This window comes from Glandiceps talaboti, chromosome 8 (genome assembly GCF_964340395.1).
Source record: "Glandiceps talaboti chromosome 8, keGlaTala1.1, whole genome shotgun sequence".
Classification (NCBI taxonomy): Eukaryota; Metazoa; Hemichordata; class Enteropneusta; family Spengelidae; genus Glandiceps; species Glandiceps talaboti.
Window position 1 is genome coordinate 12633850 of NC_135556.1, and position 72089 is coordinate 12705938.

The following is a 72089-nucleotide window of genomic DNA, read 5'->3' on the forward strand; positions in this document are numbered from 1 at the left end:
AGAAACATTGGGCTGTGGTATAATCCTGTCTTCACTGTCAGGGAAGGTAACAAACTTCCCATTGTCAGGATGGTTGTTTTCTATGTACCAACTCATGGTCTTGCTAAGTTCTCTGTTTAAAAGAAAGAAAGAACAAAGTTAAAAGCAATGTAACTGTGAGATTTCCAAACCTGAATCGTAGCTCTTGGTTTTGAAGTAGTTCAGCTGATTTTCTCTATTTTTACAATGAAAATCACCCATTATATTGTGTAATTTACCACATCGAACAACAATAATTTTAGTTTGCATCTATCCTTGTAAACTGAAACTTCGATTTCCAGAGTAGTATTTTTCATACTACACACACGCAAAGTTGTGCACATTTGAACAGAAAATATATGGCATTTAAAAGTTGTGTACATGTAATCCAAGTGATGCCAAGTACTGTACATGTATCGATCAGTCATAGCTTGTTATATATCACTTGTGTCATTATAGGTCTGTACTTGGCCATGGATACTTATAGTGCTATGAGCACAATATTCACTATACAAATGTCATCCTTTTGAAATACCTAGTACATCGATGTGTCTGATGAAAAGCATACATGTAATATACAGTTTTGTTTCTATACAATTATCATGGTGAAAGCTATCACGATACAGCCTTGAGTCCTTTCAGATTCATTCACATACAGTGATTACGGCTGTTTTGAAACTCACATTTCGTGTTTCTCATCAGTCATTATGAGATAGTTATGTATTATTACACAAATCCATGCTATGTACATCTATTATACCAAGGACAAATGCCACTTTATTGCTCACATAAATGACAATTATTCATATATCATATGATTTCATTGTGGTTATTTGTCAACTATTTATCATAATGACCTGTTTGATTTACAGTGGGTCACAGGTGACAAACTTATATTAATGTCTACATAACCCATTTTATAACGTTTGAAACATATGACCATACTTAATACCACCAGTTTATTTGTTAAGGGCAGTAAGTAGGTAAAATCTACCAAGGTTCCCAAGTCATTTTACCTGGGTTCCGTAACAAAATTACCATAGACTCAATGGGAAACATTGCTATTTATTTTTTACCCCTGTCTCCCTTTCTGTTACTGGGGTTCCCCAACCTTAGCAAATACACTGACTACATGTAATTTCAAGCCTATTTTCATGAGTTTTTACTTTATGGCTAAAATCTTTATTGATATATTGTCGAGGATAAACTGAACAAAATTTCAACTGTAATACATGTATGTATAACACAGACAAGCTAAGCTGTGTACTATAATCACACTTGTCAGAGTGTCTGTAGTCTGGATGCTAACTAACTAAACCACTGAGCTGAGGTGTAAATGGTAACGATACTGTATAGGAACTAGACTAGATGCAGCACCTTAGCAGTTTCGCTCTGTCGCTCTCCAAACCCCGTAAGAAATTAACTAAATTTATTACCAGGAACTGCTCAGTTGTAAGCCGATGTCAAAATGACTCTTTGTATGTGTATGTGTATAACTTCTGACAACACAATCCAGAATCTAGCAAAATTTGTTGCATAAATAATAATTATATAGTTTTAAATTAAGGGATAAGATCATCAGAAACATTTAGTTCAGCTTCTGTGATGTTTATTTCATTTATTACTCTCTCTTCTGATTGTTTTATGTGCATTTATTTTCATATTGTATAATAGGACCAGTGGCCTAATGTACTGAATAAACTTTACACTATGAATATGTATAAACCAACCAACCTTGATTTGTGTTCTCGGACAAAAACCTGATGTACAATCAATATGGGTCTTTTTCTTTGAAATGACAATTGTGGTACCAGATGTCTGTAACATCATTGCAAAATGACTGTCCATGATATAATTGATTCATACAGTCCATTTCATGTTATTTGTGCTCACTGGTTCAGTTTGATAAAATCACAATAAAAACAAAAACTGGAGACTAATGATTGAGGAAATCAGGTAAAAAAACGTAGGATTAACCTACTTACCACCCTTAATAAAAACAATGTCACTAGCTTCAAAATAACATCTGGACATGTTATCAGAAACACTGCCATTTATATAGTCACATGACTCTAGTTAGTCTATACTGAGACAAGATGTCTGCTACGCCCACCAGCTATCATACACTTATTTCTAGTATCATATATGTTACTTCCAGTCATTATATTTCTAGTACATGTACATGCTACGCTTCACATTCAATGGAAGAAAGAAACTTGAACTTGTAACATATGTAATACCATAGGATAACCACCTCCTAAAACTCACACCACAGAATGCAACAGTTTATTTGCTTTGTCCAAGCATGCATACCATGGTTCATTCACTTCAGTGCTTGGAGACCAATTATTCCCATCCAGTGGCTACTCAAGCATACTGCTGTGTAGAGGAAGTCTCCATGTTGTAAATCATATTTATGAACAGAGTACCATGACAATTTCATAACATTAGCTTTGGAATGTTCTATATTCTAAAGTATAAATCCGAACGATATTTAGATATTACACATATTCTCCAATATGTTTCTTCATTCAGCCAGGGAAAATACCCATGTATAGTACATGTAAGGGGTCTTTGTCATTACTTGTCCAGTGACTTGTAGTGACAACACTTGAGTATTTTCCAGGTGAGTGAAGAAAAATATTGGAGAATAACACAATTATACCACCGACTGGAATATCAAAGAAAAATCAAGGAAAGTAATGGTAATTTTGAATGTTTTGACTGATATTTTGAACACAGCAGAACCAGTGATGTGGACATGTGTTGTCATTACATAGACGTGCATTGTCGGTGCTTGGAACGACCGGAGTATATATTGATATGTTTTGTTCAACTTGGCTTGTGATTGGTATAATCATAGACCCTCTACGGTGGAGGGTCTATGGTATAATCTTCTTTAACCAATGTGGTGTGTGTATATGTACATATATGTCTGAATTGTACAAATCCATAACTGACAACAGTGGCTGTTTTTTTCATTGACCATCTGTCTCAGCTTCTCTGCATGACATTTCAGTCCAAGCTAAATGAAGTAATTGTACTAATTGTATGTGTAGACAGCATCAAATCTACACATGTAGATAATACAGTGAGACAGCACAGTTGACTGTTCAGTTCCTTAATGATTTCCTTGTTGGGAGATTAATCGTTAATTAGATACAAGCTTATATCAGATTACTCATTATCAATCATACACTATAATACCACTAAGGACCTTTGGTATTTTCAATGTACTGAAAAATGAAAAAGAGCTGAAAATGTCAAAAAAATATACCAAATCACACACATTATTAATTACACAGAAAACTATAGCCCTGTCCACACATGGTTCAAAACAGAATCGAAGTCAGGTCTTCTGTCTCCACATGCACTAAAACCTAGTTCAGTCAGTTTGAAACCACCTTAGAAAGGTTGTGTGGGAATCGATTCAAATCCATTGCTCAGTTTTCTTGTGGAGACCAGTTTCAAACTGAATTAGTTTTGAATCAATTCAAGTGGGGACATGACTTATAATATAACTGTCTATTCCATGAATTATCTTTTTGAAGAGTCAGAGACAACCAAGAATTAAAAGACACACGTGTGTATATGATTATTATACCCAAGAGCATCATTCAAAACTGAGAAACACAGATGTTGACATTAAAAATAATCTGAACAAAGATATTCATCAGCTTGGTAGATCAAATGATTTACAAATGTTATATGTACGAGCAGTTCAAAGTTTTTTGGCATTGAATGACATTCTGATGAGGATCCTCGACCAACTGACAGATCGAAAGCTCAATGCCAAAAAAAATTTGAAGTGTTTGTGTATTATTATAATTTTTTGTAAATAAAAAATAATCTCTTCAATTCACCAGTAATTTAAGAATGATATTTCCTCAAATACTGGTACTCAGTACCTGTAGATATCAGGGAATGAGGTTTGTAACATTTAATTAAGGCCTCTTTGAATTGAATTGAGAACATTTCATGGTCACAATACTATTTGTATCACAATGACAAATGTGTTGATTTTCGTATGATATGGGTAGACTATTGATTATGTGTTGTTGTGTTCTCAGTCTATTTACAAACAATAAGGTATAGAAAATATACTTGTATTCTTTAACATAACATCACCATATACAAATGGGTTGATAGACAGTGTCTGTCAGCTTTTTATATGCAAAGGATCCACAGAGTTGTTAAATTCTTAGCATGTTGTTGATGCCATTTTAACATTGTATTTATTGTATTGTATGATCATCATGAACGGTGTTGGGTTTTTTTGCATTTTTTTTGTTTCTCTTCTTGTGAAGGCTTAATAAATAAATAAATAAATATATAAATAAATATAAAATAAATACTTCTAATAGTAATAAATCATATGTATGAGTTTTTCTTGCATGCCCAAACACTGATATACATATCCTTCCTCCATACTTTCAACTATTAATAGGCCATCACTTCCCCCTATACTGGATAGGATTTCTTGTCAGGAAATATTACAAATTAATGCAGGAAGGTCATCCATCTAAACTACTGTTTTCAGGGATAACCATATCCAGGATAACAAGAAAGGGTCAGTGACCTTAATATCCCCTTAAGGTCACTGTTTTCCATGAATCCTGTGACGCTAACTTACAAATAATCAATATTTTAATGTCGACCAGAGTCAAAATTTGAATTATACTGTAAAACATGGCTGTCCTTATCATATTATTATACATTGATGGAGACAATGACAAACCATTCATTACCATAATTTGTATATAGTTCCTATGACCTTTCCTGACCTTGTCGTGCTGAGTGTAGCCACCTGACAGCTGTTTAGAGATAGTGGAACGACCCATTTCAATGTTGTGATGTATTTTCTTTCATGGGGAATTGCTTTTTACGTAAAAGCAGAAGTCGATTACATGTACATGTACTTTTCTTTCAGATTACTTCCATTGATTAAGGAAGAGTTAAATCAATAATTTGGCTGAATTCACTTTTGTAGAAAACACATTGTTAATTATTAGATATTGTACTCCAATATTTGTCTTTGTTCATGCTTGGAAAGTACAAGTGACATAAGGGGCCTTGTCAATATGAGTTGAAGGCGAGTAGTGACAAACCCCTTATGTAACAAGTCTTTCCCAGCTGAATGAAGAAAAAATACTAGAGAGTAATGCAAACATACCTGTCCACACTTAATTTGTGGAAAAATAGGGAAAAATGATGATTCTGAACTAGTATATGTATTTCAAGCATCACACATCCTATGACGTAGACACTCATTGTTGTAATATAGAACAAACCGGGTATAAATTACACATTTTCTGTTTGAACATGTATAACTTGGCTTGTGCATGATATACATTTGTTGAAAATCAGATGAAAGGTCAGCAGTCAGTCATCACTCAACATCATAACAGCAAGATTATGTACATGTAGTCACACTAACAGAAATGCCAAAACACCACACCCCCTCACCAAGTCAGTGTTGTACATAGTATTACAGAAATAAATGTATTGAAAATGAACAAGTCTGTACTGATTATTTGGTTTCCATAGTTACAGCTAATTTCTTCTAGTGGTTTTTAACAGACAACAGACTTCATAGTCAGACATAGAAATAATCCAAATTATTCTGAACACAAAACTTGAAAAATTACAATCTTTGACTCTTGTAATGATTACAGATTTTATCATTTAATGTTGAGTTTTGACTCCTGATGCTCGGAAATCTCAAAACAGAATCAGAATCAGAATGTTTTTAACATATCCTTTTATGTATTAGCCAGGTTCAACTACAAAAATGAATAACACAAAATTCTGTATGCCAAAAATATTTTGATAACACCATTATTAAGAGTCTACACATGAAAATTTGAATCAAAATTCTGTGGGGGAAAGGAGATGGAGTGAATTCTGAAGTCTGACCAGACGGTCTTGGCTTCTAAAACATGATGGGGTTTTCCTAAAAATCCAGAGAATTTTCATCGACCACAATTTAAAACCTGATCTGACGAGTACATGTCGTTAGTAGTACACACTAACCGCTGTGGAATCTAATGTTTACTACATTGTGTACTGTGGAATTCAGGCAGGGAATACGTGGACCAGAATAATAACGAAAACACACCTTAGATATTGTCATCATACCAACAATCAAAACCCTGTTTACTAATAATTCCAGTGGGCAGATGATATCTGAGTCATCGAAAAGTGGTGTCCTTGAGTCAGCTGAACCGGTATGACCTGGAGAACTCCGTCACTTCAACAACACAGCTCTCAAAATGTATCATCAACGATCATATATCGATACATTATATAATGTGGTGCTACAAACTTATTAGTTGCTGGGTCTTATGTTGTCAAAACAAACAACGAAATCATGATATCATAAATCCTGCTTGTTGTTTCGTGACCTGTAACGTCCTAAATCACATGGACGGCGAGGGTCATGAGTGTACAAAATGTAGGTGTATGGGTGTTGCAAATCATTACATGTCATGATGTGTACCAAATTCCATCAGGTGCGATAGCTATGTGTGTATAATTATAAGAACTTATTCCAGAGAAATTGCAAGAAAAACACCTAAAATGTGCATATTTCAATAATGTCTTCACATATGAACGTGAATTGCTGCAAATATTCGTCGGATTAACATGATCGGTTACGAGCTGTGCGAGGTACGTTAACGTAACGCTAGGGTCCCACCTTTCAACAAGACGCTACGCCCATGGAATTAGTTGCAGTCTACTACAGTAGATTCAATAGTATAGCCCACCCTAATGCTACCGATGTGTCAAAATAATACTTACATTTTAGTCTGTACAGTGCAAAGTAATGATCACACAACTGATCCGTCGACATACTCCTGCAATTTATCAGGCTAGTAATCCTTGTAGCTCTAGCAATGACGCCATTTTGGATATCCCGTCGTATCCCATCATTCGTCTGTACCAGCCGTTAAAATACCAAACACATGGTGGCGCTCTTCTTGCGCAACGATGTGTGAATATTCGCATGTGAAATAGTGTAGAATACGGTTACAGATCTCGCCAGTAGGTAAAACACATGGATTTTAATGAGAACGATTACTAATCAAGCAATGGGTACTTTCAATATCATATCTGCTCGCAATATATTTTTCAGGAATTACCAGAGTTTTGATTAATATAGTCCAAGGACTGGGGTACGGAACTTGAAATTCCTGAGAACTTGCCAAGACAAGATAGTAAACCATGTATGCCAAAGACCTCAAACAGACCATTCCAGAGTTTCTGGAAAGATGGGGTCATTGAAATCGCCATCAAGAACATTTATAACTTTAGTCTTCTATTTTGAATGTATTAAATCATAGACCCTCCACCTAAAAAATATATTTTTTTTAAATTTACTTTTGTGTAATAAATAGTACCAAAAAAATTACAACCGGTGACAGGCAAGCAGTTACAAACGCGAACTTGTTACAAACAGGGAAAGTAAATGAACTGGATGAAGAACGCAATTAAGAACGCTTGGCACACTGTATGTTGTATGTACAGAGACTTGCATTACATTTCATAGTTTGATAAGAACATTTTAATGTCCTCTTTACGTGTATATAAAACTGTCAGGGAACGAGGAATTTGTTAGTGAATGTGAATTATTATGAAAAGAGGCCATATAAAAGTCTTACACCATATACAATTTCTCAACTATACTATAAGAATCAATAAACATTCATAATTAGCAGAAATTAAAACTATATTATTTCAATATATGTTTTACGATTTTTACCCCTGTCAACATCGTATCTAATAATAAGCAATTATAGTCGCCTCCTTTTCAAAATGAAGTGACCAACATTCGAACTGACAAATTTCACACAAGTCTTTAGCTGGGAAAAATCACATGTTAGGGTCGGGGTCCCCCCCCCCCCGGGTCTACAGGAAAATATAACGTTTTACAATTCATTTAAATCAATGCTTATAAATACATCGAATCTAAGGGATCATATTTTGAAAATAAATAAATAAAGCAATGCAATGGTGTTATATTCACTGGTTTATTGCCAGTTTTAAATGTAGAGTTATTTTCTACCGTACGCGTCGTCTGAATGCTATTTTCGTCTTGGTGTCTCGTATCAAGTTCAATAGGTAATCTGTATACTGGTCGTCCTTGAGCCACTCGATATTCAGGGGTGTTTTACAACTATTTATATTTTTGATGTCTCAAATCAAATAAATAATGATTCAGCTATCCTTCAGCCCCCTCATATTTAGCCATGTTTGTACTTGGTGCCAATTTTAGATTTGATTGTTCAGCGACGCTATTTATAGTTTACCTTTTGTTATGCTAATTAGTGACTCACAGCTCTGTGTTCTATACAATCGGACTGGACAGCTCTTTATACTGTCAAACCAAGATATTTTCGCTACCAACTAGAATATTTTGGGATTTTTCACTTTTCAGCTAGTCTTCGTAGACCAACTGTCACTAATAAACAGACTAGTACATTGTGTTTATGCACAAGAAGGCATAATTTTAGTCACCTTTTATTTTTTGCCCAGTCTATAGCCATAGACCCATAGACCATCCTCCATAGACGGAGGGTCTATGGTCTAGCCAACAATTCTTCAATGACAATTCTGTACACAATTTCGTATCCTATCCATTTTCCAGGTATTTCTATATTACATGTTCAATCCCCAACAACCAAATTTTATAACAGGTTTTTAATATTTTATCGAAGAGTTGAAATTTGCTTGTTGGTACACGGTGATGTCTGAGATTCGATGCATATCACACGATCCCAGGACAATTCTACAGATTCAATGTTTTTATTTTGTGTAATATTTACACAAGAAACCCACAACTCAGCATTATACACCCAGTGTGAGACGGTGTTCTGTACAAATTGAAGACATGGGCGTCATCCACTATAGAAAACAATAGAAGGTGCTTCTGTTTACCTATGTGTACGCAGGTACGTCACGATATATATACCTTGTGACCTTTCGCTTATGACCATATTTGGAAAGCCAGCTTTCGCTTGGTATTTGCATAACAAAGGTATCGACCGTGTATATGTATACGTACCTGTATGTTATGATGCACGGTGAGTCCTCGGCATGACTCACCCTACCAGGGTACCACCGTTCACCTTTGAACACCGTGGTATGATTTTATGTTACAATTTGAATGTGAAAGGATCAACTAGAGTGACGTAATTGTGGTTCCACGACAGAGACGTCCCCAGACTCCACCCTGTGTAGCATAAATATGACTGCAGATCGAACTTTTGGAGAGGAAAGAAAAAGTAGGCAGCTGAAGAAACCATCAACTTGAGAAGACTGTCAGATCGATTAGAACATTGCACTTCCTGAATATCTTCGACATAAGCATAAGAAAATATTTCTAGTAAGTTTCCGTACTTTCAAAATTTCTTTGTATGTTTTTTTTCTGATGATAGTTAGTCTTGTCTAATCCCTGAAGTTTGAGGTTCAACCCCTAGGCGATATGCATATGCGTTCTCTTATTTATTTTGTAAAACACTGTACATGTGCATATATTAAGAAGTCTTTCTCTTGCCTTCTCACTCAACAGACACCATCACAGAGATGAGGCTTCAGTTGACACCGTTGATATTTGCAGTCATATCATCTTTGTTAGTTTACACAAGTCATGGATGTGTGAGGGAGCCCTCCCGAGACAGACCACACAGGCCTGGTACAGCTTTACCTCCAATCGATGATGAACACCCAGTAAATGATGATGTACATGAGCAAGGACCCGGTCGGCCAGAACGACCAGTTGGATCCGATGATGGAAATGGAATGCCGACACTGCCCGAACGTCCTACAATAAACGACACAGATTCAAAGAGACCGAGACATCATGAAAGACCATTTGGATCTGATGAAGAAAGTGAGCGACCAACAAGACCCGCCGGACGTCCAGTAATGGATGGTGAAGAGGCACACAGACCACATCATCCTGAACGAAGACCAATTGATTCTGATGAAGAAAGTGAACGACAAGAACGTCCAAGTTTGGATGGTAATGATACACACAGGCCACATCACCCTGAAAGACCATTTGACTCTAATGAAGAAAGTGACGGATCGCATGAAAGGCCAGAAAGACCAGAGCGTCCAACTACAGATGGCTTGAGACCTGAGAGACCAGATGGTGATGAAGAGGAAAGACCAGAAAAACCAACACGTGATGCTCTACCACTTTATGGCGATGGTGACACTAATGAAGCTGTTGGAAGAATCCGTGAACGCCGTGCTGGTTTTGGTCGTGGACGTCCTGGAAGTCCAGACAGACGGGGACCTGGGTCCCGTGGTGTAAGACCAACAGGCAAACCAGAACATGGTACAGGAAGGCCTTCCTTCGATGGTGAGAGACCAACAAGACCAGGTCATCCAGAAAGGCCAGAACACGGTACAGGAATGCCTCCCATCGATGGTGAGAGGCCCACAAGACCAGGACGCCCTGAAAGACCAGAATTAGACTCTCACAGCGAAGAATGCGATGACAACTCGGATGACATTGATTTCTCTAGAAGCGAAGAATCCGATGAATCAAAAGAAGAAGACGAAACAGAAGTAGATGTTGGAGAGCCTCGTCTCCGTAGATTTCTTGGACTTCGTGGTGGTCAACGTCGTGGTGACAGACCACATCCTCCACGTCGTCATCGTTGTAAACCCAAACCAAGCGGACCACCACCAAGTGGCAAACCACCTCGTCCATCAGGTAGATCAGCTTTCCCTCCTCATGAAGATGTACCGAATCCAACCCAAGTGGCCGATATTCCAGAATAAAAGACACACTTCCGGTGATGATGGAGGTTTTTTTGTCCTTTGTCCAAGTTCACTATTTTGAAAGTACGAATACTCAGTCACTGAAATACAAATGGTGCAAAGAAATCAATCATATGTAGATAAAATAACATTATCTATTTTGCATAATTTGAAGGATTTAACATTTTATTTTAATGTCAGAATTTATATCAAAATCACCTGCCAGTGTACAGTACATTTTTACACAGTCATGTACATTTCATTTTTTTAATTTAAGAACAGAGAAAAGAAGGGCTGGTCCCCTTGACTTTTAATTGTGGATTTTTATTTTGACTTTGAATTTTTTGTAATTCTGTGATTTATTTTATCACATGAAAATATAAATGTTTGTATAATTTTGTTTGAGTATGTTGCATGTTAAAGTCAATTAAAATGTTATATTTTCTATTTAGTTGTGTAATTGTTAGTACATGTATTATGTTGTGGTGTGATTGTATCAATTTCCGGTGGGGCTAACTGTGGGTTAGGAAAAAGACTTAGAAATTCAGCCATTTTATACCTGGTCATCAAGTATCTCTGATTTTATCATTATATAACTTTTGGCGATCATTTAGAAACCTTCGTATTTGCCCCCCCCCCCCTCCTTCCATGAAATGATTTATCACGGACGCTAGAGAAGACGAACTTACCAACCAAGAGTTATCATTTTTGTTGTTGTTGTTGTTGTTGTTGTTGTTGTTGATACTAACATCGTCATGTTATTGTTGTTGTGTTTATCCATACACAATGCGATACAGGGAAGGCATTTCGAGTAATATCTAGATGTCATGGTGATAGATTCTAGGACAACTCCTCCCCTTTATTTCCATAGAATTGCCCCTGAACTACAGCACTGCCCCCTCACTCCCTTCTCGAACAATTGCAATTTACAATAGAGCAAGTATCCCTGAACCCTTGAATTAGAAAGTTCACAGTGTGAACTCGGACATACCGAAAAGGTAGTATTCAAAAAAAAGATCGCATGGTACGAATCTATATATTGACGTATATGAATCTTGTTTTTTTACTGACAGAATAATTGTCTCTATATACGTTAGCTATAGGGCTGGAGTGATTGAATTAATACTTCTAGACTAGTTGAAAGCCAGTCTCTCTGAGATCTCAAAATAGTGTACTATGGTCAAGGTTTTTACGCTGTTTAAACACTGTAGGTAGTGGTTAAACTAAGACATGTACAGCTTTGTGATTTAGATCAAAGACCCTCCATGTAGTAGATCAACCATAGACGTTGGAGAGACGCTATATCAACATAGCTGCTTGTTAAGTGTTATCACCCACGACCTCTTCAATAAGCTCCATAAATTATGTACTATGATATAAATCATGTAGTAGTGGTTTACGTCTGGCCAGGGACCTTATTCACACATGACAGCATATGTAGGATACATGGCGGTCATCATGCATGAAGGGCACATTGTACCGTCTAGTCTAAGTGTGAACCATACATTTAGTTAGCCATACGATACGTGCATACGCCAAACGAAATTTACGATGAACCCTCAAAAATGTCATTGCATGCCAGGTTAAAGGAGCAAATGTCCGGAGAGCCAATGACAACATGTACATCCTAGGTGAAGTTGTTCTGATATCCATGGGTCGATATGCTACATATGTTGGAACAATATCATTGAAACTAGTACTAAAGATGTTTGAACTGCATGCAAAAAACGTCAAGAAGGTTGAGAATTCCGAAGAATGCCCAATTACATCGGTGAATCCTGTACAACCTCTTTGCTTCCTTCTGTTTTCGGTGAGTGACAGTGCCCAAACTTTATACGTAATTTACAAATATGATTTAGCAAGTACAGTGTTACATTGTCAAATACATCACCGCATCATTATCACACCACATTGTCGATAGGGATGGGTAGAGCGCCCCAAACGGCTGATATCAGACTAGTACAGTGTTGCAGTCATTCAGACATCGAGTTTAAATCTGATCACTATCATTCCCCTGGATATGACCATATGATTCAGAACTGTAGAACCGTAACTAAATAAAAGCGATTAAATGATTAGTGAACGCAATTATGACAACTTTGCAACGAATAAAACCATTATTAACATTTTGCAGATATTAAGTATTCGAGTTCAAGAAATGAGATACAACGATAGTCATATTCGTCTATCAGAAATATTACTGACCATACATTTTTTCGGAAGGTGACAGTCTTTGGGGCGCATCTACTTAGAGATACACTCAAGAGAGACAAATTGGAATAACTAGATCAGATCAATGTAAATGACAATGAACATGTTTCATAACGCATTAAGCTAACTACCTCTGGAAATGTGCACTCCGTTCACTTCGACACGTCTTCTTCGTTCCCAAAAACCAAGACGTGTCGAAGGGACCGTGAACATCGTCATACATCACCCGCCCTCTACGGCGAGTCTTATCAGCCAACGCCGAAGGTGCCGTGGTTGATCTAGTCACCGTTCAGCGTAGGGTCAGTCTGGACAAAAATGTTCTGGCTTGCGAAAATGACCGTGAACAGAGTGCATATTTCTAGAGCTACGTGTATAAGCTTACCAGACAATGTTTGTACCACTAAGGTCATTTAACCCACAACTTTTGCATATATTGGTATAATTGGTGACATTCTATTGTATGAATATATCGCAATACTCACAACAGTGTACATAATTATGTGTAGGTGTAATACATGTACAATAATTATTATTGAATTATTAGTGAATTTTAATTGAAGCAAAGATCGAATGCTCTACAACGCAAAAATATTTTTTTTAAAAAAATAACACTACACAGTGAACAAATACGTGAAATTATTAGTTGAAGTCACTTCAGAAGATATAATTAACTTCATGCTTTCACGACTGGGGAGAAGCGTTCTGTTGCCATGACCACGTGCATGACGTCTTCCTGGTCTATCATCATCGCTTTGTGGTCCGCGTATCGGTCTAGCTGTCGTTATCGTCTCTGCTACCATCTCCACGCCTGCCGCCGTGATGCCCGTGTCCCCTGCCATTACCGCCGGTGACCACGACCGTGACCGTGACCCCGACCACCTTCTCTGCGCTCGCTTGAACTTGAACTTGAACTTGAACTTGAACTTGAACTTGAACTTGAACTTGAACTCGAACTTGTACTTGAACCTGAACTTGAGCGTCCGGGTATTTTCGGCCTTTGATTCTCTTCGGTACTGATACCTGGTCTATCCTCAACGTCCGGGATTTCATCAGAGTCCTCGCTTGGTCCATTAGGTTGTTTTTCCCCGCGTTCAGGTATTTCCTGGTCCTCGTCAGATCCTCCATCTAGTCGATCTCCCCTGCGTTCAGGTATTTCCTGGTCCTCGTCGGATCCTCCATCTGGTCGATCTCCCCTGCGTTCGGGTATTTCCTGCTCCTCGTCGGATCCTCCATCAGGTCTTTGTGCATGACTGGTGTAAATTAGCACACAGAATACCAACAATGTCAACTGAAGCTTCATCTTTCGAAATATTGTCTGTGAGATGAGAAAGATAAGATTGAACTGTTAGCATTAAGAGAAATAAAACACAGGAGTAACGTCAGTACCGTAGCCTGGGGGGGGGGGCAAGGGGGGGGGGGCTGCCCCCCCCCCCCTGAGATTTTGGAAAAAAGCAAGAAAAAAAGCAACTTTTTGAATACATAGCGATGCTATTAAAATCTTTATTTACGTGACGATTCCTAGCATGCGCGATTTAAATGGATAGTTCACTAAAGTGACGGTACACTGCTGATTCCTGGCTCAGTAATGGGTATCTTATATCGCTATTGTACCCTGGCTTAACTTTGAATACAAATGTGTCCAGTTAAAAATTGTAACTTTTTGCAGCAAATTAAAAAATCTTTGTGCGGGAAAGTACAAAAGAAGTGCGCACATGCACTGTGCATTTTCCGCGAGTAACACTAGTCTTGAAAGTCTCCTTCATTTGAAGATAGCAAGTCGCAATTATAATGTCAGCGAGTGAAACTAAAAAAAAAAGAAGGAAAAAGTCGTTCAACGTGAGGTCGCCTGCTATGCTGCATGCAGTGACTCCGAAGATGCGCTCGATCTCATTTACATCTTGTTCCTTATATTAAAACATTTCATACTGATAAAACGGCAGATCTCTTTTGGGAATATTTGGTGGCCCTGAAAAACTATTAAACTAGGTACACAGTTTAAGATCCACTATTTGAATATATTTTTTTCAATAATTCTGTTCAACGTTGTCTTTGGTTAAAATGTTGTTTGATATAATTATCTCATTGCACACTGACACTAGCGTTATTCCGCAATTTATTTTGAAGCGACAATTTGCCATGGAAAGAATGGCCTTGAATTTGTAAACAGAGCTGTACCTTCGACATCAAAATCCAAACTTCAATTTCCATTATAATGATAATGACAAGGAGAATTCACTGAGTTCACCTTGGGTTCCGACATAAACGAGGCCATAACAGTTTTGAGAGTTGGGTAAACAAAATAATTATTTTGTTGTGTTACTTATTCGAAAAAGCACCATCCATTTTTTTTTACTTTGAATGTGACATCTTTTCGGCAACTACTTTGAAAGATACGACATTAGGCCAGAAATAATGAAAAAGCTGTTCAACCTACCCACATATTTTTTTCCGGTGATGGGCAATATATCCTCATGCGGGCTTCGCATTTTTTCTTTCAAAATTAAGGATATTTCTTTATATTTTCTGAATGAGACATGTAACAATATACATTTGAGTCTATTCCAAATAATATAATATCTTATACTGTCAGTGGTTTACTTGGCTTTGATGTGGCATACAAGCATGACTTGAGATTAAATATCCAATGTGCACTAAAAAGAATTGAACAAAAGTTTACGACCAGTGGGCCATCAAAAGTCTGAAAGTCTTGAAATGTTTTGTTCTTTTTCGGGATTTTTTGGAACCAAATTAAACTTCAGGAGAAGTCATTTACCATGTGCACATCCGCATAATATCATTCAGCTTTGCCACAACAAAATACACTTCCAAATAATATGTAGTGCATAGCATAATCGTTTCAATTCTGATATTTTATGCTTCTAAATGGCCTCCTACACTGTCTTATTTTCAATTTTTTTTCACCTTTGGAGTTGTCTCCTTCCAATACATCATTGTACCATGCTTTTATATCTCCACTGTAGTGTAGGTGACAGAAGGGGTGGCTAAAATAATGCTTGAGTTTCAATTGGCGGGGCTTAACATTTTATGAGAAGAGAGGGTGAGAGGAACTACACCATTTGTTTAACCGTAAATTGTGTACATTTCCTAACTGTAGCTATGCAGACAAATTGCATGAGATAGTATCAAGATGACTGAATAAGTTCTATCTAAACTCGACCTGAAATATTTTGCTATCATTATATATGGCTTGTTTTATCCTTGTCAGCATTGTGAGAAAATGAATTCGACCTACTTACCCAATGTGATGGGTTAGGTTACCCGTTGACCAGCACTGATTTTTTCTGACCTTACTTATGATATTTAATTGCGTATGCTAAAAAATATATTATGTAAATTGCATGCAGATTTATGTAAATTAGCACTTTTCTAAATTTTAAATGCAAGATTGCACCAAGACAAAGTTCTGCCCCCCCCCCCCCCCCCCCTTGGCAATTTGGTCAGGCTACGGCCCTGAGTTACGCCCTGGTAAATTGTTCACAAATTCTTTCAAAGTATTACATGTAAAGAAACGAATATTTGAATAAGGCAAATAGAACAAAGTTACGTTTGAAAAATCGTTTTTACTATCACTTGATTCTAAACGAAATCAAAATACTTGACGACGACGACGACGACGACGACGACGACGTAATTAAGCTGATAGTAACCAAATTCCTTTAAGCAAATAATTGTAAACAAATCTGGGAGAGAGCGAGACAGGCAGAGAGAGACATAGACACACACACACGACTCACCAGTGAGGATATATATCCCGTCTTCTTATACAGATAGAGATCGTATAGTTAAAGTTCCCCGATTGGATTCTCTGGTCGTGATCTCTTCGATGTCCTACCAAGGTCTCTTAAGACTGTGATGTCGTGCGTTGCCACATATATGTGTACCACTTGCATGCATGGGTGGTGTCCAGCGATATCACTACCACCTTGGCGTCATAATAAGTCTTACAACGTTGTATTTACATTTAAATCATGTCCAAAGTGTATTGTATCCTCCGTTTTAATGGTGTATGGTGCAAGGTACTGAGACGACCATTGAGGTCATGGTCTTTGTTAACGTATTCCATACACAATATCACGTCAGTATCGACTGGAAAGCTATAGTATTATATCAGTGGTGTACGGTGCCTGGTGGTACGGTAGTAGTATCAAAACCTGAAAAATATTGATGTGAATGCTTTGGAACAAACACCAATTTTGAGGTGTCGTAATTTGCGGGATGGAATCTAGGTAGCTTGTCACATTTCATAAACTTCAAATTGTATATTGACAATTTTTAACTGGCGACATTGAGGCGTGGGAGAGTGTATGCCGTGATAGTGTAAAAAGCATAAAGAGCAATCGCCCAGTGAATGCCTGTACCATACAGGGACATATGGATGCATATATAATGTCCCAATTAAAGTGAACGAATGCACTGTCAAAGAACTCATAAATATATTATACACACACACACACACACACACACACACACACACACACACACACACACACACACACACACACACACACACATACATTTATATAATTATATATATATATATATATATATATATATATATATATATATATATGTATATATATATACAGACACACACAGACACATACATAGACAGACAGACAGACATACAGACAGACAGACAGACAGACAGACACACGTATATATATATATATATATTAAGCCTTTGCATCATGTAAGTATCACTATCCTAATTGCTTTAGTAAACCTACTCCTAATTTGGTGACCGGTAGGCAGATTTCCTGTGAATTCAATTTGGATCCTTATGTTGAAAGTACTAAATGTTAATGAGTTGGTTTCTCACCTACAGATGAATAGACAGGCACACACCAGGACGACACGTGGAATCTGTAAGTTGACGAGTTAGATCATCTGTTCAGAGCACTTTGAATAGATTGGGACGTTCGAATCTTACACGCATTTACTTTTCTTTCCTCAATTTCATTTCATTTACAATATTTGAGTGAGTTTCATTTTCAATTCTGGGATTATAACGTGTCTATTTCTGTGTGATTCAGAAGACGCTGAATTTAATCAGATCATCACCATCCTCATCATCATTAGGGAGATGTCAGAGTGCTAGTCAGAGTTCTCTGAGCAGGTGACCTAACGCGTCAACTTACAGATTCCGTGTGTCGTCCTGGTGTGTACCTTCGTGGCGTCATGATGGGCGATCGGTTAGAGTGGCCGACTTGGAATCTGCAGGTTGAAGGTTCGAACCCCATCGCTGCCATTTGTTTCTGAATGGCTAAAGTCACTGGGCAAGATTTGAACCACGAATGTGCTTCAGTCAACCCAGCTGTATAATTGGGACCTGGTAGGACAAGAGGTTGCAATATGAATGCTTAAATCATATACGCTTATAAAGGCCGCAATGGACTGTATGCTCCCCAGGGAGTTGAGGAAGTATAAAGGGCTGTTATGCCACTATAGATCCATGCCAGGGGTAATAATTGTAAAGCGCTTTGAGCACATATATAAAAAACAAAATTATTATTATCATCATCCACAGGACTGTACAGATCAACAAATTTAAAGGAACAGGTTAGGAAAACACGCAATTAAAACAAAGTTGACCTTTGACATCTGTTTTATTACCGTCATAATCCCTACAAAATCTGCACAGCACGATATTTAAGAAACCATTACAGCAAAGATACAACTATACATCAAAAATACAAAATTCTTCTATAGCCATGGTTATTAGTTTCCTTTAAAATCACTGACACAATTTTTGTCGGATGTTGATAATAATGCATGTCTGTTGGATAAACAATCCATTGTCTCTCAATGTAACTTACTAAATTATTTCTGCAATTCTTAGCAAAAATTCTCAAAAAATGTCAGCCATTTTGATTGCCGCTATCATACCTAAAGCAGCCTCGTTGTGGTATTGGCCACGTACATATGCTTACCTACTAAAACCTTTTGTACGAAATTGAAAATGATGAATTCTGAAATTCTCATATGCATGAAAAACTTAGTATACACATAATTTGTTCTACTTACTGGTTAAAATTTGTTGTATTTCCGGATGAAACACAGGCTTGAATTTATAACGAATAAAAAAAATACAAGAACAAGAAAACGAAAACAAACAGTTGCTTTGAAATGACGTGACATGACGCCATTCATTCGTGACGTCATTATTGAATGACGTCTGTCACATGTGGCAAGATAAAGCATGCGCACGCGTCAACATTTTCTCTTCTGTGTTCTCTTTGGCGTTCTGTATGATATGCAGCCATGGTATTATACATAGTTTCTTGTCGCTATAAAAGGTACTCTTTCAATTTACTATTTAAGTCCTATACAATCTAAATGAAGGTGTACACTTTTTTTTGGGAACTGCAAAGACGACCAACACTTTGTTGCGCCTTGAAAACTATTTAACTTCAAGTTGCCTTTTCTGATGGGCATGCAACTATCAACAGCAATATTTTCCACTGCTTCGATGGTACTGGTAAAACTTGAAACGAACTTATACTCTTAGGAATAGGTGGAACGGATTAATATGCGAAGAAATGATACGATGTATGCTATCCCGTAGCATATCTAGTCTTCGTGTCGAACGGAGATGAAATCCATTAATCTAAAATTGAACTAAGTGCTAACAATAATCAAAAAACATCAAATGTCAAAATGCAAGTGAACTATAATAAATATAAACGCAAATCTACGCAACGTATGAATGGACTATTATATTTGTATTATAACTGTAGTATTATTAGTTATGTTTGAATGGTATTGCCCCTTTACCAATAATATGGTGTCTTGACGTATGCTGTCAAAGACGGCTATAATCAGGTATAGATTACTACACTGTTAATGGTGACTGTTTTCGAACTTAGAAAATATGCTATCATAAATAATGCAATGATGTATTCAAAATTAGAGAATGGAAATTATTGCTATTTCAGTAATGTTAAAGCGCCATCTAGACATGACTGTATAATCCAGGTTATAATGCAGGCACTACCCTGTCCTGTCTGATAAGGTGGGTAACTTGTAGGTATCAAGAGGGTAGTACCTGAATGAGGGCACCAAACCGATTATTTCTATCAGCATCACTAAATTTACATTTTGATTTTTGTTGGCAGCAGCTCAAATGCAGGTTGAATTGGGTACAACTGCGGGATGCAGGTATTCGTAGTAGAGATGTTGAATTTTTTTGTTTCTCTCGTTAATGGTTTTTGAGATTTCTCTCAGCTCGTTGCGGAATCTGAAATTAAAAAACAACATAGCAGATTGTTAAATATATGTCATAGCGGAAGTCAGTAGATTAAGATATGTACGTAACATTGTGTTGGTCAGCACAATCAGGCTTCTAAACCAGTGAGTGGAGGCTGGTAGCATGGCACGAATGTCCTATCGTTTCGTTTCGTTTCGTTTCGTTTCGTTTCGTTTCATTTCGTTTTGTTTAGCAGAATACTATATAAGCTTTATCTTTCAGACTAGGAAGTCAGTTGAGTAGGGACAAATCGCAGTCTTACTTGCCAAAAAAATCTACTAGCATTGCTACATTTTATCATCTGGCTTGATGATATTTTACTAATTATACATAGTAGCTCGTACAAATAAAATGAAGCAATGTTGGTAAGATTTTCGCACCCCCGAGAATGAAAAGAATCAGTAAAGATTTGCAGACGATAAAATGTAGCAATTAAATGTTAGTTAAGATTTTTGTCGAGACAGATGATCAAATGTAGCAAAAATAGTAACTTTTGTTTAGCCAGACGATGTAACACTGTTATTAGTAAGATTTTTGTTGAGCCAAACGATAAAATGCAGCAATGTTTGTAACATTTTTGTCAAGCCAGACAACGATTTGTTTCTATTCAACCGATTTTCATCGTAGGAACGTGATTTTATTAAATTGCTATTTTTATGTGTAGTTATGACAATTTCAAATTAAAATCTACAAAAAAGCGGACATTAAAAATGAAAATAAACCTTTTACATCCGGGACCCGGTGACTTAGTCTGCCATTCAGAATGTACTTCCTTAGTTTGAAACTCACCAAACGTCAATTAACGCTACACAAATCACACCATATAAAAATAAGGTTACATTTGAACAAAAAAAATATTCTCAACAAAAATAAAATATATATCTTGATATACTTACTGTCTGAGGGCAGATAATCCTATGGGATCGTACAGGTACTGGACTTCATACTCTGAAAGATGGTTTCCATGGTGAGTACTAAAAATCTTGGAAACTGCCAACACATCAACGGTTGTGTCTTTAGTTGGTAAACATTTGACGATATCGCCAACTTTCAGTGATGCCTAGGTATACATAAGGAGTGACATGAAATGTAGAGGCTAACATAATATACACCTTCGAAATAACAAGCTTAAACTTTCGTAGTTTTGATTACCCAGACTTTCGCCGTTGAGGGCATAACCCCAAGTGAGAAGAGGGCAAAAGCTGAGGGTGATGCCCTCAACGTCGAGAGTCTGGGTAACCGAGACTAAAACTTTCGCTGTTACTTTAATTTGTTTTATAAAAAAAAAAACACCCTTAGTTAAAAACAAGAAAAAAAATAGGGGTCAATGTACAAAGCTTTGAAATAGAGGTCAAAATGGTATTAAAATTAGGCCATTTTAGAATCCAAGTCTGATAATGTGTTAAATCATATATCCACCACCACCAACGTAACGTTGGTGGAGGGTCTAGACTATGGTTAAATCTATGAAAACAAAAGAAAGGCTTTAACATGGTAAAATTCGGAATGATTTTAAGAACATTTGATGTCAGGGAAATTCGTTGATCCAATATACCCATACTATCTGTTATTTAATGTCATACTACACGAAGAGGTGATCACAGATTACCGGTGGAAAATAACGTTTACTTTGGATACTGACTGGATGTAAAAAAGGTGGTGAAATTGGGTCGTAAACAGTTTGTCTATCGGCTAGACCGTCGAGTTTTCTTTTGATAAAGCAACCGATACTTTACATACATTACTCTCATATGCGTTCCGAGTGCTCTCATCCTTCGGTCTGTGTTCGGCAACCTTCGGAGCTAGCACAGACCAGAGGTTTTTCCAGGTTTACACTATGAACAATAAAGATATTTCTAGTTTATTCTATTCTTATTAAAAGACTAGCAAACAGTCTGGAAATAAGATCTTGTGTCTGTGATCCGAAGGTTGCCGAACAAAAACCGAAGGATGAGAGGACTCGGGGGCATGATGAGGGACGTTAATTAAAGGAGGGAAAACAATTGGAAGGACTAGAAAACGTCATCAATAAACACCAGTTTCACAACATTTTACCTTCTTTCTGGGTGGTGAACCTTTGAGGAATGTCGGGTAGTTTGGAGGAAATCCATACTCGTCGTATTGGGAATTTGTGACGGCTGCATGGTGTACACTACATGTGAACAGTATGGCTGACACTGTATTCACAAGTTCGTCAAGTGTCCCAAACCTGTCGTATCCTGGTACACCCTACAAAGATATTATCATTATGGTATTTACTAGTCTGTATAAGTTATATCAATAAGAAAGACAAAACATAATAATTATAAATTCATCATTCGTTTCCAAAAGAGCAATTTGGTGAAATAACATAATGTTCATTCTAACTAGTATTCACATATAGTTCTTACTTTTATTCCAGAACCACCTTTGTCGGGACTTGCAACCAACTCTTCCCTCCATTTTTGGAGTTCAGGGTCTTCTTCAATATCCTCCATGTTTCCTGGGTAAAAATAAAAATCGAAGACAATCTATACGGTTGTTTATTTTGAAATCACACTTTTTCCTCGCCAACAAAAAGTTGTAAACGATTTGGCCGGAGAGCATCCATACTTTCATGATAGCACCCGTACTTTTTTTTAATGTTTAAAAGTATTTTGTCTGCCTGAAGCATGAGTATATCCAGAAACTTACTGTAGTGGCCGGACAGAACGGTTCTCACGTATCTTCGAATAGCGCCATCTAGAGTTAATGCATCTGTGCGATACGCGTAGTGTGGAATAAGATTGACGTCCAGGACCTGGAAGAGGATGGATTATACACAGTGAGCGGAAAGACAGTTTTTTATATTTTAGCTCCTTTTCATATTGGTAGTTAATATATTTTGACCATAGCACTAGCTAGACTAAGATACGTCGTGTCGTTCCGCCCTCATCGGCCTCCTCTCACTAGACGTCTCACAGACGTGGGAGGGTCAGGGGTTGTCGACCGATGTGTAAGGGCGCCCCGTCAAGGCGTACATTACAGACTAAGCACTAGCGTACTTTATGGCAATATCACTTCTGTAAATTCATGTATTCAAACCCAATTAAAGGAATCTGCATTTAGGTAGCCTTCAGTAACACCATGAGGAATCAAACTATGTCTGTTGCATAAAATGTGGACATTTCCCAATTCCATTTTCTAAAGAGTGTCCCTCTCCCAATTTCCTTTCTCTAAAACATGACACCCCCCCCCCCGTTAAAATATTTCAAAAACAAGGGTTAAAATGCTGTCTGATGTGAGAAAAGGGACACAGGTCCCGGAATCAATTGTAAGGACTCGATCCCACCGCTGCCACCACATCGATAATTTTAAAAAAATTAGTTCTTTCCACTACTACCACCACAGTGAGTTTGTATGACAGCATTGCATTAATTAATTAATTCATTCCAAAGTTTTGATCTAAATCCGGCAGAGCGGATGACCAAAACTCCCCTATATATGCGTATGATCATATCGTCACGTACCTCTCTGTCTTGCAAGTCTCTTTGTACATTTCCCTGTACGTTCAGATTCCAATGTTCAAACCTTTGTTTTTGGAAAAATGAATAAAACTCGCTCATTACTGTTTTAGGTTAAGATGAGCGCCACCAACGATGAATAATGCACTGTACTGTAACGTTTGTTGGTGTGTTTGGTCACAGGGTATATTCGTTTCCTCTGTAACAGCTTACAGCTCTGTTAAGCGTATCGTACCGTTGTTTCACACACTTCATTTATCTTCATAGTGTCACTCTTTATTTATATAAATGTGTATAGAACTAAGACAACTAACACCGAGAACAGATAGAGTGTAATAGGGACACGCAGTATTTCTTCTGTTTGTTTTGTCTACAGTCTCAAATTATAAGCACGTTGTGACTTGACTACATTTTCCCTACCTGTATCTAAATAATATACTATAGCGTGTATGATACATTTGTAGTAGCAGGATTCGTGTGATATTTTCCTGAGGAAAATAACAATCTAAGAAACTACTAAAAGTGTCCCTGTGGCGTAACAGAACATATCACTGGCCCTAGTAGCTCCAAGTTATTTTAACGATCAAGAAGCCGTCTGATGAAGACACCTAAAGGCCAGCTTAGAAGCTAAGGTTAAATTCTTACCTCCTTCTGATAATTTCATACATTCCCTTGATACCAATATTGGTACAAGTGTCCATCCAGCCACCAGGTGAAAGAAGCTGTGAAAGTGCTCCACTGTAAACAAAAAATAAATAAAATTCAAAAAAATTCAAAAGGGAGTCATTCTGTTGACACAGACTGGAATTTGTCCTCAGAAAAATCCAGGTTTCAATTTTCTCCGTGTTATAAGAACACAATTTTCAGTATTTCAACACCACCACTTTCATTTGAAAATAGTCGCAAGCCTTGCTATGTCGATGACTGTGAGGCACCGGCGCGGTACCTACAGAAGGGATGTACAAACATCGCACAACGTTGATAAGTTATATCTTCCATGGAAGACACGTAAAAGAAAACAGTCATAAAACGACATCTCATGATTTCTAACCACTTACTTGTTGACAGCCATGATATGAACAAAGTGTGGCCCTAGAATTTTAAAGATGGGATGTGATGATGAGAGATTCCGATGTGTCGTCACGGCGATGGATTCCAGGACAAAATGAGACAACCCTGAAAATCGATCGATTGAAAGTGTGAATAAGACTTAAACATCAGAATGATACATGATACATTTCGAAATCATTTTGAAAGTGAAATGCACGATGTATATATTCAACCCGCACAACCGTGGTCCTCAAACACCATAGGTTATTAAGGGAACATCACTCCAGGAAATGAAGTATAAGTTCAACTTGGTGTTTCTCTGAATTCGCGCGTATTAAATGTAGGCGATGTAAAATCATGCAATGAATCTCCAGAACCCAAAATTTATGAAAATGCCTTTATTTCCCCGAGTGTCGTACCCCTTTAAACTTGTACAGAACAGTAGCACAGTTTACTATTTACCTAAATGAGTCCAAGCTTGGTGGTAGGCAGCTTCGGCGTGGTTGTACCACATTTTCGCCATAAGCCACGTATAGGGTGGGTCAGAAGGCACAAATACCTGAAAACAGAACGCAGTGATTGAAAATGAAATATTCAAAGAGAGAACTTATGGGCAGTTCCAATTGTGACATCTACATGTTTAATAAAATGATACATAAATACATTTTCAAGGGTTTATCAGCGTGATACTACACGATGAAAAAAAGAAAATTAGTTTAGAAAATAAAACACGAAAACTATGATAGGTTTTATATGGCCTCTTTGACATTGGATAACTCCTTGGCCCAAATATCGAATCTATCAAACAGATTCGGAGTAGGAATTAAATGGATTTCAGATTATAGTAACATGTTAGCCACTAACGTTATCTTTGAAAAGTATTGTAAATCTGACCATTATACTAGTTCCGTGTGAATGTGATGTTTTACTATTAGGTCATTTGTTCCGAGTCTAGTATACTCAAAGTTCATTGCACCATTGCAACAATTCATAATACTGTCGCATAAACTTCTGTGGACGACTAGCTACAAAATATGCATTAAATATCCCAAAGGTAGACAGTTATGTGTGTTTGTTTGTGCTTGTCCATGCGCGTGCGTACATGTGTGCGCGCGTGTGTGTGCTTACGAGTGTGCGCGAGCGCATGCTGTTTCTAAGATTTCACTTACAGGGTTGTCCTTGTTCTTGCTTTGGAATAACTGTATCGCTATTGGCCTGAGACTGTTGTTATTTGACAGGAAGAATAAGGCAATTGGGGCAGCCACCTGTAATAAACAAAAAAATTAATGTCTGAATATATTCTTTTACATTTTATTTACATTCAACATGTTTTAATATGCCAAGATAGGTAATGTATAGACAGAGAGACAGACACAGACACAGACACAGACACAGACACAGACACAGACACAGACACAGACATACAGAGACAGACAGACAGACAGACAGACAGACAGACAGACAGACAGACAGACAGACAGACAGACAGACAGACAGACAGACAGAAAGTCGGTAGGCGCCTAGGCAGGCAGACAGGGCTGCTGCTCTGCTCTGCTCTGCTGATGGATGGTGATTCACACTCCATATAAACTTACCAGTCCTTTCTCACACGGCAAATCTTGTAGTATTTCCAGGTCGATAATAAATATTCGTCTCAGCTCTATGGCGCCATCAAGAGATAAGCCTTCCAGAAAGGGCTCCACCATGCGATCACTGACGGCCATTCTGGGGGAACAAAGTATGTCGGTAGGTGAAATACATGACACATGATTTACTATTCTGGCTGATTCGTTCTGAATGCCACACAGAATGTAAAGTTAATGTAATATAATTGATACAAAACGAGAATCGACGCAATTTCGCAGAAGAGTAAAGTGATTTTTATTTCCGGAAGTAATATTAGTAAATTTTCCGAATGAGAGATCGCGCACTATGTGACTTATGGAATCATGAGCCCCCCGATCACTCACACTCACTGCAAATCTTGCAAATATTAATTTCACTGGTCTATAAGATCTCTTAAGAGTGGTCATGGTATGAGAGACATCATGACCAAATCAGAACTTTTCCCACGCCGTGTAGGTTATGTAGAAATCGTGAGACCCTTTTTGTAATCCTAAAAGTCTTACGTCAATCCAAATACGGTCGTTGGTCAACCCAAAAGGTCAACTGGGGTCAACTAACGCTCAGCAAATTCAATGAAAAATTTACCTTTCGGGTATCCTTGTGCAGAGCCGAATCAACATCGGACAACATCCGGACAGACGCTGTTCTCCAAAAGCTCTGTCACTTTGCCAATCCCTTTCTTGAAGACACTGAATATTGTACAAGTAACGATGGCAACGAGAGAAAAATAAAATACAAATGAATGAAAGCTTGAAAGAAATTAATTAACACAAGATAAATTGTCATAATTTGAAATCAATGATACTTTGTGTACATTGTACTGGTTATATTAATTTAATATCGACTTACATGATTTTGATGTACGATATTTTAAAAACATATCAAATGTTATCATCATATGTACAACTGCAACACACGTGAAATGAAGCAACCTATTACAGCTCGTTTCAAGTTAACATTCACCGACTATGTTTGCCACGACCACGCAGAAACCAATAAGAAACAATATCTTGCTACATTTTGTCTATTATTACATTTAAATGTACTGTAACTAGACGCAGACATGTAGACACCAATATTTTGACGACGTGCGCATTTGATATCTGCATGGCGGCACTTTTAGTTCATTATATTTTCATAGAGAACAAGAAACACTATTCATTAAAGTTTGCTATCATAATGTGTAGCATGGGTAGTTTCTTACTGGTTTCTGTGTGGTTGCATCATACAGAGCCAGTGAACGGTAACTTGAAACTGGCTGTATAAGCACTAATGCTAGTATAAACATAACTACATAAATAACATTAATAACTTTTCCACTTGGTTTTTAAATCTATCAGATAATAGTGAAATATAAACCCTCCCCCCTCCTTTCTCTGCCTGTCTGAGAAGTAGGGGGGGGGGGGTAAGGTCAACTATCACTTTAAAGCTGCACTAGCTGTAATTTTTGGCAAATTGTTTGTTGACTTACTGTTGGTAACTGTATGTAACTGTACACATAATATGTACAATAAATCAAGTCAAATTGATTTTAGGTCTGTACCCTAAAACAGCGCCCTCAACGGCGATTACAATTTCAATCTGTTTGTACTGTACTAATTATGGATGAAATTGAATTACAGTTAACATTTACAACGTCTCATTATTGGTACTTTAAAATTTCCATTTAACATACGGTTTGTTTGCTGAAATGTTTTTTAAATTCAAGTTACAGCTAGCGCGGCTTTAGCTGGAGATAAATGATCTCCCACTGACGTGACTTGTTAATTCTTTTCTGATACAGTATTGATATCATACCCAGGCCTACCGATCACCCTTTACCCTGTAAACTATCTTTACAGGCCTAGAAGGTACGTGCAAGCAAATGTGTCTTTTCTTATACTTAGAAATTAATACTTTGTTTACCGCACCGTGATTGAACAGCCTGCAGATTTATGGGGCTATAGGGTCATTCGATTTATACAGATAATATTATACTTATTTTTATCTCGGTGGCAAAATCTCATAAAACAATCCGTGTGTTGTATCGAATAGAAAACGTCCCAGTCATAACATTTAATATTACGTAGTTAAACTTTAAGGAGACTTTTCTTGCTTTCTGTTCAATGGCTCACATTAAGTCTACATCAATGAATCATTGCAGGTACACATTACATCATTATTAAGATCATGACCCCTACACATCATGCACATATATGCATGCATGCATACATACATACATACATACATACATACATACATACATACATACATACATACATACATACATACATACATACATACATACATACATACATACATACATACATACATACATACATACATACATACATACACACACACAGACAGACAGACAGACAGACAGACAGACAGACATAGTATACATACATACATACATACATACATACATACATACATACATACATACATACATACATACATACATACATACATACATACATACATGCATACATGCATACATACATACATGCATACATACATACATACATGCATACATACATGCATACATGTGATATAATTTCTATTCTATTCACGTCTATCTTTGTATTTGTCAGTTTTACCTTTGCAGTTTGTCAATATGAGTAAGAGCTCTAGCGGATTTGAATTGATATCATATAAAATCCCCTTCTAAGGTAAAAAGGTCATAGTGGTATTAACATCGCCAGAGTGTCTTTCAAACATCCATTAAATTTACACATGGATGATCATGAAGTGGCTCTAGAGATTCAATTTGCATGTGTATTATAGTTTGTGTCGTTACAATATTTACACACTTCCTGCTAACATATGGGTCGAGTCTAACTTACAAATCCTCAAAGGGACCGTGAATTAGCCTCAGAAAAGAGAGCTGTAGAACTTCACAGTATTCCTTTGTTCTTGTGTGTGTGTGTGTGTGTGTGTGTGTGTGTGTGTGTGTATGTATGTATGTATGTATGTATGTATGTATGTATGTATGTATGTATGTATGTATGTATGTATGTATGTATGTATGTATGTATCAATCTATTTATTTATCAATCAATCAATCAATCAATCAATCAATCAATCAATCAATCAATCAATCAATCAATCTATCTATCTATCTATCTATCTATCTATCTATCTATCTATCTATCTATCTATCTATCTATCTATCTATCTATCTATCTATCTTACGTCACGTCAGAAGACATCTAGTTTCAGGGTAACCTATGTAGCTACAATCGTTAGGAGATTGTCAGTGCAAACTTGCCATGAAACATAACCTGGGAATAGCAAGGTTATTTAAAAATATAACACAGCATACCAAACTTACCCTTGGTATAAAGAAATCGCCACGATATAGGCTCTGAATTTCCTCCAAAGAATTCCACTCCAGGCAGCCGACATTTTGGAGTTCATTGGCCTCGATCAATGCTTGTTTTCTTTTCCCAATATCCCACTGAAACGAAAATCGACCTTGAACTTGGACGGGGTCATTTCAACGAATTTATTACTATACGATTGGTTATTATCAGATAATTTGTACATCAAAATAGTTAAGCAAAACCGATAACTCGTTGCCTATTTCTTTGTTCCGTTTTTATCTAATAATAAAATTTCAGGAACGGGCTTAAAAATGAGAAATCGACAGATTTCTGAAAAAGAATGCAAATAGGTTAAGACTAATTATATTTAATTATCTGTCGTGATACGAACAGGCAAGCAAACAGTTTATTAGTTACATACCAAAAACACAAAACATAGATTTTTAAGAAGACTCGGTTTTAGATACAATGGAATGATTTACATGTAAGTGTTGATGTCAAATCCTGCACCACTCTTTAGTCTTTTAAAAGTAAATGACTTATTTTTGTAGTCGTCTTATTGTTTCTTCTGGCGTTTGCCATTTTATAGCCTTTTGTGTTCGTTTCATTGGTTTGTATCTTTCTTTCTCAGTATTTTTAATGTATGTATTATTTGTATATTTTTATCTCGACACTGTGTGAGAAGAATCTAAATTTGGTTCAACAGTCTAATATTATGATAACAATGAGTATTATATACTATAATTGTGACGTCACTTTATCTATTGTCTTTGTTCAGTGCAACTTCATTGGCAGCCGCGCCTGTGCCGTTATGGTAGAAAAAAATAATTATTACCTTTATATGTTGGTGTTATTACTATAAATTACATCATATCATATTTCGCTCATATGATTAAAATGCGTTGATAAAAAGTCAGTAATTTCCGACAATTGTGTCAGCAAACTAAACAAGCATTTAAAAAAAGAAAGCACGTTCACTGCATTGAAATATATGATATCTGCATATCCAGCTGCAGTCTACGTATTACGCTTATACGTACGTTGCCCTCGACTAGCCTTGGGTGATTTTAATGGGGGTATACAGTTACATGTTAGGCAATGCCAATTATAGATAAGACAGGCAACTTTCAATCAACATGACAAGGGAGGGCGCTGTAGGGGCCCTATTTTAAGTCCGCGGGCAAAATTTCAGACAAAAATACTTAATTTATTATTAGTTTACGTTCGCAAATTTCAATCTCCACGTAATCTATTATATTGCATTCTATTCAATCCGTGACAAATTGCGTCCAATTCCATATACAATACATGAAACAATGCTATTAATGAACTATTCACGTGAAACTAGTAATAGTAGTATGTGTATCTTTGTCTGTGAATGCATTCGATTTATCAGTGTATTTCTAATCTAGATGCCATCCGATTGTTTTGAATCTGAAGGATCTCACCACTCATTCAGAACAAACGTACAGCATCACGACTAGTATAATTCGTACCTGCCCATTCTTATCACTGTTATAACGTTTCTAGTTTTAGTTAACCACCACAATGATATATCGTATAGAGTCACAGTATCACTTTTCTGACAGTTTGTCTCAATTTAGCCATTGTACACACCCTGACACTAAATGACTTTACCGGTGATATGATCATAAAATCGTTAGAGTAAACACGAATTTGCACGAACAGACTACCATGCTAACGACAATCGATCGTAAAATAAACATGTTTTTATGGCGTTCCATTTGCATCATAAACCCACAAAAGTCACGTTTCAACTCTATTTTATTTCAGTATTCTACTAATAATCTATTTCATACCACGTGATTTATATTAACTAAAATATTAATTGTTACTCCATCTACGGTAGACATGACGTCACTTGTTTGCTTACCTTAATTTAAAGAAATTTCTTTTGTTTATTATATAAATGAATTGGTGCGATGAAGCGATTGATAATACCATTCACTGAGCTATTGCCTTTGACATAAACACATTAATTAATACCTAACTACTATCCGTTCACTATCCATCTATTTATTATATTACTCAATCATTTCTTCCGAAAATTCTGAGTATACTTCTCTGAATGGTATGTTAATTCATTGATTAGTTCCTCCACTGACCTGAATATATCGTCATCGATTACCGATAGTCAATACTTAATTCACTTATTCGTTTTGATAATTGGTTCATTCACTATGTCGGTCATTTATCATTGGGTCATTGATTTTGACCCTATGCACTGCTGTATTTGAAACGTCGCAGCAATATCGCAAAGTGATATGTGGTGTAAAGATCAGAACGAACGTCCATTTCATATTAACTTTTTCTATTTCATCGCACCACTCCCCTCCCCAGTATACCATGAAACTGCAAAGTTTTGCATCCAAAAGCGCAATGCCCGCCTCGTTAATTCAATGAGCAACCCTTTGTTGTATCTGTTATTTTTCTCCAGCACATCATTTTAAAGGTCAAAGGTCGTCCCAGGCTAGCATCTATAACATATATTTAGAACACACATTTTTGACATTTCATATTGTGTCCCTGATTGTAGTGAACCACGTTGACACATGGCTAAAAGGCATGTTCTAGACTTTTAACATGCACACACAGCTCTCATTATTTACGAAGCGTGTAGATATGGTTTCATCATTTGTTTTAAGTCAGTAATTATTGCATCATTTATTTTCTAATAACTCAATAATTTGCATAATTCCAAATTTACATAAAAATTATATACATGTACTGTTCTATTTTATTTATACATTACCTTGTCGGCAAGCGAAAACTGTTCGTCAGCGGGCATCGATTTCACCTGAAATGCACACACACAAAAAATGAAATGCAACATATAAGATGTGTACAACATGTAGATTTCCAACAACAATGTTACAACAAGCAATGCGTTCCTGATATTGAGTTTATTTTTAATCCGTCAGCATTACTCATTGAAATTCGAGAAGTGAACTTTATATGCCTACAATAAGAGATAAGAGTTCTGACTCATACAGCAAATAAATAAAACATGATGTATAAATAACACGAAATTACGGATGACCTTCTTTTTCCAAAAAAAAAAAGTCTCGGCTGTCCTTCCTTGTGTAAATTTAATGCCACCTGTTGCGAATGACGACAACACAATGAAATGTTACCCTCTGCTACTCCGCCTCATCGTTCAAAATATGCAAATACTACGAAGCACTGACAACGTAAATATGAAAGTAGTAATTTAATACACTGTATGCTTGAGGTCACAGGGGATGTCGATTTCAGGTCAAAGGTCAAACCACAGATATTGTATTCTGAGTATCATATGACATCTTTGCTGAACGTGTTGCATTAGTCAAATGTGCGCCGTCGTTTTCATCGCGCATCGGTTCATAACCGTGAGTAAATATATGACACAGTATTATATGCTGGCTTTATTTTGCCGCAAGGTCTGCGATAATAACTATAAATAAATCGACTACATAATACGGCACTACAATTTACAAAGACTGTCATAATGTCTGCAACAGTTCTACACAATATATGACTAGATCTGACTATGTATACCGTACAAAGGCTAAAATAATGAGTATTTAAAATACTGGGATATTTTGTAAAATGAAGACCTCCACTAGACTGGGTATCCTTGTAGTCTCTAGCCCGCGTTCTGTAGTCCACACCATGTTAGTCCAATACGACTGACTGTCCATATGTGTAATTGAGATGACAGCATTGTCTTTGCAATATGGTTTATTACATTCGACTCTTTTGTAACGATACATTTATTGATGTCCATTCTGAAAAGTATACACTGCAACAATTCCTCGATGTTTCCGTAGCAGAATTATAATTATTAGCACAAGTAATAAGTTTAATATCTCACTAAGGCCTAAAAAATTATTTGGTTCCGGTTACCCGACCCCACCTAGTTTTTCACTGCAGACCCCAGGACCCTGAACTTTTTTTTTTACGTATTCGAGAAAATATAAAATATAATCCCGAAAAGTGTGAAGTCTCGCGAGAAATAGTGACATTAACTTAAACACAAAATACACAGGCTTAGCACGTATATTGGCATATTTTTTATATTATGATTCTTCCGATAGTCGATGATGAGTGGAAGCGCCAGTCAGAAGGGAGAAGTTGAGGGAAAAAATGTCAGAAACAGTCATTTTTGTGTAAACTTCTTGATGGGCAGTGATAACCTTTGGGTCACAAGAGAGCTAATAATTTTGTATAGATGGAGATCGTCGGGAGAAAGCAAATCTGTGCCAATTACCAGCATGACTTTATTAAATTTTGTGTTATCGCCTTGACGCAGCACGGAACCGCCACTCGTGATGTTGACATAGTTTCCTTTCCTTTCGTACTTCCAGCAAAACATTGGAATGTTTCAACAGACCATTATTTTGTAATAACACAAGTTCTGACATTTTGATCTCCAATCCTTATTTTATTTTTTTTTAAATATCATTTTTACGATTTAAATAGGCAAAAAGAACATATATATTTCATTCAGTGGTTAAACCATTTCGTATATAATGCAAGAAAAAAAGACACCGTCTTCGCAACTTTTGATATCTCTCAAACTTGATAGAGCCAATTGTCAAAATTAACCAATCTATCTTTGTGTTGATTCCTTCCTTTAAAATACATCAAACGTTTCAATATTATTTTCGTATCTGAGTTCGATATGCACGCCGGGAATGTCTCTATGGACACCGAGTAGGAGTGAGCAGCACAGAGCATCATAGTATGTACCTATGACGTCAATAATCGTGCCCTACTTGTTAACGTTCACATAGTGTCTTATAATTAAGGGAGATTGATTGTCACGTGTTATATTTGCTGTGATCTGTTAACAGGATGAAAGCTAGTCACATTTTTGGGGGGAACCTTATATGGATTGAGCTTTATTGCGACCATCCATATATATATTACGCCGTTTTACTTGAACATATATAACAATTAGGAAAGTCTTTCCTGCCAAGACGTTTCGTTCAGGTATACCTAAGTCTATATATATATATATATATATATATATATATATATATATATATATATATATATATATATATATATGTATATATATATATATATGCATGTATGTATGTATGTATGTATATATATATATATACATAATGAACTCAGTACATGTAAAATGTCTATGCTGGAGTAAACAGTGTTCAGTGCTCAATATAGTATCAAGCAAGATATATATATATATATATATATATATATATATATATATATATATATATATATATATATATATAGCCAGTGAGACTTATATGAATATGAATATGTGTGTATGTATGTATGTATGTATGTATGTATGTATGTATGTATGTATGTATGTATGTATGTATGTATGTATGTATGTATGTATGTATGTAGGTAGGTAGGTAGGTAGGTAGGTAGGTAGGTAGGTAGGTAGGTAGGTAGGTAGGTATGTATGTATGTATGTATGTATGTATGTATGTATGTATGTATGTATGTATGTATGTGTATCTATGTGTGTGTGTGTGTGTTGATATACACTATACGGATAATACAATATTAAGATGAATTTTCAAGACCTAGTCATGCACAACAAAAAATCTACAATGGGCGAGCGTTGTGTAAATTGTGAACAATGAACAATGTTTACTGTACATAATTATACTAGCGATTCTCATCTCTGATATGAATGAATATATATAAATAGTGCAGTTTTGATTTCTGTTTTTATCAACACCATATTAAAGTGAGAAGGTTTGACCTGTACGTTCTAATACACAGACGTCTGACAGAGGATATACTCAATGAGTTCATCGCAACTACAAAGCAGCGGGTGTCTCAACAGCATGGGAGTATAGCGATCACTGTTCACATACCATTTCGAGGATAGTATTTCTGTTCATTTCATTTCATTTCGACTTTATTGGATCTGACTACATCATATATTACGCGTTCTATAGTATTCTTACCAAATACGAATTGTATCTTCCAATCGGACAGATCACTTCTCTCTATATACAGCTGTACGAAACGATAGGGACTGTCTGACATCCACGGTCGTTCACATGTTGTCTGCATTACTCGTAATTAAAATTCTGTTCGTTTTTTTTTTACGATTCATACTCGCGTCTCGAAGGCATCACTTTCCGCTTGACGAAACTCGTGAAGAAAACATGGATAACTGTATTAGACATGAACTTATTTACAGACCAAGTACATGTATATTAAAGGCTCTCATAATTTCGCATTCTTTGAATATTCGAAAGCAGTCAGTTTTATTATGCTTGTGTGGCCCCAACAGTTATAAATATCATGAATTTTAGTCAGAAAGCATTCCTGAATTCAAAGAATGTCTATATCCGTTACTGAGAAGGCAGTAGTCAAGTACGGTAGCTTTGCTGCGCGCACTACAAGGGGCATATTAAATCTGGGGTATTGGTCCCGAGATACGCTTTAGCTCAGGACTCTTGACAAAGCGGGCTTCGTTTTGTGGAGTGCGTTCCATTGAAAGTGTTCCATACCCTATCAAACACTCAAAACACGTTCGCGACCTTTTGAAGGCAGTCCAAAAATGTTCTTGAGACCGAGAAACAAACAATCGCACAATTGTCATCCACCAATACATCGTTAACGGTTTACCTGCAGGGTACGCCGTGTATTGGACATAGGCTGTACACGAAGGCTTATGAAAGGAAACTATTTCTAGTATTCTCGGGCTTGGCCCAGGCGATAACACATGCATATAGGCAGACTCTCTCGAGCTTTACAACAAATCTAGTCCCATGCCGTTTGGTACATTTTTGCAGTGGCTGAAGAACATCCGTAATATCAAAATTACATTAGACATAATAGCGTGTGCGGTAGACTTGTCTTATCTTCAACTACCACACTTTTGTTGATTTGACTATGTTCGCGATATAAACGGGGAAGTGTGATTACGTACAATTTCAATGCATTCACTCATAGACCCTAGAGGGAATTACAAAAAAGTCAGTTGTTTCTCTCCTAGCAAAAAAAGAAGTGTAAACAAGTATTCTTTAGGTACGTGGTGCAGCGATGGAATACCAATAACTTATATTCTCCATATTAAAGACAGATGTACACTAATGAACCCGTGTTATCAAAATATCATGTAGCTTATTTAAATCACGGAATGTCCAATCTCATTCTCGTTAAACAATCAGTACAGCTGAACTGAGAATACACTTTCATTTGAGTTAATTTCCATTCTATTATTCTCAGAGACATAGCCATTACGCAGTTCAGGTCTTTGTATTCTGTGGTATATACAGGGGGTCGGGCAATCACCTTGGGTTTTAACCAAGATTACCATAGCATGGGAAAGCGACCTGTGCGTACAACATATCCACATCAAATATACCTCCTGTCGGTGAGACTGATATTTTCACCCGTTTGACCTCGCCGTCGTGAACTTGCAGGTCAACACATATGGCGTGAATACCTACTATTCTCGCAATGGACGGAATATGACAAATACGGTAGGCGTATTAATTGCAACTGAATTTAGCTGGTTCTTTTGTGAAATGAAAATAAAAGAAAACGGCGCACTCCCTACCACACAAGCTGTCACTTACGACTCTGAAATAGACAAGGTTTAAAAAAAAATGAAATTGACACACTTGGAATGAACTTACAGTGGGTGGCATGCCTTTCATCTTCTGTTCCAGTTCATACATACCCCTCTTCAGCTCCAGTTCTTTGTCCCTTGTTTCATTTTCGTTGTCGTTCTGAGGAAGAGAGACTCCATAACGGTGTAATGTGTACTTGATATCATTGTAAATCCAGCGATGAACGGGGAATATAGAAACACAGTCCTTCTGGTATATGCTCTCGACTGCGACCCTTTCCACGTACCATCCGTCGGATACACCTTGTTTTGCTTTGTGTTTTCTCGGTTTCCGCCACAGCTCAACTTTCTCGATAGGACCAAAATCTCTTAATCCGGCAATGAAGAACTTGTGAGTAACGGTTTGGCTAGGCCCATCTTGTTGCTGGAAAAGATACGGGTAGCAAAGCTTGACATTGCGAGAGTGAACGCCATTTTGGTTATACAGAACCACAAAAATATCGCTGATCTCCGTGTACGTCGCCTCGACACCCCGTCCGCTGTTGTCGCCTGCTTTCACGTACACGATGACGTCCGGATATTTGTTTTTAGATACTGATATCCCCATTTCCGCGGTGAAACGCTTACAAGTATGCAATTTTTTTTCGGCTTGTTATTGGTTTGACGCACCGGAGAGACTGAGCTAAACACAGTGCCCAGCCCACCGTTCACAATTGTCTGGCGATATAATAACGTGAATCTATATATAGCTGTGCACGCAACAGACGCACACTTACATTTTCGTTGCTGTGATGCGATGGGCAGTATCAACAAACTCGGCTGGAGAGATGAAGATTGGACCAGGGTTAAGTCGTCACCCTATGACCGGATTATTAAAATTCGCATTGTCCAGACAAAGCAAGTGGTTATGTATACGCGCCGCTTGTCTGTGTCTGTCAGTGCTTGCGAAGTGCATAGAAACATGGTATATCCGATTGGAGGTGCATTTTAAAGGCCAAAGTATTAATCCTATGTTCTCGCATTAGTATTATCTTATCAGTGGAACCACAAGAACTGCACACGAACATTATATAGCCTTGTGAGGCAACTGTTCACGTCTAAATTTTAATCACATTCCGAACTAGACCTCTAAAAGCCATACTTAGTGTGACTTATGATAATTTCGTCTTTCTAATTCTATATAATGGCTTACTTTCATTGTATGGTTCAGCTTGTTTTAGCAATTAAACTCAAAGAACAAATCACCTCTTGATTGAACGCTGTATAGGTAACCATAGTTACGACCTTTTCTGCCGCCCCCTCATAATGATAAAAATAAATCCTGAAATTTCAGACGCTGATCGTCGCAATAGGACTTATTGACATGTAAAATCGTGTTTTAGATGGACTGAAAAAAAACTTAGTTGGAATCGACGTTTTGCTTGATTAGTCCGGGACAAATGAAACTCTGTGGTTACAGTTGGCGTCCTCTTTTGGTATTGTGTAACACAGGTTAAAGGCCAGTAATAAAAAAACAACTTAGGAACAATGTTCTTATATGCGTTGAATTTCATCTCAGACCACAAAAAGTGTGAGATTTCACTAAACTTGTTTCTTTGTCGCTAGGGGTATCGTCACGTGGACGGCTTTGTAAGAGATCGTGCCTTACATCGAATTAGTAGTATCGATCGAATTGTTGTTGTTGTTGTTGTTGTTGTTGTTGTTGTTGTTAGCATGGAGACATCACATTTCAGTTTCCCGCGCTTGTGACCGATTAAAAATATCAAAGTGACTATTTCGACTCAGTGTTTTTTATAATCACTTTAAATTCAGAATACGAAAAAAAATGACCCCAAAATCCCCGAAAAAATCATTTGTAAATAAGAAAAATTGTACATAAGAAGCATGATTAAGAGAGAAGGAATGTAAATCCAGATACTGTACAGCGATATTTTTTTAATTTGATAATTTGTGCTGATTATGATGACGTCACGTGATTATTGTTAACATTACGTCATCGTATTGCGTGTACGCGCGCTGATCCATCAACTTTTTCTTTTCTAGTAAGGAGGTGGGATCCGGGAGGGAGTAATCTAAACGATGGAATTTCTTTTGAACAATATTCAGTTGCTGTCTGTGATTTTAAAACACGATGCATTCACACGAGAGTGTTAGTCCTCGTGAAAACGTTCTTTTTCTCACATGAACATTTATGTAGCTCTGCATACACTTGGTGATGTCAACATATATGTAGCTCTGCATACACGAGCATCGTCGTAAACAATGGACTTTTTTACGTCACCGTTCAAGACGCACCGGCAAGTGTACACAACAGCTCTGGTTTGCGAGAATGATACAATAGGTGATGTCAACAGACAGTAGTTGGCTCATAGACAGTGAAAGGGTACTGTCTATGGTTAGCAGAACAATACAAACGTTATATCGTCTTCCAAACAGTAGTTGGCTGAATAATAAAAGCATTGTTTCGTCTCGCATCACTAGTCTTCTAGTACATGGAGAGTCTAAGGTCCTAGCAATGGGGTCAATAGTTCATGTTTTATGTACATGTGCAATACATTCCATGGTAAACACCTCAGACAGATTTCATTTCAACAGCTAAAATGTTACGATAATTTTTCAATGATATTTCAGTGATGAAAATATGTCATCTCGCATCTTCCCCCTCCCCCGCCAAAGTTGAATTCTGAAATGCGAAAAAAAACCCAGACGTTTTACGAAAGCCATCGGAATTTCCGAAATTAATCTGGAGGGTGTTAGATGTTAATGACATTGAATACATGTTGACAAAAATTGATGACACATTACCTTAGACGTGTTGTTGTAGTTTTAAATGGTTGACAAACTTCGATGTAATGAAGACATTTTTAGCAAATTTGCAGTGCTCAAAGATTTTGTAAAATTTCGTCCAATTTTGATCGTTTGTGCTTCTTAAAACTGTCGATCAATTTTCTTTGCTTTTTAACTGTCTGCGTCCGTCAGTCTTTTTTCTTTTTGCTTTTTTATCCAACTACCATCTACTGTAATGTCTGAACAATAAAGGAGTGTCCATATATTACTTAAAAAGTTGAGGCCTGACGATATTGCTCTGTTAACAATGGCGACGTAAGTCTTATGTGTATTTTGAAAAGATTTCAGGCAAAGAAAACAAACAAATTCTTAAAAAATGGAAAAAAAGCTAACGACAAACAACATGATTATTATAATTTACAGTACATGATATATGTAAATAATTCACAATTTCACAATTTTCTAGGAACTTTTTAACCCCTGTTCCTGTCATCATAGATCGTGGTTTTCTTGTGTTATGATTTTTTTTCGAATAATATGTAAATAAACAAAAACCAACGTTTGGATGCTTGAAGAACTATCGAACTCTCCCGAAACGCCCAACCAAGAATCGTCTTAAGAAATCACCATGTGAGGGCGCTCAACTAAAAATCAGTGAGACTGCACGATTTTGTTCTCGATATTCATGCAAATTATTCAAGTGTTATATAGTGTTACAAAGTCTGTAAGATTTGTCCCTTTTTTGCATTTTAATTATGTGTTATATATTTTTTGTAATTTCGTTGTATCTTTACCATTACAACCGTTTCTGTATTATACTGACCTCAGATTTTATTGAATACATGACAACTGTAATCTCCCATCAACGTATTCTGTTATGCAAATAGAGGTAAACAAAGCAAATTGAGCTGTATTCTACATCTTATTGGATATTTGTATAACACATAAACATATTAAATCATGTATAATCAGCAAGGTGTTCAGTTTTCATCACTTGTATCAACATCAAAATAGAAAACAGCCGACAGTATACAAAGGAAATAGAGGTAAATAAAACAATCAAGTCGTATTCACTCCATCAGATTTTAATCAGATTGGATATTAGTATAATATTTCAACCTAGATCATAAAATTTGACCGCAAACATTTCATAACTCGTTTTATAATTTTATAACTGTAACTGCTGTGCATTCATATCAATGTACGGCGTACAATGGTTTATCGCACGGACACTTGAATCAATCTGGATATTTATAAAAAACAAATATTATTTATTTCTGTAGTATACTATTAACGAGAAAAATACTTGTTATATACAGTCCCATTCATGTGCCTGTGGTTTATCGTGTGCAGGCCTGTTACTAGTACTCTCTGCTTTACATGGACTTGAAAAGAGTCAGCCGGCGTGCAGCCCGCTGCCTTTTTTTTAAAAGGACGCCACCAACATGCATGTCACGCTATTCCTGCTTCCTGATTGGCTAATCTCGTTTCAAGGTTTAAATTTCTGGCGGTTGTGTGATCGATGAACAGCTGTGTGTGCACTGGTTGATCATTGTTCTTTATCTCCCGAGCTCAAACTTTTCTTGTGGCTGAGTAGGACAAATGTCGTTCTCCAAGTCTTCCTTTAAACGTTTCAACGAAGTTTCGTGTAAGTTAGCTGTTTTTATTCTATATAATCAATGTGTTTGAGAATGCTGCGACGACGCTTTGTACACATTCCGTTGGCGTTGAGGCATTCTGAGGGTCATCGTGATAATATAGGTCGTTTTTGTTTAGATGGGTACGGTACTCCCTTCTTTTATTTTGTACATGCAGTCAGTTTCTATGGTGTTGTGTATTTGAAAAAAAAGTAACAAACGTCCCTAGTATATGCCTAAAATTGTACTGTTGACAATTTTATCTGAAAAAACCCTGTACAAACAATGCAGTTTCCAGTTTTCTTGCCAGCTAGCTGTCATATTGTTATTGACAAACATAATCACCTTGTTTCGTGTTCCATGTAGCATGGGAGTTTGTTTCTTGCATGCTACCCTATTGCTCACAACACATAGATTTTTATTTCATTTTCGAAAACTTTTAAGAATATGGTTGACAAATTCAAGATAATATTAATAACACTTTTTTGAAGTAATGGAGGGTCTCTGGCCCGATGAGTGAACAAACAAACATAACCAGGACCATGGCAAACGTAATTTGTTTTGATTTCACAGGGAAATTTACACACCCCTTTAACAGTCACAGACCTAGGACAGGGTTATGCACATATCTGTACCAGCTCAGTGGAGTCGGGGGGGGGGGGTCTGTACCAGCTATGCGTACAACATCCCTGAGGTCTGGCCAACACACTAGCCTTAGGTGTAACCATGGATCTATTATCTCAATAATAGATCCATGGTGTAACATACGTAGATTTGACAGAAGTGTAACTAGTACGCCAACATCAATGTAACATGGATGTTGAAAATAGCAATGCAGCATAGGTTTATATAACCTCCATGTACACAAGCTTGTCCCATAGTCATTTACCAGCTATGTGCATGTCTGTAATGTAGGTATTACCCATAGCCATGCACCAGCTAGTTGTCAACATTGCTGTAAGTGTAACACTAACAGTGGTGTTTCCCACAGCCATGTACCAGTTGTGTGAGCAATGCTAGCTGGATATGAACAAAGGGGTTGGTACAGGCATAGACCCGCCACCACTTTTTTGGTGGAGGGTCCATAGTACAGGGTATTATTCCACCATAACTGTTACATGGATGTACACAACTGTGTGTTAGGTATGCAGTACACAGCTATGGTCATGGGATGTGCAAAACAGTCGTGGGACAGAGGTGGTATTCCACATCCATGCAACAGGCATATTTTTTACCACCACATACCAGGGCAGTAGAAAAATATACCCTGTAATGGGTGATGCACACAGCTGGTACATAGCTGTGCTCTTCTTCCTAGCACCAGGATGTGCACATCCAGGTTCCCTGTGTTTGTAGTGTATCATTCACTCACTGTGATATTGATGCTATGTAGAGAAATTTCATTCCGACCAGTACAAGCAATTATTCAAAGATGTCATATGTATGTTATCATGTTATGTAATGTAATGTTTGTTATATATATTATCTGGATTGCATCATTGTAAGTAGGCTCAGATTTTATATTGAAATATAATTTCTTTGATACAGCATGTGCACCACCTCCAGGATCCTACAATGTGAAAGACCTGAAGAAAAAAGGTGGTGTGGTTGTGTTTGAAAAAAGTGAGAGATTTAGAGCTCTGAAAAGTAAGTACATGTATACACTGTTCTGAATCATGGAAGTTTCACCCCTCCAGGCTCCATGTTTGAATGTAGTCTGTAATGTATGTTGTGACGCCCTCACACATTGGCCAACCTCATTCAGAAGCAGGCTGTTGACTGACATGACGTATCTTACAGTTTATTATCAATGAAGTTCAAGTACACCATAAACCCAAAAGACACCTAGACTAGAGATTAATCCAAATGCATATTTAATATCAAAAGTTGACTTTTTAGTCCATTAACTGGTTTTGTGTCTAATTTTCCAGACATACTTGCCACTTAGTTTGGGAAACTGACATATGCTCGGACATAATGATATGATCAGACATGGTTAGCATTTCACTGTAATTCTTGGTAGTTAGATTTGGCCAATGTTCTATAAGTAAACTCATTCAGCTTCTGTTTTCTATTGATTTCCATTGGTCGAATAGACTAATGCCACAAATTTGTTAGTCTGGATACAATGTTTAGTAGTGTATGTATCCTAAACTACTGACAATGTCAAGCCCTGTCAAGATTTTTGATCAACTTTGTATTTTTTTTTGTTCCTTCCATTCAACAGATGACACATCTGGTATAAATGGTAGTCTTGTAAATGCCAGTACATGTAGTAGTGGCAGCAGTAATGGTACGCCGGCAAAGACATTGTTTGCCACCCCTCAACCACCAGTAAGTAGTGATTATCAAGTCCTGAATTCACACAACTTTCCTATGTTGGTTGGTTAATTCTCACTACCTGCAATAGCATTTCACCTCATGCTAAAGAGTCAAACTAGAACAATAAGATTGATAGTAATGCATGTGTAGTGCTTGGAGTGGAAGTTGTGGTGTTGACCAAAAACTGGAATAGTCGTTATTTTTGTGACAGATGTAGGTGGTAGAATTCTACTGCAGGTTCTGAGAATTCATCGAATGTTTTCATTTAAATGGTTTTACTAACTAAAGAGATGATTGGTTGAATGTATACATCAGCCAACCAATTAGAGGGTACCTAGAGTGGCACTGCGCATTATGATTGGTTGAATGTATACCTCTGCCAACCAATTAGAGGGCACCTAGTGTGGCACTGCGCATGATGATTGGTTGAATGTATATCTCTGCCAACCAATTAGAGGGCACCTAGTGTGGCACTGCACATGATGATTGGTTGAATGTATATCTCTGCCAACCAATTAGAGGGCACCTAGAGTGGCACTGTGCACACATCAAAAATGAAATTTTAAAGAATCCTTCCATGTATTCCTAGATTCAGATCCGGAACTGCATCTCCACCAAAATCTTATCCATTGATCCTTCCTGATAGGCACCATTCCACAAAGTTTCAACTTAATCAACACATGAGATTTGTCGCTTTGTAAACAAACAACTGTGTGAACTGTGTTCAATCTCGATGTCATTTGACGAGAGTTGATGGCAATCGTCTTGAATCGAAGTGTGGTGTTTTTTAAGTGGCTTTTCTTGAGTTCTTTAAAATGATTATGTAATTTGCACGATCATCAATTTTCATGTATATTTTTTTAATCCTTTCTCAGCAGAGTTCACATGTAAATGGTGCCAACAAACCACCTGCAACCCCTGACCAAAGTAAGATGAAAGATTTGGAGAGAGAGGTGAGTGAAATTATCCTAGAATTATGCTGAAAGTTAGATGTGTACTTGACTTTAATGTTACAAGTAACAACTTATTGAATGTGTGACATTCTGCTTGGTGTTGAAGTTCTCCACAGGAATTATCATACAATACATGTACAGTCACAGTGGTAATTTTCAATAAGAAGGGGTCAAATTTGTTGTACTAAATCAACTTCCATCATTTTCAAGAAATCACAAAATGTAACCCATTGGTACTTAGTAACTACATAATAAATGATAATAATAATAATAATAATTTTCATTTAATTTCTTTAAAAAAGTACACTACACTGCATCTAAGTTCTCTTTACAATACTCAAGGAAGAAAGATGGATAATATGACAACAAAGAACAATTGATGTGGTTATAAATGCACTGGTCCTGGGTCCGGGACTAGAGATTTTTTTGGGCAGACCAAACAAATTTTACCCTGTCTGGTCCATGGGACCAGTACCTTACTGTTACTAACTATGTTAAAAAGTTGTCTGAATATACAGATTCATAGGTAAGATTTAATGTTTCACATTAGCGGGACCTGGGACCACTAATTCTTTCAGCAGGACCACTGGATTTTTTAGGGCACCGGTCCGGGGACCACCAGTTCACAAAATGATTGGTTCACCCCTGGTTGTGTATCATTGCATGTTTTCCAATCAGTGTTATATAAACTTTACAATGGTTCACAATGCTCCGTTAGTAACCACACACTGATTTTTTGAACTTTTGTTACGTAGATGCGTCGTCTGATGCAGCAGAGATCAGAACAAGACAGGAAACTGTTCGCTACAGAACAAGACTTGCAGAAGACAGAAGGAAAACTGCAGGCAGCTTTGAGAGAGAGGGATTCATTGCAAGCCCACGTGGCAACTTTAGAAAGAGAAATCAAAGATATACAAAAATCTAATGATGTATTGAAAAAGAAGGTAAGTTTATCGTTCTTTCAGATTTGTTTGGTGGATTGCGCTTCAAAATCTGTCATTAATAGAAATATGCAGTAGCAAACATCACTAACTATAAGGTGGAGTCAATCTCAAGGTGATACATATCAGTCTTTCTGCTAAGGTTGGGGAACCCTGGTAACAGAAAGGGGTAAAAGTTGTTTAGTTTCCCATGCAAACTACCATAATTTTGCTTGGGAACACTGGTTAAATGACTGGGGGAAGCTTGATAGATTTTGCCTGCTTACCACCCTTTGCAACAACACTGTTTATTACTATGGAAAGCAAGGTATTGGCAAACTAAGACTGGTACAAACTAAACTTTTATTGTTGCATGTGGTAGATTTACACAAGTGGGGGGGGGGGGGGGGCAGTGCCTTGGTTATGTGAATATAATCACCTTGTAATCAAGATAGTGTAAACACTGCATGACATTGCATTGCCATCAGAGACTCCACCCTACTGTGAGTGTAATTCCATCAATGTCCATTGATAGCTTACATCGACAGGTTGAAGCAATAGTTTTACTTTGTGTCTATCTTAGTTTGCCCATATCTTGATTTCCTTAGTGGTAGTAGCTGCCTTTGGTTGGTTCACCTCAGTACCATCTAGTGATACAAATTAACTCTGTCAGGCTGTCCTCAGAGAGATAACTGTAACAGTGCAGTTAGTTAAGCTGAATATACATCTCATAGTGGTATAAAGGTACATATACCATAAAGCTCACCCTTAGACCACTATTCATTCAAAATCACCCTGATTGTATATATATATATATCTTCTTTATTACCTACTTATTAAATTTACATTTGTAGATAAAATAAATAATACATTTTTGAGGTAGGTAAAAGGAGACCAGAATATAAAAGTCTCTAGTAAGTTTTCCTAAATTTCTCTGGAGTTAGCATAGTTCTAAAACATTAGAAACCTTGTATCTAGCCTATATAGCGATTCACTATTGGCTCATTTGCTGATGTTAATAGAAGTAGTAGTAATTTTTGAGAAATTCCATTTTCCTTTTACTTTAAAATTAAATGACGTGTGATTTGCACTTCTGTCACCAGGTCTTTGGTGTTGAAACTCATAACAAAAGACATGAGGATGCAGTTGCTGAATTGGAAGCCAAAGAAAAGGTAAGTTACACCCAATTTCAAATGACCTCTCTGAACCAGTGCGAGTCACAAATTTATTTTCACCTTTGTTCATACAATGTTAGTAGATGAAGGGAACGCTTCGGATACGTTGACTTTTTACAAATGAAAGCAAAATGCAAGTAAGAAGCCATTTTTCGTCTCGCAGCAGATCTCGCGAGATCTCACATGAGCCATTGCATCCATAGCAACCTCTTGAGGGTGGTCAATCTGAAAGTGTCAACACTTAGCAACACTATTGTTCTCAACGTCATCGCACATGGCTATGGTGAAAGCTTGACAGCGATCACATTTGACAACCGTTGTTGCTAGGCATATTTGCATATGTCACAAGATCTGCAACAAGACATAAAATCCCTTATTGTGATACATTGTTACTACCCAATTCATTACAATAGACTACATCATAGCCTCTCCATGGGTCTATGACTATGTACAGTGTAACATGTATACATTGTTCCCAGACTTCAATAACTTCAATGAATCGTAACAATGTGTTATAATTACTCATATTTTGTTTTCATTTTGTACAAAGTCAGCAAGTCTGTAGTGATGTCCTTATGTCTACCAATGGTGTATGAACCAAGATAAAAATATATTTGTGACTCACTGTTTCAGCAGGTTTTGAGTAAAATTGCCAGTAACGTTTGATTGTCATTGTATCATTTCATGTGACCAGAATTTCAGTTTGTCACAGCTATCACCCAAACTACAATATGCAACAACAACAGTTACAGTTTGTGACAGCCGATAGTTTGTCGATAGCTCGTTTTCCATAGTAATAACAACAATCCAATGCAGCCTTTGCTGATTACGCATATTTCACTTTTGAAGGAAATTGCAGAGCTGCAGATGAAATTTGACTTCCAAATCAGAAGCTTACATGCAGACTTGGAAGAATCACGGTCTAACATCACAGCTTTGCAGGACACTAATGCAGCGTTAGGTAAGACCTGTTGCTATAGTTACCTTCTAGTATGTGTGATTGGTGAAAGCTGGAGGAGGGACATAATGAGATGATTAGATATGGGATCTACAACAATGGAGTTCAGTTGGGTATAGCAGTAACGTTTTCACTTAATTACTACGTACTATTGGAATTCTTGAAGTGTATAGTGTCAATGCTAAGATGTGTAGCATTACAGACAGTTACCAAATGTAAGCAAGGTTTATTCACTTTACAAATCAATGAAGCATGTATCAATATTTTTGAAGAGGTCAAACAAACAACAAACAAAATGATATCAGGCTTGCATACAAGCAACCATTTTGTAGACACCAGAAATCTGAAATTCTGAAAAGTAGAATTATTGTGTCTCTAAACCCAAGTGTGAGTATCAATATGCCAGCTGAAGTGCTAAACCAAATAATATGGAAATGAGATGGTAAGGACGCTGTACTTGGTTTGTATTTTCAGAATATTTGTCCAAAGATTGTCTGCACTCTCTAGGATTTTGTTTTATGTAAGTCTAATATGTAGAATCATTGATATTCTTACAGAACAAAGTAAACAAGAAACTATGGCTCATTGTGAAGAAGTTGAACATGAAGTTACAATGTTACAGAGTAAGTAGTAAGTTTTTCATTAGGGTGTGCATGATAATAGCCAAGGGCCTGCATGATAATAGCGAGGGATCTACATGATAATAGTCATGTTAGAGGTGGTTGGTGCAGTAAACAGAAGACAATGTATACATGTAGTTGTATAACTGAACCCCGGTCTCTGTGGCCGTACTTTCACGAGTGTATTGGGTGAAGGCATAGCAGGAAACACTGCAAGCATGTGTGCCAATACCCCTGCGTACCCACACTAGCAGTGGTATTCATGCAGCATGGGGTTCTGTTATTATTATGTATGTTTATCACATGCTGATTTGCATGCAGGTAAGCAGTAATTTTTTCTGTATTGTATGGTGTCGTGAAAAAGTATGTGTGCACACCATACCATACCGTTGCAAGTAATCACTGGGGTGTAATAACTCATAATACAGTATTGAATACTTTGTGAGCAAGATATGATTTAATTTACACAAGAGGCCTCGTCATCATGAATCAAAGACGAGTAGAGACAAAAATCTTTTGGTCACGTTTATTCTCCTGTTAAATGGAAAAAAAATATTAGAGAATAATACATGTGCAAGCATAATTCAAGACAAAATGGACAATTTTGAATGTTTTGACTCATATTTCGAGTATTGCAGAAGAAATGGCATGTTGTCATGCGGTAAAATGACCAAGGTATAAATCCCATGTTTTCTGTTCAAATGCTTACAACTAGGCTATGGGATCTAACCATTATTCTGCCCAAAGTGAGACCAATCTGTATCTGTTGTAGTCATTGTAATGATATATGCAGGTAACTTTACCTAATTTTTTGTTTGTTTTAGTGAAGATATTTTGTTTCAAATTTTTTCAGGTTTGGCTGATCAGCTGAGGTCAGAAAATCTCTCTCTACAACAGACAATGGCTGATCAGGAACACAATAATGTGGTATGTGAAGCTTTCATGAAAACATTATTAATATGTAAAGTACTAAATTATCCTGTTTGTTAGTTTCATCAACTGGGACTCTGTGTCCATTACTGATACACCCCACATAATTTCTTGAGAAAGATCAGGGATTCTATCAACACCAGACTCTACAACCCCAAGTTCAACTGAGACGAGGGCATCAAACCACCTAACACCTATGATAACTCATCACACCGCCACCTAGTGGTCAGTTGTATCTATGGAATTTGTCATTCTAATGATGGTCAATGACCACAACAGATTATACTGCCACCTAGTGGCCAGCTTTAAGTATGGAATTTGTCATTCTGATGAGATCGAAAGCTCAATGCTAAAACATTGAAATCCTTGTGTGCTATAACCCGTGCAAGTCATGATGTATATCAAAGTTTATTAATTCTCTCTGTCTCTCGTTCTCTCTCTCTGTCTCTGTCTCTCTCTCTCTCTCTCTCTCTCTCTCTCTCTCTCTCTCTCTCTCTCTCTCTCTCTCTCTCTCTCTCTCTCTCTCTCTCTCTCTCTCTCTCTCTCTCTCTCTCTCTCTCTCTCTCTCTCTCTCTCTCTCTCTCTCTCTCTCTCTCTCTCTCTCTCTCTCTCTCTCTCTCTCTCTCTCTCTCTCTCACTACTAGACCCTGCAGACTGAGATTGTTGCTTTACAAGAAACAACACAAGAGAAAATCACAGAACTCCAAGAATCACTGGAAGGGAAACTGAAGGTAATTGAACCACTCAATTTTTCTGTTATGGCAACTACGTGATTTTGACTTTTAAAAAAGATATCCATTTTGATTTATCCCAAATAATCGCCATGACATCCCGTTAAGAGTGTTCCTTAACTTCGTAATGTGGTACATTTATTGGCAATGCATGGAACATCATCATCAAGGCTAATAATTTGTTTTATTTATTTATTTTCAGAGTGAAATACTCAAAAAGGATGAACTTCAGCAAAAATTAGGAGAAACTGAGGAAATTTTATCCGATATGACGACAGAAAACACTCAGTTGAACCAGGAAAGGTACAATAGCTATGATTTATTTTTGATAGTGAGAAACAATCAAATTTGTAACGAGCATTTTGTAACATAATTACTTACCTGTGATGTTCAAATTGTTGCACACCTTGATGAACATTAAATCATCTATACATAAAGACTTTTTTTCTTCTTTTTTTGCCCGGAATTGTTCATGAATGGAAATCTGTGCGATATGTGAAGCATCATTGTATATATATATCGTACTGAGTTGCATTAGCGCCCTCACTTGGGCAAGGACCCACTGCTTTTGTTTTAACAAGGTCTGTTCTTACAAAAGATATCTGTAGACTGTAGATGAACTTATGTGTGTAGTAGTACACATCATAATGCAATATTTTTCCAGAGATCGAGATCACAATTTTGATTGAATGGGTTTTTTTTAGAGTTTCACTGAATCAGCAAGTGAACACACTTCAAGCTAGGATGTCACAATTGACAATAGAAAGTACAGACAAAGACAAGACAATCGTGGATCTTCAACATCAGGTGGAAACTAACAAAGATGACCTAGCAGAAGAACAAAAGAAAGTAGATGAAGAAAAAGCTAAAACTGCTGATGTGAAAGAACAGTTAGAAATGTGAGTTGAATTTGTTTTTTGAAAAGTCAACAAATTGAACACTTCATTAAGTTCAGTTACCTTTATTTGTTAAAGGCCAGCGTTTCAATCCCAATAAAATAGGGTGATACAAAAAAGGAACATTTAAATGCAGCCATTTGATTCACAAACACATGCTTAGGGGGTCCTACAATACATGAACTAGCTAGTAACTAGGGATGTGCTATCAAAACTTGGTTTGTGAGCAGAAAATTTCGCATTATTTACTAATTACTTAAGTGAACGTAACTGGTGTCAACTTAGTGGTTAGAACTTGTGATTGGTAAGAGTTTATATAGTGTGAAGGTATGCCATGATGGGGCGCCCTCACACATCGGTCAAGAGAAGGCCAGTGAAGGCAGAACAGCATGACAGATCTTAGTCTAGAGCTTATAGTGATCATAATACAGCACATCATGTTTATCGAGAAATAAAAAAGATTGTCATCCAGAAATCAAACAATCGTTCATCACTGTTGATTTGGTAAAAGACCAGCTCACTTCTGAGAAGGTAAACGCAAATATTTACCACTTTTCACTACAGCTGTGAACAGACAATGACCAGTAACTTGAGGGTGCTGTCTGAGAAATACCAATCAATGGAAGACACCCTAGCTACAGTAGAAACTGACTACAGGAAGAAAGTAGACCAGCTGACCTCTGAACTCCACACAACCAAAGGATCCCTGAATGAAGTCCAGTTAGAGTGTGAACTACTTAGAAAGAGTGGTGTTGACTTGATAGACCAACTAACTTCTGAGAAGGTAGGTGTAAATATCATTTATCTCGTGCACACCAAGTTAAACACTTTGAACAAAAAATATGGGAATTATAACCTAGTCATTTGTATAATTAGTCCTGCAGTAACGATACCATTGTTTTTGCTAAGGTTGGGGAACCCTGGCAACAGAAAGGGAGAAAGGGGTAAAAAGGACAGTGTTTCCCTGTAGAGTTTATGGTAATTTTGTTTGGGAACCCATGTAGATTTTACCTACTTGCTGCCCTTAGCAAAAACACTGGATACTGATGAATGACTCAAATGATCAAAACCAGAAATGTTTCTGTCAAAATGTGGCAAAAACAAAAAGCTAAATCTGGTTTTTTTAAAATATATTTGAATATGTTGTACAGGAGAAGAAAGAAACCTATCTGGAAGATCTAAACAAACTGAAGGAAGAATCGTCAGCCACACAATCCAAGCGGAATGAAGAATTGAAGCAAGTAGGTCAGACTACCATACTTCTGCCTGTGAGGGCGCACTGCTTGGGTTTCCACATCAGACTTTTACACGAACACTATCTTCTATGATGTATGCACTGGACGTGTAATGATGAATCATATGCAACCATAGTTCAGGAAGATTTGTCTCAAAAAGGAAAATTGAAACTTTAAATTCAAATTTCCAATCTTTATTTCGTGGGTTATTTATGACTTTTCATAAAAAAGTTGTGTGTATACTACTAACTATCACTTTTCTTTTGTAATATTTCATCAGGCTCGTGCTGACTTAGAGAGGCTGTATAAGAAAGGGGAAGCCCAAGAAGAAAGGATAGGAGAGCTGGAAGCCACTACATCAAGTCAGCAACAACAGTTATTTCATCTAGAAAATGAGCTGAAATCGTAAGTAGTCATAACGAGGTACTTTTACATAGAATGACTGAGGACTGTTCCAAATGTATGTATTGTTTAATCTAGCCCATTACTAAACTACATGCAGTCTCAGTTACCCAGACTCTCACCATTGGGGGGGAGGGGGGGGGGGGGGTCTCTACTATGAGACTACCCAGGCGAGGGTCTGGGGAAACGTAATCCAAAGTCACCCGCATTGGAAGTCACGCAGTACAGTTCTTCCAATCCAAGTCATGAAAAATGGGCTTACAAGGCCTATTCAATGTATCAGTCACTTGAGATGTGATGACCTGTTGTGAAGGTACCTTGATTTTTCAGCCTGCAATGTTGGATGTGAAGTAGTCCCCAGCATGCACTGCTGCGAGAAAGAGATTCGGTGTGGTATGATTATGATTACATTTTCCCAGACTCTCGTCTCAGTGGTCTTGTAGTAGAGCCCCCAGCAGTGGGAGTCTGCCTCGGAAGTCACACACTACATTTCTTCCAAGTAATAAAAAATGGCCTGTTTGTTGTAATTAAGATATGTCAGTCACTTGAGATGTGATGACCTGTTGTGAAGGTACCTTGATTGTTCAGCCTGCAATGGTGGATGTGAAGTAGTCCCCAGCATGCACTGCTGTGAGAAAGTGCATGATCAGATGCATACAACTTTGGATTACGTTTCCCCAGACTCTTATCTGGTTAGTCTCATAGCCCCCCCCCCCCCCCCCCCCCCCCCTCCCGAGACTGGGTAACTGACACTAAATTACATGTAGTGTACATATAAAGGAGACAGAACTCATAAAGGCTGCTGGGCCAAGCTTCCTCTTTAGTCACAACAAAATTGCATTGGATAAAACCTTTAATGAGACATAAGCTGTGTTCATAGATTTTCAGGGATAATTTTTCTACAGATTAGGAGGTATCTGTTACTGTAGCATTCCACTCACTAATGAATTAATTTGTTTGTTTGTTTGTTGACAAAAAAAGACTACCATCACTTACTTTTGGTAGAACGATGATACAGCTTAAACCTGGTAGTTGTTCAATCATTTAAATAACTCAACATACGATACTCATTTGCCACTTATCTTTTCATCGCATTGACAACCACAGAAAACAGGAAAGAGTGAATAAACTGCTAGAGCTGAGTGAAGACTTGTCAAGTAATTTGAAGCAGTCGGAGACGGCGGGTCTGAAACTCTCCCAACTCACTCATGAGTTTGACAGGTAAAGTCTCATTTTCATTCATAAAACACTGGTTTATGGAAAATTACATTTATTTATTACTATTATCAGTAGCATGAGTTGAGGGGTGGACAGATTTGTATTATAACTGGGTAGATGATGAAGAATGTATTGGCGTGTGTGTGGGAGTATGTACACACACACGCATACATATGTGCTAGTGTTTGCATGCGTGCGTTTGTGTGTATGTACATGCATGCATATGTGCTAATGCTTGTGTATGTGTGTACACACACACATGCATGTGTGCAAGTGTTTGTGTGTGTGTGTGTGTTTACCATTATAATATTTTGAATATTTCTTAACTCCAGTTACAAGAAGACAAGCACATCCGAACAACAGAATCTTAAAGAAACCCTTGAAGATGCCAACAAGGCAACCCAAGAAGCTGAAGAGAAGGTGAAGATGATCGAAAACGAGATGAAGAAACAGATGCAAGACAATGAGGAAAAGAATAAGAAGACAATGGAAGAATTCGGAAGAAGACTGATAGAGACTCAGAAGAAACTGACACGGAGAGAAGATGAATTCCAAACGTAAGTAAATGTGTACAGGACTGGACAGTATGCCCTCTATTGGCCAGTCTGACATGCCGCTAATGCATAGCTTTTGCTAGTGATGCACAAAAAACAAAAGTTTTTATCGATTTGACCCACAACAAAAATCACATCAGTATTATACTGTAGTATAAGATAGATGCAAACACACATGACTCATAATTTATGCAAAATGGTTCCAAATTATAAAGCTTACATCTTTAATTAGCTGATGATTCATCAAATACAACATATTCCCATTACTGAAGTTCTGGCCATTTCTCAGGTAACCACCACAAGAGGGCACACCAGATTTGGCAAAGTGAGGACTAAAATTTGTGTCATGACCACTGGGTTGCATGAAGTAGTGAATGAAATGTGTGTGAAAGAACACTGTAGTACTATAGTAGTTAGGCATGTTTTGACGTGGAAGTCGCCAATAAAATAGTATTGTGGGAACAACATAGAGAATGTGTGGTAACTTTGTGTCTGCTGTCTGCTACTTTTCTGGCCCTCACTTTCTGCCTCTAAATGGTTTGTGAACAGCACTCCTAGTGTCCAAACCATGAAATCTTTTATCTTTCCTATAACCGGAATATGGCATGTCATACACCCTCTCATTACAGGTACAAGGAGGAAGCAGAGACTAAGTTGAATAGTGCCCTGGAGGAACTACAAAGACAGCAGGAAGAGTTTCGTAATGTTGTCACTGAACTTGAAGGACAAGTGAGGTAAGCCAAAAACACTTACTCACAAGTTAAGTTCATGTCAAACTCAGAGGTTGGGTTTATTTCAAACTCAGAGGTTGTCATTGTGGAATATCATGACAGAAATACATATGAGTAATTGTGCCTTCTACATTCAGTTTTCCTTTATCAATACCCTGTTGAAATATCCACACTTGTAATGTTGGGTCACACAGTGTGTCTGAAATACTGAATTCTTTATACATTTCATCTCTGAGTCAAGTAGTCATCAAATTGGAAGGCCCACAATACAACACAAGGCATACTGAATTTGTAGTATTTTTTAACCCTTGCATTTATATCTTGTGTTGTGAATTTTTCTGGTCTACAATGATCTTCAGAACTGTCCAAAGGTAACAAATGTATGTATCAAATCAAAGCATTTCATAACTCAGTATTTACACTATCATTTGTTGGTTAAAAGTTCTACAGATGAAACAGAAGTTGAAGAAATCAAAGAAGAAGTCATCAGGTAAAGCATGCAGTCATACCTCGTTGAAACTAAGACATTCATAAAATGTTGCAGACGTACCTCGTTGAAACTAAAACATTTATAAAAGTGCTGCAGTCATACCTTGTTGAAACGAAGACATTTATAAAAGTGCTGCAGTCATACCTTGTTGAAATTAAGACATTTATAACAGTGCTGCAGTCACACCTTGGTGAAACATTTTGACTCATATTTCGAACACAGCAGAACCAGTGATGTAGATATGCGTTGTCGTGACATAGACCAGAATGACCAGAGTATATATTCCTTATTTTTCGTTCAACTTGGCTCGTGCATGGTATAATTGATTTTTTGTATTTTTTTCTCACACAGATGGAAAACCTTGTTTGAAGAACTCCAGAAAAAAGCACAACCATTCCAGGTATGCAGTATAACAAAACATATCAAAACTGAGAAATTTATCATGAGCCCCATTCCCCCCAAAAAGAAAAGCTGAAACATAGCGATAAAACATGTAACAACGTACGTAATTTAGTCATTATGTGTGCGCCTGCACAATAATGCTCCCATACACGTGCGAGTAGTGTATCTAAACCTCTCTGTTTGTAAAGTGCTTCGAGCACAAAGCAGGAAAGCACTACATAAAATCCAACATTATTATAAAATTGTTATCTTACCAGGAACAACTTGACAGTTTTGAAATGGAGAAGAACCTACTGCTAAGTCAAAACAACAAGGCACAGAACGAAGTACACAAGCTAAGTACACAGTATGCCAAGCTATTGGGTCATCAAAACCAGAAACAGAAAATACAACACATTCTGAAGATCAAAGAAGAAAACTTGTCTCTCAAGCAGGTTTGTTACAGTACAATATATAAATCTACATTTTATGACTTGTCACTTGGTGAATATACAGCTGTTCTGTGACTAAGCCCATGCACAGCTGTTTTGATACCTTGTCCATAGACAGCTGTTTTATAGTCAATATGCAACTGTTTTGTGACTTCGTCTATACACAGCTGTTTTGTGACTTAGTCTATACACAGCTGTTTGTGACTTAGTCTGTGTATAGTTGTTTTATGACTCAATCTACAGCTATATAGTGACTTAGTCAATTTACAGCTTTTTTGTGACTTAGTCCATGCACAGCTGGCAACTTTTTTCAAACTTCTATGTCATAATCCATTCAATAGTCCAATCCAAAATTGTAGAAAAATGCTTGTGAGTTTCAAGAAAGTGACCAAATTTCACAGACTGTACAGATATAACAGATAACTCTAAGTTTCCCCAGAAAATAACGATGTTATTTAGTTATCTAAATTTATGGATCATTCTTGTTTTCTAGAAATCTGTATTTGAAATGACTGTCAGAGAGCTGTATACATACTCCTTGTTAATTAGGACAGAATGGGATTATACGACAAATTTCATTTACATCACCATTTCTCTTTGACCACAGGAGATAATGAAACTCAGAGAACAAACAACCAAACACCGAACACAGATGAGGAAGATGGAAGATAAGCTGGAAAAACTTGAAGGGAAGAAAAAATTTAATTCATCAATGGCTTTCAAACACAGCAAAGAGAACACCACACCTATGGTAGATTCAAAGCAGAGCTAACATCGAAATATTAATGTGTCAGTCAAGACTATATATATAGAGAGAGAGGGAGAGTTACAGAATATACAACTGTTGACATCAGACCATTGACAAATGTAAGCTGTTACTAGCAGGGAAAGTAAACAAATGAATGGATTAATAACACTTGACTTAGCATGTTGGAACAGCAGAGACTTGTATTACACACTGTGGTTTGATAAGAACAGTTTTATATTTATACAACTGTTATGTAAAGTGGCCATAAAACTGTTCTTATCAAATGATGGAATGTAATACAAATCTCTGTATTTCCGACATGCTGGGTTTAGTGTTATTAATCCAATTCAGTTGTTTATGTTCCCTGTTTGTAAAAGGTTCCATTCGTCCATGGTCTGATGTCAACAGTTGTATGTGAACTAGGTGTATGAGGCATAATCTGTAGTCTTGAAATTGTCTTTGGTGTATATCATGTCATAATAGTTTCACTCTATATACAAATGTGAGGCTGAAATTATGTTTTATCAAATCATTGTAGGTAACATTATAGTATATTTTATGTAATGTTATGAAATACCATTTTCGATAATTGGTGTTAGTTTTATTGAGGTATATTTGTTTTGTACATCTAACGATAGGAAATCAAATGTGTACATATATTTTATGATTTGAGATTTCTATACTATTTTTATGGTAATGATTCTGAAAGTGATGTGTTGTCTATATGTGCTGTATTGTTTCCATTTTATTCCAGTGTGTGTCATACTCAGCTCACCAACTAAGTAAAAGTCTTCGATGTCGACGTCCTACCTCGACACTTCTTACTCTTTATCTTTCATACAGAACATTCTTGTGGTTATACATTGCATTAAGTGATGTACTGTGCTATCAACTTTACATTGACACAATTCGTCTTCTGGCTCAACAAAAGTCTAACTGACATTGCTACATTTTATTGTCTAGCCAGACGAAATCTTATCAAATTGCTACATATCGTCTGGCACCACAAAAATTGAAGTACAATTGTTACATTTTAATCCATTGTCATGCCTGAAAACGTTACAATGTAAATGATTTGGCAACATCAGCTAAGATAATGGTAACTCATACAAAGAAAATGTAGCAAAAATGACAATGTTGGTGAGATTTTTGTCAAGCCAGACGATAAATTGTAGTAATTTTAGTTAGATTTTTGTTGAGCCAGACGACATTTTGTTTCAAATCAACTGGTTTCCATTATAGTGTCGTATATTCCGTGTATGCTGGATGTTTCGATCAGCGGTTTGACTTGCCCTCATGTAGGACCCAGAATGATGTTTCATACCCTTGTATTTACTATATTTTGTGTTAAAACACAGTATAGACAAGAGATTAACATTTTGTTCATACTATCATTGCATTCCTTGCTCAAAAATACAAGAAGTAACCAGGATTGTTTGTGTTCAGTGTGTGATGTAGAGTTAGATGTAGAAAATATCATGAACATTATATGTACGTACTAATCTGACGAATTCATATATTTTAATTATTGCTTGATTTTTTTGAATAAATGTTTTTTTTTAAGTTTTTAGATATACCATGGACTCCTAATATGTTGTTACTGGTTTGATTCATGTGTTATGAGTGAATGAATGAACTGTGTTTGCATTTATATGAATTTAAAAACCAAACACAGATTTTGTACATACTACTATGGAAATCAAGCTATCGGCAAACTAAGATCGACACAAACTAAAAGTATTATTGTTGTATGTGGTAGATTACACAAGTGGGTGACAGTTATGCCTTGGTTATGTGGATACAGTCACTCTGTGAACAAGATAGTGTAAAACTCTGAATGAATTGAATGTACTGCCACTTGAGGAAACATTTTTGTATCAGAGATACTACCCTGCTGTCAGTGTTATTACATCAGTGTCCATTGTTAACTTACACGAAACGTTCCAACAATAGTTTCATGTCTTTGTCGGCCTATAGTTTCCGTAGTAGTATTTAGTGTTGAAGTAATTATACCATAGATAAAGGCAAGCCTAAGGCTTAAAGGGACGAGATCAATAGTTCAACGTAAGATAAAAAACTAAATTCAGACTAGCCTGTAAGGGGTGCCTTCACGTGAGAGGAGGCCAGTGAGGGTGGAACGTCACGACGTATCTTACAGTCTACCCTCAGACCCTCCATCCCCTCTTCTCTAAATTAGAAAATTGACAATTGTTTCAGACCACACAACCACTTTCAATTCAGTATGTTGTAATATGTAGTAAGCGTTATGAATAAAAAGTCAGTATGTAGTGAGGAAAAAATACTGCCAATGGCGTTGTAGCACAACTGTACAGTTTTTAAAAATGTTTATCCATATGCTAGTCCATGCTAACAATAGGTGTTCATTTGCTGAATAACTATCCAGTTGCCTATCCAACCATGTTGCTATCTTTACGATAAATGCTATCATTTGGCTGTTGCTATGGGCTTGGTCATGTTGTTAGATATATTTGCATACATTTATGTATGTTTTTGTTCACTTGTGTATGAATTCCTGATATTGTCTTTGCAATACATGTGATCATTTGGCTGTTGCTATGGGCGTGGTCTTGTTGCTAGGCAAATTTACATACATTTTTTTAATGTTTATTCAATTGTCTATTAAACCCCATTGTTATCTTTGTGAAATACACCACCGTTTGGCTGTTGCTATGGGCGTGGTCACAGTTACTAGGGTATTTGCATACATTTTTTGAATGTTTATTCATTTGTCTATTAAACCCCATTGCTATCTTTGTGAAATACACCACCGTTTGGCTGTTGCTATGGGCGTGGTCATGGTTACTAGGGTATTTGCATACATTTTTTGAATGTTTATTCATTTGTCTTTCTATTCCTGTTCTTATCTTTGCAATATATGTGATTATTTGGCTGTTGCTATGGGTGTGGTCTTGTTGCTATGCAAATTTACATACATTTTTTGAATGTTTATTCAATTGTCTATTAAACCCTGTTGTTATCTTTGTGAAATACACCACTGTTTGGCTGTTGCTATGGGCGGGGTCATGGTTGCTAGGGTATTTGCATACATTTTTTGAATGTTTACTCACTTGCCTACCTGATGATGTTGTTATTTGACCAAAATATACTGCCATTTGGTTGTTGCTAAAGGGCATGGTCATGGTCGCTAGGGCCAATTTTGTCAAAATATTTTGAAGAAAATCTGCAGAATAACAGTTTCAGACACATCTCGCCAAGTTTCAGACTCATTGACCAAGTACTTTTTGAGATATAAGTTTTTGACCAAAAATGAACATTCTTACACCTAATTTGCATATCACTCATGGAATCATTGTATGCTTAATATATCTTCGTCCATACATCCCTAGATGCATCCCCATCAAATTTCAGCCCAATCTGCTCAGTAGTTTTGGAATTATAGATTTTTAACCAAAAAGACACATTTTGAGCCCTAATTTGCATATCACTTATGGAATCATCATGTCATGAACAAATCTTACTTTACACCCCCTAAAGAATCTTCCCACCAAATTTCGCACCAATCTGCCCAGTAGTTTCTGAGTTTAAGTTTTTTGACCAAAAATCACATTTTTTGACCCAAATCACACACCTGTGATGCAATCATTTTGATTTGAACAATTTCCCAACTAGACACCCAAGGTAATGGACCCACCAAATATCATGGCAATCGGTTCAGCAGTTTTTGACTTTAAGTTGTTTACACACACACACACACACACACATCCACACACACAGACAGACAGACGCCGGGCGATCCCTATAGCACTACTGAACCTCAGTTCAGTTGTGCTAAAAAATAGGTCTTTTATTGACATTTTACTGTATTTTAGTGACACACATGTATTATTACAGCAAAAATTCTTCCATTTTGTCAAATTGGTGGCATATTTTAAAAGATTGTATTTAGGGGTACAAAACATTACTGTAAAAGTAAAATTTTCTTTGTAGGATGAGAACTAACATGGTTCCGAAAACACCCCACCCAAACTAAAATAATTTAGTTTGTTATCCTACATTGAGCTATTGATTTTGCCTAACTAACTGAGAGAGGAAATTAAGTATGGCCTGGGGACACTCCTTAATGATCTTTGTGATACAGTTGTGTATGATCTTTTGCCTGGTAAACGTTATTCATAATCATTGACCCGTGAGCTGACGGTGTATTGCTGGCTGTGAGTCTCTTTCTGTCCTCTAAAAGCAGAGGGTAAAGGACAAATAATCAATTTTATTTAAAACTTCATTTGAAATATACAGAAAATAATATTAGAAATCCGAAAAATCGCGAGAACAAAATTGATTATTTGTCCTTTTCCCTGTGCTAAAACCTTCAGAAACACCCCAAAATAAATGTAAATAGTGAATCTGAGAACAGTAATCCTGCTATCGTACAGCACGAAGCAGCCCTTCCCGAGAAAACAGCTTGATCTGCTTGTGTACATATACAACTGCTAACATCAGACTGGATGAATGGAACCTGTTACAAACTGGCAAAGTAAACAAGTGAATTCGCTTAATCTTACTTGGCACAGTGCAGAGACTTATATTACATTATATATACATCATTTGACAAGAACAATTGCACGGCCAACAAATTAGTAGTTTCCTCGGCAATTCATGTACATGCAAAGAGGCAATGATAAAACTGAAGCTCTTGTGTCATAACTCACTTTTTCTAATTATGTGTTTTACTTGTTTTTCGCTATCATTTGGGTATTATTTGGCGGCAATTCATCTGGTTGCAAAAGCAGTGTCCGTTGGAATACCCAAATTACAAGCATCTTTCTTGCTGACATTGTTTGGTATAGGTTCACTGACTGGCAGATTTTCATATGCTTGTTTTATTGACTTTCTACATATACCACCCGTACCTGTCTTTGGTTGTCATGTTATGTTAGCAGGAGTGATGTTGTTATTGACCACTGTGGCTGAATCATACGCCGTATTTGCTGTCTTTACAACTGGGTATGGGTTTGCCGTTGGAGTTTACTGGCCTTCAGTAGCTGTGTGTTTTAAGCACGCGGTTGGCAGCCAGTACTTATCAACTGCTTTAGGATGGTCATTTGTTTTCCTCGGCCTCTCAAGCCTGATTGGTCCACCTATTGGAGGTATGTACCCATGGCTGTTCAAAATCTCTGTTTGTAAATACATACTCTAAAGCTAGCTGAATAAGTAGTGATAACATTTTTGCAAACCAGAGCATTTTTTCCCGGCTGACGCAACAAAAAATAATAACCCTTTCGGTGTTGGCTGATATGACTCGCCGTAGAGGGTGGGTGGTGACAAACGTCAAAGTTTCATGACGTCGTCAGTCTCCAAATTCGTGCGTTTGCTTAGATCTTCGTCATCCAGTAATCGTTTCTTGATGACAGCTCAGACCACTAAAGTGTCTGAGATGATACTAAGAGTTTCTGGTATACAAGTGTTGGTATTAATCAACACATCTGTGTCATCCCCCAAGCACTCAATCCACCTCCACACACGTCTCCAGACATTCATCCCCATCCCACATAAACATTCATGTTCTTATTATTTTACATTTTCTCCATTTCCTTTATTATGGTTTTCTTATAAGGGTGAGGTTTTTTTTTTTTTTTGTTTCTCATCTCCAATGGAATAGTCAGGCGGGGCGGGCGGGCGAAATAAAAAAAAAAGGGGGGGGCAAGAAAAAAAAACTGTATTTTTTCAGTTCTATTCTCTCTCCTTTCTGTCCTGCCAGGCTCTCTACAACTTCTTTTCTCCTCTCTTTATTGAATTCCTTGTTACAAGTCTCTTTCCTTCATTTTAGCAAGGTTGACAAGTCTGTAGAACAACTTTGTAAGAAGATGATTGTATACTTATCATCCTGATGGGTGTATATCTGTAGCCATGAACTATTGTATGATATTATCAGGAGTACTAATACATTCGTCCTATTAATCAAAGTGGTATTGCCATCGTTAACAATTTTTTCAAGATTGTCATCAGTGTGCGAGATGAATTTTCATTTATATAAATCATTACTTCTATGAAACATTTTTCTTCAGTGTGAACTTGTCAAAATAATCCACCAGATAACATGTAAACATTTCTAGAACCCAGAACTCCTTTTGGGATTTACTGTTTAAAAGTAATTACAAGTAATAATGTAAACATCGGAATCATGCATGTCATGGGTCATGAAGTCGATCATTTCCCCGATGATACATTGCATAACTGATTTAAAGCTAAAAACTGGTCAAGAAATTAGGAATGCAGTATGACTTTTACCAATTTTAAGCATAATTTTGAAAATGATTGCAATATTCTGAGCTATTATTACATTGCAGCAAAATGTACTGCGCGACTGTATTAATTTCGAGCCCTGTCCCTCATCAAACCTCAACGGCTTCAGCCATGATGAAAGACACATGCTGCTCTGATGTAACAAATGGGTGGGGTGGGGGGTGGGGGTGGGGGGTAGACGGCAGTGTTCTGCCAAGGTTTCCAACAAGTGGGGACAAAGGCCCCTTGTTGCAAAAAGTGGTGTCATTTGACAGAGAGTGGGGTCAATTATTATTGTCTATGAAATATTCATATAAATTATCTCAGACCACTATAGAGATACTGTGGTCTGAGATATTCCATTACGTATAGACCATTACCTAACTACATAAAAAAATTCCATTCATAATAACAGTTCCCAGTAAGCTATTTTTTGAAAATTGTGTACTACACATTACACCTTAGAAAAAGAAGGCAATTAAGATTATGTAATTTTAAGTCATTTCTACAGAGTATATTATATATTGTTTAGAAAGATTGGACAGCCAGTTAGTCACAATTTTTAATCTGAATATCAATGAATAGCTGTGCTCAAATTTATAATTCCTTTTTTCAGACAAGGACAAAGAACAACTTCAAAATAAGTCACAGTGAACATATGATTGAATAAAAACTTTGAGAAATCCTAAACTTGTAACCACTTGTTTCATTTTTAAAAATTTTAGTACATTGCTGTGTTTATCATTCCCTCTTCAAATTCATGACATTTTGAAGAAAAAAAATCCCTGACTTTAAAAAGTACCAAATGTGAACGAAAAACTTACAAATAATAGTCAAACAAACTTTAAAATAATTTATTTTTTATTAATTAACCGTTACTGGCTGTGTATCATGATTTGGTCCTGCTATATCAAATGACAGCATAGTTACATACCGTAAACTTAACTTGATACGGAAAGCTGACATTAGGTGTCCTTGAAACTCAGAACTTGAATCTTTAACTAAAACTATCAACAACATCAAAGTTGGGATGCTCTGTAAATACCACATTATTTTTTTCTGATTTGCACAACAAGTTCGTTCTTCATGTCTGACCGGGCGCACATGCATCGGCCGTCTATAGTGGCCATGCCATGGCCAGTGATTACGCATTGAATCAGTGCCCAACATTCACGTGTCGCTGTCAACATCATGCAACAAGATCCCCTAACACAACCTTTTCGGAATCAAAATACACATGTACTCATTTAATTTAACCCATCAACAAATGAAAATCACAACCTGTACCATAAATTTGGTTTACTCAGGCTTCTGAGCTGTGGCAGATATAATAGATGTTCCGTGTTCCGGTAGCAAGTTCAGTGTTTCGCACACGTCAGTGAGTAGGTCAGAGGTCACGACAGTGACGATAGACAAAACATGTGAGGAGAGACGTCCATTTCGACGTCTCATCTACTCCCTCTAATGTTTCAATTTGTAGATTAAGTTTATCAAAGTTGATCTGTTTGTGGCATTTTTTATGTTAACAATAGAACTGCGCGTTGTCATTGTATCTTATATGACGTCAACAAAACTTTCCCTTATGCAGTCAGTATACTTCTTGTGGGATTGACGTCGAGTCAGAGCCTGGCCTGGTCCGGCCGTGGACTTAGATAATTTTAATGTCTGCCATAAAATGACTCAAGGTGGGAAAATTATTGCGTCATTTGTAATTTTAGTGGGCCAATGTCGCAAGGTCGTGGCCTCGGCAGAACTGGTCTAAGACGCCATGAGGAACCTTACAATTTTGCTGTGCTCAGGGGTCGGTCGGAAATAAAAAAACTTTTTTTTTTCTGATGTCGGAGCTGCAAATTAGGGTCGGTCGGGAGATGAGAAACAGAAAAATAAAAAGGGCCGCCCTAATCTCTGTGTCTACAAACTACCAATACATTCGTCTCATCTACCTATCTTCTGTATTATTTCCACAGGTTGGATTTATGACGTCTCGTCCAACTACAACCTGTCTATGTTTGCAGGAGGTGGAGCGTACCTCGTAGGAGGAGCTGCAGTAGTGTTACACTTCATTGTGAAGAAAAGACAACAAAGTTTGGCCGTTCTGTAATCTTGTAAACGCCGTATTATTTCACAACGCCCGCTTTTTCGTTTGAGAATATTAGAAATCAGTTATCAAAAATAAACATCCGATTCTATAGGACCGTAACAAACAATTCCAACCCCAGTTATATATATATACAACTATTATTACCCTTTTTCGTACACTAAAACATTAACTGTCGACCAGAAGCGATTTAATTCGTACATGATCACTGTAGCTGCCTAAAGACTTACTTGTAGTTGACCAGAGGTGGTTTAATTCGACCTTGTCGATAATGTAACATTGTCTCACTCGTAGACTCGTGCCCCTAGTCAATAATGAAACACTGAGTCATCATCAACTGTTGAACAATTCTTCATCTACATACCCTTAGAGATATATCAATCAAGTTTCAGTGCTAATTGGCCCTATATATATTTATATCAACTAACAGACTAACAAATGAAAGCTGCTGGATAAAAAACCCCACATACATAGAAAATGGAATAAACCTCAAACAATAGCAGCTGTTCTGATTACCATTTTGGTCATGTGACTGGACATAAGCAATAATTAGTATGATGGATTGGACCTACTGCCTCAGCAAAGCCTGAGCGAAAGGTCTTGGCCAGAAACATTGCTTTTATACCATATAATTCGTAAACTTGTCTTAAAACAGTTCATCTAAACTTCCCGATGGAATATCAAATCAAATTCCATATCAATCTGCAAGTTCTTTTTGAATTTACAAATGTAAGTTCACACCAAAATATTTTCTTCATCCAAATTCACACATTGCTTATTGAATCACTAAGCCTTGAACAATCAACCAATTAGACCCTAAAAGTAATATCCCTTTCAAGTTTAGCCAACATAAAAACAACAATTACAATGATCGATTATAAATGTTAATTAATGCCATGCATGCCTTAAAATGCCATTACTTATCATCGCCTGGCTTTGACGAGACAACTTATGGCAGTAGTTACTCTGGCAATTGAGCCTTCGATTTACTAAGATAGACATAAACTAAAAACTACTGTCGCAACATGATGATACAACTGTGATAAGCTTTTGAATGGACATTCATTTAATCATAGTCTCAGTAAGGAGTTCAAATTCCATAAACTTCCAGTGTACTGTTTTGAGACTTCCAATGTTTACACTATCTTGATCACAAGGTGATTTACTGATTAAAACCACACACAGAGGAACCACTATCACCCACTTGTGTAATCTACCACATTGAAGAACAATAGATTTAGTTAGCCTCAACCTTAGAAAACCGAAGGCTTGATTACCAGAGTCATAATTGGGGTTTTGTTGACATTTTAGTATACATAATCATACTATTATGATGAATTATGTCATCAAATTGTTTATCTATTATTCCTAAATACAACGAGTAACACTGAAGTAAAGCACTTTCTCTATGTGCTACACTCACTTATAGCATTTATATCAAGTATAAAAGTATACTGTTTCAATTGGTTTATTTACAAGCCTAGCATGTGGCCATCTAATGTGGTCAATTAGCAAATGAAACAGTATACTTTTACACTTGATATGGATGATGTAAACAATTGTGGTACATACAGAAAACACTTTACTTTGGTGTTATGAGTTGTAACTTGATATGGGTGCCATAAACAATTGTGGTACATACAGAAAATGTCTTACTTTGATGTTATGGGTTGTACCAGGTTTGAGTTCTGGCCATAGCAAGTGTTTGTATGCTTCAATAATCAGAAAACTACAGGTACATCATGATGCACAAACAACACACAAGAATGTCTCAATTTAGCTTGTGTTCCTGCAAATTAGGTTTTTCTTGGATTGCTTTCGACACAGAGATTATTCATCACAGGTTTTGTTTATTTTTAATACTCATCTGAAAGTGACTGTCTTTGAAATGTATAGTACAATCCTTTCTATCATGTACATATTATATACAAGTCAATTTTGAAGTTTTTAGATTTGTGCATAAAAATAGAAAATATTTTCATTACATTTTTTTCTCAGTGAAACAAATTTAAAAAGGAGTGGCAAGTATACATTTCAATAACATATTTGGTCATCTTGGAATGGTTTCTTGTTTGTTTCTTGGTAACATCAGATAATGTATATTGTACCATTGCTGAGTATTCTCCTATTTATCTATCTACTTGGGTCTATTTCTTGCTTTTTAATTCATCCTTGATCAGTTCAGCAAGTCTCCTCATTCCCTGCAGAAAAGAGAACAGTATCATTACTGTATTCAGAATGATTTAAAGGTGAAGTTCAAAGAGAAGATTAAGATTTAGTGATCTGTCATAATCATAGCAGTAGAGAAAATTAGTTCAAGAACAAAAGAACTGCCTATTTATTGTTTGCTTCACTGATAAGATAACAGTAAAGTGAGAACCTAGGACTGAATCTGTGGCCTTTACATGTAATACTCATGATCAGATGGTCATGCACATTATAGAAAGTGTATGCCCTCCTGTCTTTAATAAAGAAAGAAACTTCAAATACTTACTTTACTGTTTTAGTTATTCATATTTTTAAAGTACATGTATAAGTCTGTCTGTCAGACAGAAACGGGCTTGGTTTACTTATACTCTTTCATAGTCTGGATACGTTCTTGTTAATATATCAGTTTGATGATTTGGTTCATATTTATGTCCAGCCTCCTTGTATGGTACACCCTCAACAGTTACATAAGAATTGATTTTAAAAACAGGGAAAATACAGTCATGGGGAAAAGTGTCTACTTTCGCTGTGAGTGGGCTTTTGCTGTTTGAGGACATTCTTAAATAACTATTGAGGTTGTACCGTACAAGGAGACTGGCCTTACAAATATAACAAATTATGATAAAACTTTTCTAGCATAAGACAATTCATCAAAAGTAGCCAGGCTATGAGAGAGCCTAGATGAATATTTAGAAAAACTGATTTAAATCAGATTGAGTTCAAAGGTGAAAGGTCAAATTCTTGACCTACCTCATCCATCTGTTCAGGTGTAGACAAGGAGTATGCAGCTCTGATGTATGATGACTTCTGTGTGTTGTCAGAGAGGAAATCCCGACCAGGTACAAATAAAACTTCTTTCTCAATAGCCTTCTTCATTATGAGTTGGTATGTATCCTCTATTCCAAGTAGTTTGATCCACAGAAACATTCCACCTGTTGGGACATTCCATTCTGCCAACCCTGTCAAAAAGTAGGAGAGCGAGATGAAAGGGATGGACAAACTGAATTAAATATGACCACAATAGTAGATTGACTATTGGCAAACTAAGACAGGGTCATCATATTCATATAACAAGTCTTCTGTGTTTGAAGACATAGCCCCCAAACACAATTGTGCTGTTAAGGTATGTTATATGTCTAATCTACCACATGCAACAACACTGGTTTGCGTTATCTATGTTTAACATTGTACATGTAATATTGAATTAATGTGGCTGCTTTAAATGGGCATAACCCGAGTTTATAAACTTTTTACTCAAGTGAAATACATAAACATCAATTAAACTATTCTACTATAAGGTGCTATCAATTAATTTTTTTTGTTTGCAGTCCATTTGTGGGTAGGTTTGTTGGTAGATTTAGAGAGATTTGATCAAAATTTCAACACAATGCCATATTTCATACTATTGGAAATGGAAAAACCATTCAAATGTCCTAAGAATAATTAGATGTTATTCCCCTAATAGTTTTCTTCGTTCAACTTAGGAAAATACATGTGACTAAGTGGTCTTTGTAACCATGAGTCGCTAGACTCGTAGTGACAACCCTTAGGTCACGAGTATTTTCTGGCTGAATGAAGAAAAATATTGGAGAATAACATAATTATACTAGCACTAGTAATACCTAAGAAAAACCGGAAAAGTAATGGCAATTTTGAATGCTTTGGCTCATATTTCGAACACAGCAGAAACAGTGACACAGACACAGGTTGTCACGATATAGACGTGTGTTGTTGTGATGTTGTGATACAGTTTAACATGTGTCTACCTCAAAGATTTTAAAAGATGTTTATTTCAGTGATATCTTTTCAATTTAAGAAGTCAGAAAATAGCTAAATCATAAGATGAATTGATGTATGTAGTAATGAAATGAAAAGTTCAATATTGCCTAAAAGTGAAATTAGCATGCTATGGTGAAATGAACACAAGTAACGGTTACTCTTCTTTGAACATTGTTCAAAACTATTTTTCTGTTATGTAATATATTTAAGCTGTCTTGTGGTATGTTTTTGTTCTTCTTTGGACTATGCGTCCATAATAAAGTTTGAATAATAATAATAATGATAATAAAAATAAAACAATTTGTCTTGATATGTGATATCAGTGCCATTGAAAATTATGATTTGGTAATGAATATGATTACTTTGGATTATGATTATAACTATGATGATATTGATAACATTGATGATGACAATGAAGATGATGATGATGATGATGATGATGATGATGATGATGATGATGACAATTATGATGATGATGATGATGATGATGATGATGATGATGATGATGATGATGATGATGACAATTATGATGGCGGTGATGGCGACAATGAAGATGATAGTATATCTAACTCGTTCAATTTTATGAATTTATGAGTACCTGTTAAATGTTTTTCTGCTGATGCCAGTAGCAAGTTCCTTCTTTCCAGGTAGAACTCAGATACGCCATCCACATGTTGTTTGAAACCATCCATACCCCAGTCATCCAATAACTTTATTGCTAAAGTCTAAAAAAAACAATTATTACTACAGTTGACTGTTGACAGAATCTATGATTATACATTTGTCATATCCAACTCCGACCTATTTTTTTTGACTCAGACAACCAACAATATATTCAATGAAAATTGTGAAAATACCAATAATTTGACATTGTATCAATCAACCACTCAATCAATCAATTAAATTTCAATACCCGATATCCAGAGCAATAATCTGTTCAGTAGCGCTGAATGGCTAAAGCACACCATAGGCTTTGATGAACAAACGAGTCTTAAGTTTTGTTTTGAAACAATCCAGGGTGTAGGCTTTGTATATGTCACTTATACTTTATATAAGAAATACAGCATAAAGTTGAAATCATCATTAAGTTTAAAAAAGAGAAGAATTATTTCTGGTCAGGACAGTTTGTCTAAAATGGTGTCATGACGTGAATTTTTTTTTTACTATTCTCAACAAACCTGTCACTAAATCTACTATTTATGGCAGTTACTGTTTGTACGTGAGGCAGGTGTTATTTGCTTGTTCATGTAATTGGCTCTGCAGTTGTCTTCACTGAAGTAGGAGTTTGCGCTAAGTTATGAGTAGGTTATTATATTAACAAACCACTTTTAAAATTTACTCCATTTGCACCTTTAATTCAGTTCTATGTTAATGATTTCACAAAAGACATTTATCAATTTTCTATTAACTAACCCATACATAGATTGTTGTGGCTGATAACTTTATTATAAAACAACTCTTGAGTTGACAACTGTTGAGTCAAGCACTACAGTTACAGAATTCTCTCCTTCTAGATGCTGACTTTTTTGTAAGGCTAACAAGGTAAATATTTTCTTAATCAGTGGACTAACACAGGTTATAACACACATTAAAGCAGTTCATACTTTTAGCATTGAACTTGCAAATTTTGCCAACGATCCTCATCAGAATCTGAGACAACACTACTATCGTAGAATTCTTGGATTTATCATTGACATCGAAAATTCAATGCTAAAAATCTTAAACTGCCTGTGTGTTATGACTTATGTAAGTTATTTGCTCTACCCAGGGGCATGAGGCAACTATTCTCGTGAAATCAGAATGTGATTATAATAAAGGCCCAAGTCAGATTAATATGTATGAGTCACATTTACTATCATACTTGTTCCTCGTTTCTTTATTTTTTTTATAATATATTTTTATAAGCTTATTACATGCTTACACATATTTGGGATTATAGATAATTGTATAAAGCCAGAAATACAATGTGAACGAATAGAAATAAGCAGCATTGTGATATTTGTGTGCATGTACACTTATCTGGTCATTCAGAAAAGATAATGAAAACATTTTAATTGCAGAATAAGTTTAGACTCCAAAAAACAACTATACAATAGATTCAGTCTGTTTGTAATGCTGCCAAGATTACGGAATATAATCAAGATGCAAAGTCAATGCTTGGTGTGCTCACACTTGAAAGATGCCAGCTGACACGCTGCTGTGCTTGCACTCAAACACGTTCATTGTTTAAACTAGTAATACAGAGGGGTGGGACGCGGCATCAAATAAACCAATCAGGACACTTGAAAT

The 72089-nt window shown here is 36.7% G+C and overlaps 4 protein-coding genes across 4 annotated transcripts in view; 1 reads left to right on the plus strand and 3 right to left on the minus strand.

The window, feature by feature from the left end:
• The window catches only part of LOC144438688 (FHF complex subunit HOOK-interacting protein 1B-like), a 27743-nt gene extending 20855 nt beyond the window's left edge, over positions 1–6888 (minus strand). Inside the window, 2 exon segments of the mRNA XM_078127833.1 lie at positions 1–112; positions 6820–6888. The exon segment at positions 1–112 is cut by the window's left edge and continues 678 nt beyond it. Of these exon segments, the coding sequence (XP_077983959.1) occupies positions 1–96 (96 nt within the window). The 5' untranslated portion in view covers positions 97–112; positions 6820–6888.
• An 11729-nt stretch (positions 6889–18617) lies between these two features.
• LOC144438498 (polyunsaturated fatty acid 5-lipoxygenase-like) lies at positions 18618–38166 on the minus strand. The gene is made up of 15 exons (XM_078127547.1): positions 37382–38166; positions 32509–32553; positions 29744–29869; positions 27013–27116; positions 26397–26526; positions 25971–26066; positions 25264–25360; positions 24810–24927; positions 24397–24489; positions 23758–23818; positions 22943–23048; positions 22660–22751; positions 22325–22498; positions 21166–21329; positions 18618–20260 (listed from the first exon to the last, which is right to left on the minus strand). Exons 1-15 carry the CDS (start codon positions 37919–37921, stop codon positions 20143–20145), a joined length of 2064 nt encoding a protein of 687 aa, XP_077983673.1. The 5' UTR covers positions 37922–38166; the 3' UTR covers positions 18618–20142.
• A 3455-nt stretch (positions 38167–41621) lies between these two features.
• LOC144439206 (uncharacterized) lies at positions 41622–57538 on the plus strand. The gene is made up of 22 exons (XM_078128477.1): positions 41622–41749; positions 43287–43385; positions 43966–44072; positions 44936–45013; positions 45769–45957; positions 47037–47105; positions 47958–48069; positions 48624–48689; positions 49540–49613; positions 50261–50347; positions 50550–50650; positions 51052–51246; positions 51808–52027; positions 52395–52484; positions 52759–52883; positions 53988–54101; positions 54431–54655; positions 55282–55386; positions 55826–55873; positions 56225–56273; positions 56533–56709; positions 57314–57538. The coding sequence occupies exons 1-22, from the start codon at positions 41704–41706 to the stop codon at positions 57476–57478; spliced, it is 2541 nt and encodes an 846-aa protein (XP_077984603.1). The 5' UTR covers positions 41622–41703; the 3' UTR covers positions 57479–57538.
• Positions 57539–67385: 9847 nt separating this feature from the next.
• Positions 67386–72089, minus strand: part of LOC144439009 (kynurenine/alpha-aminoadipate aminotransferase, mitochondrial-like) — an 18321-nt gene continuing 13617 nt past the window's right edge. Inside the window, exons 9-11 of the mRNA XM_078128248.1 lie at positions 70399–70525; positions 68772–68980; positions 67386–68014 (exon numbers count right to left, since the gene is read on the minus strand). Of these exons, the coding sequence (XP_077984374.1) occupies positions 67961–68014; positions 68772–68980; positions 70399–70525 (390 nt within the window). The 3' untranslated portion in view covers positions 67386–67960. The remainder of the gene's footprint in view (positions 68015–68771; positions 68981–70398; positions 70526–72089) is intronic.

Bases quoted from the DNA above. Each gene is read 5' to 3' on its own strand.
- LOC144438498 (XM_078127547.1), bottom strand. From the start codon at position 37,921: ATGGGGATATCAGTATCTAAAAACAAATATCCGGACGTCATCGTGTAC. The intron at 24,928-25,263 runs GTAAATAGTAAA...ATCGATTTTCAG, and splicing joins CCAAGCTTGGACTCATTTAG to GGTTGTCTCATTTTGTCCTG. The intron at 21,330-22,324 runs GTAAAATGTTGT...ATGTATACCTAG, and splicing joins GTTCACCACCCAGAAAGAAG to GCATCACTGAAAGTTGGCGA.
- LOC144439206 (XM_078128477.1), top strand. From the start codon at position 41,704: ATGTCGTTCTCCAAGTCTTCCTTTAAACGTTTCAACGAAGTTTCGT. The intron at 47,106-47,957 runs GTAAGTTACACC...TCACTTTTGAAG, and splicing joins AATTGGAAGCCAAAGAAAAG to GAAATTGCAGAGCTGCAGAT. The intron at 50,348-50,549 runs GTAATTGAACCA...ATTTATTTTCAG, and splicing joins CACTGGAAGGGAAACTGAAG to AGTGAAATACTCAAAAAGGA.